The sequence below is a fragment of the Malania oleifera genome, chromosome 12 (assembly GCF_029873635.1).
Source record: "Malania oleifera isolate guangnan ecotype guangnan chromosome 12, ASM2987363v1, whole genome shotgun sequence".
In the NCBI taxonomy this organism is placed as follows: Eukaryota; Viridiplantae; Streptophyta; class Magnoliopsida; order Santalales; family Ximeniaceae; genus Malania; species Malania oleifera.
Window position 1 is genome coordinate 78,761,722 of NC_080428.1, and position 72,089 is coordinate 78,833,810.

At 37.3% G+C, this 72,089-nt stretch overlaps 3 protein-coding genes across 3 annotated transcripts; 1 reads left to right on the forward strand and 2 right to left on the reverse strand.

Moving 5' to 3' along the window:
- Positions 1-1,890: 1,890 nt before the first annotated feature.
- On the forward strand, positions 1,891-18,110 carry LOC131144023 (protein DETOXIFICATION 29). The gene is given in 10 exon segments (XM_058092366.1): positions 1,891-1,982; positions 12,267-12,514; positions 12,517-12,602; positions 12,700-12,746; positions 12,748-12,955; positions 16,232-16,514; positions 16,671-16,789; positions 17,364-17,389; positions 17,391-17,445; positions 17,631-18,110. Coding segments are annotated over 10 exon segments (1,239 nt in total). The 3' UTR covers positions 17,706-18,110.
- An 8,831-nt stretch (positions 18,111-26,941) lies between these two features.
- Positions 26,942-27,789, reverse strand: LOC131144534 (large ribosomal subunit protein uL15x). The gene has a single exon (XM_058093230.1). The coding sequence runs from the start codon at positions 27,576-27,578 to the stop codon at positions 27,138-27,140; it is 441 nt and encodes a 146-aa protein (XP_057949213.1). The 5' UTR covers positions 27,579-27,789; the 3' UTR covers positions 26,942-27,137.
- A 1,494-nt stretch (positions 27,790-29,283) lies between these two features.
- LOC131144535 (uncharacterized) lies at positions 29,284-55,504 on the reverse strand. The gene is made up of 4 exons (XM_058093231.1): positions 54,851-55,504; positions 32,415-32,567; positions 32,112-32,317; positions 29,284-29,650 (listed from the first exon to the last, which is right to left on the reverse strand). The coding sequence occupies exons 1-4, from the start codon at positions 55,352-55,354 to the stop codon at positions 29,443-29,445; spliced, it is 1,071 nt and encodes a 356-aa protein (XP_057949214.1). The 5' UTR covers positions 55,355-55,504; the 3' UTR covers positions 29,284-29,442.
- Positions 55,505-72,089: the final 16,585 nt, after the last annotated feature.

Consider the following 72,089-nt stretch of genomic DNA (forward strand, 5'->3'; position numbering starts at 1 on the left):
GGGGTCGGACCCTCATCCATTGTACTATATCTTTCGATGTTTTATCGGATACAGGGACAAGTCAGATTATATTTTCACCCTTGGGTCCCATTTCAGGGTTCAGGGCGTGACATCATAACTCCCTTCAATGGCGCTATCTTCAAAAACACATGGTCCCCAACTTAAAATTCCAATTTTTGGTGGCAAGTATCGGCGTAGCTCTTCTGCCGACTCTGAGCTACACAAATTCTTTACTATTGCATATTAACCAAATAAGTGTGGCATGAGATGTTAAATGAAAATATATTGAACCTAAGAAATATGATTATGAGATATGGGAACTGGAGTTCCAAATTGTTATCAGGAAATGTAGAAAATAGATGTCAGTTAAATACCGAGAGATGTATGTACCAAGGTTAAACCAAGAGTTGTGTGTGTTGGTTCATACCAATGAATGAATGAATGAAATGTGAAAAATACCGGAGCTACTTAAATACTTTATGAATGAAAATAGGTTACTGTGCTTTCGATATAAATTGTGTATATGATATATGAACCGCTTGAGAAAGCTTGTTACCAAGAGAGCACGGTACTGTTGCTAGCATGAGAGATACAGTGCAACCACACGTTATTCTTGAGTGTGGGTATCTAAATAGTAGACTTGGTATGAAGAGCCACTGGTTGATTACGAACTAGGGTGGCGTAGGCCAAGACGTACTGGAGAAAGTAGCGTGACTAGTCTGGTGACCCCGAGACTAGATCATAGCATTATAATCGCACAACTCGTGCCATGGGGGAAGTAAATGGTGTTGATAAGATGTTTTAAAGCTGAGATGAGTTCATTATGCATATACATAATTTAAAAATAAAATGGGCAAAGTTATAGCATCAAGTACCGAGCAAAGGGATTGTACAATGTATGGGCCTGTATCTTACCCTAACATCAAGGACTTTCACTTGTAATAAGCCAAACTATCTATTGCAGGAATTATATATATCTTCTATATTACAGGTTTGTGAATGATTTAAATGTGTAACTAGTTTCTACTAGAATAAACTCATGTAGTCACACACTGATGTAATATAATTTACCTTACTGAGAAGTGTCTCACTCCAATATACAAATCTTATTTCAGATCCTATAGGAAACCAGTCCTAGACTTCTAGAGGGACTCTGGAGCGTAGTGTTTTTGTTAGTTTATGTAAGTTCTTGTATATGTATTGGGCTTTTTTCAGGTTGTCTTTTTGGGGATTGTAATAACAGGTTATGTATTTAGTTATGTATGGACGTATGTGAGAAAACAGTTAGAAACTCTAGTAAGTTTTATCAGATGATATATGTTTATGTTTTTCCACTGTGTATAACTATGAAGACCAGTATGAAACACCTAATTTCCCTTATTTGGGCGAGTCGTATATGTATGGTATCAGAGATATGTATGTTATGTATGTATAGTAGCACTTTGGGCTCACCTCGAGGGTCAGGGTGTTACAGTTGGTATTAGAGCATTTACCAGCCGAAAGTGTGATGAAGTTCACATTGCCTGGTTATGGAAATGTTCAGAGCTTAGGTTTCTATGTTCTATAGACTACGTTGGATAACTTTACTAGAGTATAAGATGGGGATAGTACTTTCGAGTTTTGCTTCATAGAACTGGAGACAAAAGTTCTATTGATGGACTTCTGTGTTTTTCTGGATCAGTCGACAAGTTCAGAAAATCATGGGAATCCATTGACCATTTTGTTTCCAAGTGGAGGGGCGGAACTTGAGCTAGAATGAGAGTAACAAGTTAGCAAAGTATGTCGTTATTAGGAATGTTAATTTATTGAAATAAGTCTTATAGTATTGTAGCTGTAGCAGATATGTAGGGTACAAAGATTCTAAACAACTTTCTCAATTGTCTCTTCAGGATGGAGTCCAGGGATAATACTGCTAACATCGAGGGCAGTAGCAGTGAAGGGGCTGGTCATAAGGTTGGTAGTGACTCCATAGTACTGTTACGGTACTTCACCCAACAGCTTATGGCTGAAGTTGTGTGAACTTCTAGGGGGCAGGATCGTCCCACAGCTGAGATAGGATGTTCTATTGACTAGTTCACCCGACTGAAGCCTTCTACCTTCGTAAGGAGTGCAGACCTGATCCGAGCAAAGAATTGGATTCGTGTGGTCAAGAAGATCTTGGTTGTTCTACGTTGTAGGGAGCAGGAGAAACCAAGAGGTGGTATATGCGACGTTTAAATTTACTGGAGAAACCAAGAGGTGGTGGAAGTCGGTAAAGATGCTGGAGAAGCATCGACCGGTGCCTTCAGAGAGGTGTTCTTTGAGCAGTACTTTCTAGCCACTTTCAGGAGTGCAAAAATGGAGGAGTTTATGATCCTAACTCAGGGCCGGCTATCAATTCAACAATACGCTGCCCAATTCATGGAGTTATCGCGCTTTGCTCCGTTTATGGTACCGAATGAGGCGAGGAAAGCTTAGAAGTTTGAGAGGGGTCTAAGTAATGAGATCCAGAAGCAGACAGCAATATTGCAGAGTCAGGACTTTTCTACTCTAGTGGATAAAGCCGCTTTGACATAAGAGAGCTTGCAAGATGTGTAACAACCCGAAATTTTTGCACAAGGTTCATCGACGCATACAGGGGATTCATCGACGAGGGCATAAAGGACTTCGTCAACGAACCCACATCTCGTCGACGAGAAATTACCAAGAGAGGTTTTGGGGCAGCATGAATTTCGTTGACGAGGGAGTAAGGTTCGTCAACGAAATTACTGTAGGATTCGTCAACGAGATGACGTGTCTCATTGACGAAGGCCGTAGTAAAAATAGTGTTTAACTCAAATTTTGATGAAAAACCAGTGCAAGAAACCCTCCCCTTTCTCTCTCTACGTCCCTCTCTCCTTCTCTCTTCGTTTCCAGGCCTGTTTCTCACCTGATCAAAGATCTGAGGCTACCACGATGCTCCTGGCGAAGTTTTTTGCAGGTCTGCTGGAGCTGATCGTTGGAAAAGTTGGGTTGGTTTTCGTCCCAATCTCAAGGTAAGGCATTTTATTCAGTATTTTCCTTTCCCTCAATTATGAATAATGTTGTAGATAAGAAAATACTGAAATTTCCTTTCCCTCCATTAAAATACTGTTTTAATAATGTTAACAGAGATTTCACAGACACATATTTATACCCGTTTATTATACAGTTTATACAGAATATGAGTTTAAATGCTTGTGCGGCCTGAGTAGATTTTCATGTGATGAAAAATTTATACAGTTTTTATAATATATCATACTATACTGAATACACAGATAAGACAGTATATACAGTTTATATAGTTTTTCCCAGTATATGGAGTTATACAGAATATACAAACATAGATATATATTAACAGAGATTATACAGAGAAATATACATGTATATACAGCTTTTATATGAATAGTTCCATGAAACGGATATATATATATATATATATATATATATATATATACATTTACATGTATACAGTTTTACTCAGATCAATATATATATTACAGCTTTATATAGAACAGTATATACAGAGTTATAGCATGCCATGTTTCCTATTACCATAACATACAGAGTATACAGACAGATATATAGAGGTAGCATCAAGATGCTACAGATACAGTATACAGAGATTACAGTATTCATAGTACAGAAATTTCATAGTACAGAAAGATAGCGTTATGATAATTTTGGAAACATGATGAAAACAGTAAAAGAGTATATATATATAGTATCAGATTCCTATGGAAAGATTACATACAAATACAGTACAGATATAGATTACAGAGCACAGTACCGTTGCTATATACAGATAGAGTGCAACCACATATCTCAAATAGTGTGTGGGTACCGTCAGCCGTGCTCGGCGAGGTTGCAGCTCCCCAGTTCACTGGGTGGAGGGGGCCGGTTTGACGAGGTAGTAGCGAGTCTCGAGCCTAGGAGTGGATGCAGTTTGGCCGAGCTGAGGTAGTGTAGATTATATTGACTTATCTAGAGGGCCAACCAGATGAAGTCCCACCTACGGGCCGCACAACCCTGTCATAAGGGGTTAAATCATGATGTACAGAGTCCCAGGGATAAAGCACAGTTGTGTATATGTATATAATTTTACAGTATATGATGAGTATAGTATGATATTATCAATATGAAAAGTAAAAAATACAGATGATATAGTCATATTTTAAATTGTGAAAATAAAGATATACTTTACAGATTATTTATTGCATTACAGTTCAGTTGCTATTTAAAAAGTGTTCTTAACTTAGTTTCCACACACTAGTAATAGCATATTTCCACTTACTGAGCGTCGACTCACCCCATTACTTTAACATTTTTTAGGTGAGCTAGTTAGGTGAGTAGATCAGGCTCGCGGATAGAGAGTATTTTGATTACCCTGGTTATAGGGTGAGTTTTTGACAAAGTTGTGTATATTTTTGAGTAGATGATGCTGGAGGGGTATTTTTGTATGGCTATGGTCTATATATACTGGATTCTGGTATTGTATAGTATATAAGTGAATGGTTCTATAATTTGTGTTTCCGCTGCTTAGGTATGGATATAGATACACAGATATATATATAGAAAGAAAAAATGGTAAGAATTTTGAGGATGTTACAGGACGATACCGAGGTTTAGATCTCGAAGAAGAGGCCAACACCTCCCAGTTCTTATTCAGGTGTGAGGCAGGTCACTTAGAAGAAATATAATGGTGGCAAAAGCTAGCAGCGAGAGACTGGCGGTGGTACATCTCAAGGTACCACATCTTCCTTAGCTTGTCCTACTTATGTCATGCCCCGAACCCGGAAATGAGCCACAGGGTGTGATTTAGTAACCTAGCATGTCCCTATATCATACAACCTTCCATGATACTTCACAATATAAGGGTCCGACCCCGTAGGGACCCCATAGGGTTCACATATACCCTATTCAAAATCATATACACAATATACGTAGTGGAATAATTCAACTTAATACATTCATAACACAATACCAGAGTCTATACAAAATCAAGATCTAGTTCCATAATACAACACATACCCCCGGGCGCCTACATAACCCAAAATGACAACCCAGCCAAAGATCTGTACTTACAAAAGTACTTAGACAATGCTAACCAACAACCACGCTCCTGAAACGCTAGGATGCTAGTGTCGGCTACTCGATGGACTTGAAAAACATTTGTATGATAAGGGTGAGACACCTTTTAGTAAGGGAGAATCAGGTTATATCAATGTGTGGCACATGAGTGTTGTTTCAACAGTAAAACATAAACATTTCACAATTCCAGTATTTTCACAAGACAGTTCTAGTGTGTCTCACAAAACACCTCGGTTTAGTGTCGTCACACTTTTTGGCCTAAGTCGGCCACACGAAACAGTACCTCCAGTAACTTAGCATAGCATAAGCCCCACAGCACTTAACTAGTGCAAATATGGCAAAACTCACACCCTTTGGCGACCAATCGGAATCATAGGTGGTATTTCACACCCTAGGCCTCAAGCCGAATATCTGAGCCTACGGTAGTTAACCAACTCAGCCGCCTACAATATTATTCTAGCACGCCTCATATCTCAGCCTTCGGTAGTCAACCGGCACGCTTCAATTGTCCTCGATTTCGGTATTATTCCGACTCAGCATTTTCACAAAACCTAAAACAATTTGAAACTCCTATTCCTATGTCCCATTTCAACAATTCACAACCTACGGTTGTTAATCGGCACACTTTTCCACAAAACACATAATTCAATATATCAGCTCATTCCACACTTATTTGGGTAAACAAATAATCTCATATCAAATACTTCAAAAATACAGTTTAACATAATCAAAGGTACAGACATCTCTATATTACAAATTAATCATATATAAAATTTTCCAACAGAAACGGAGATGATACTTGAAGCCCCCAATTTTCCCAAAAATCGAAAACATGAAAATCTCATAATTTTTCCTAATAGATTTTCCCAAATAAGTAACCAAAACATCCGTAGAATCGTAAATCATAATTTTACCTATTCAAATTTCACAAATAACTTATATAAACAGAAACCCCTTACCTTATCCCGAAAATCGAACACGAACTTAATCAGTCTAAAACAACAACATGGGATCCCCAAAACCTAAAAACTGAAGAACAATATTTCAATATAATCTCAACTACTATAGATCTACCGAACCGAAAATGAATTCAAACCCTTACCTCGATTTTGAAACAAAACCTAAAAATCCTCAAAACAAATATTTGATCCGCTATAAATGTAGAGATTCTCCCCCTGATGCACGTAGTAACATTGGATCATTGATTTGGGTAACAGACAACCCAAAACCTTAGAGAGAGAGAGAGAGAGAGAGAGAGAGAGAGAGAGAGTGAGTGAGTGGTTCGAGTTCTAGAGAGAAAAAGAGAGAGGATTTTTTATTTCTTAGCAACTAAGCAAGTGAATAGGATATTTATAAACCTTTGACCCGGACAGACTCGTCGACAAAGTGGAGTGCTCTTCGATGAGCAAAAGAAGGGCGTTCATCAACGATGGCGTGGCCTCGTTGATGAGTCTGAGATTTCATAATTCCCAAAATCTCTCGATATTCACTCGTCGACTAACCTCTGAATTTCATTGCTGAGCTGTAGAAGGGATTTCGTCGATGAGAGAAGGAGCCTCGTCGATGAGCCTTGCTATTTTTACCTTTTAAATTTCTTCCTCTTTTCTCATTTATTTAATCCGAAGTTCTCGAGTCAGGTTCTTACAACCTCCCTTCCTTAAAAAAATTCCATCCTCGAAATTTGCAACCTAGCACTCGTTAACTTACCAGTATACCTACACGCATACCCAATTCTATGAAAAGTCGGCGGCCACCCACATAGCGGCCCTGTCCCAAATATATTTCATACCCTCACTTATGGCGGAGGACTATCGTGGTTACATACACAATGTCTCGGGAGCTCACTATAGCACAAAACTCTCCCAAAGACTAACCACACATCACTCTAAATAACAAATACATCACATTCTTACCCAAACCATTCCTGTAAATATCACTCCTTAGAATAGTTCTGGATATTTTCAACGTATTTTCATCTCTAATTCCCAAGAAGTTTCCTCAACCGCATGATTCAGCCACAACACTTTCACTAACGGTATCTCCTTGGTATGCAGTTTCTGAACTTTCTAGTCTAGAATTTGAACTGGCACCTCCTTAAACGCCAAAGCATCCCCAATCTCCAAAGATTCGTAACTAATAGCATGTGATAGATTCGACATGTACCTCCTCAACATAGATACGTGGAACACATCGTGGATCCTAAAAAGCGCTGGGGGGGAGGTAGTGCAATTCTGTAGGCTACCGAGCCCACTCGCTCAAGTACCTCGAGCTTAGCTTGTCCTTTTTCCCGAATCTCATCACTCCCTTCATCAGAGTGATCCTCAAGAATATCTTACCCCCCCACCTCGAATTCTAACTCTCGACGGCGAACATCCGCGTAACTCTTTTATCGGCTCTACGCTGATTTAATTCTATCCCTGATCAATCTAACCTTCTAAGAAGCCTATTGTATGAGCTCGGGACACAATATCTACCGTTCACCGTCCTCATCCCAATACAAAGGAGACCGACACCTCCGACCATACAATGCCTCGAACGGTGCCATCCCGATACTAGCTTGGAAGCTATTGTTATAGGCGAATTCCACCAAAGATAGAAACTGAATCCAACTACTAACGAAGTCCAACACACAAGCCCGTAACATATCCTCCAAGATCTGAATCGTCCTCTCTAACTGTCCATCAGTCTGGGGGCGGAACGTTGTACTGAAAGTAAGTTTTGTCCCTAGTGCTTCTTGTAAGCTCTTCCAGAATCAATAAGTGAATCTTGGATCTTGATCTGAAACAATGGACACTGGTACCCCGTGCATTCTAACTATCTCCTGCATGTATAAGTCTGCTAGCCTACTCAAGGAGTAGCGAACCTTCACCAGTAAAAAGTGAGTAGATGTATTCAACCTGTGCACGATCACCCATATTGCATTCTGCCCCTGAACTGCTGGTGGCAGCCTAGTGACAAAGTCCATGAAAATATGCTCCCATTTCCACTCTAGGATACTCAATGGGTACAAAGGCCCTGCCAGCCTCTGATGCTCAGCCTTTGTCTGCTGACACGTCATACATTGTTCCACAAATCGAGCAATCTCCCTTTTCATGCCACTCCACCAGAAAGATTCATGCAAATCTCGATACATCTTCATGCTACCCGAATGTACCGTATACAAAGAATGATGCGCCTTCCTCCAGAATCGTCCTCCTTATCCCCTTGTTGTTTGGAACACACAATCTGGTTCCAAACCTCAATACACCTCCCTTAGATATGTTAAAATCTGCAGCTAGTCCCTATTGCACCTTCTCTACAACCACGAGTAACTCTTCATCATTAGCTTGTGGTGGCCTTAATTTCTCAACTAATATTGACTGGATCACCAAGCTAGGAATGAAAGTCTGATGATTTCCATCCATCGATTCCACGCCAAGCCCCTCCAGATCTCGTCTAATATGATGCTGACCTACCACTATAGATACTGATGCGTGCTCTGACACGTGCTCTGACTTCCGACTCAACGCATCAGCTACCACATTAGCTTTCCCCGGATGATAGTTAATGGTGCAATCGTAGTCCTTGATCAGTTCCATCCACCTCCTCATGTTCAACTTCTTTTGCGTGAAAAAGTATTTGAGGCTCTTATGGTCCGTGAAGATCTCACACTATTTGCCATACAAGTAGTGTCTCCAGATCTTCAGCGTATATACTACTGCTGCCAACTCCAAATCATGCGTGGGGTAATTCTTCTCGTACTCCTTGAGTTGCTGAGAAGGATAAGCAATTATTTTCCCCTGTTACATCAGCACATATCCTAAACCCTTCAAAGATGCGTCATTGTAAATCACAAAACCACCATCCCCAGATGGGATGGTTAAAATCGGAGCAATGACCAGTCGATGTTTCAACTCCTGGAAACTATGTTCGCACTCATCGATCCAATAAAATTTCACATTCTTCCTCGTTAACCATGTCAAAGGGCTAGATAATCTAAAGAATCCCTCCACGAACCGTCGGTAGTACCTAACCAGTTTTAGGAAACTTCGAACTTCCTGCACACTCTTCGGTTTCACCCAGTCAACCACTGCTTCAATCTTACTTGGATCAACTAAGATACCACCTCCCAACACGATATATAGCCTAGGAATGCAACCGGGTTCAACCAGAATTCACATTTCTTCATCTTAGCATACAACTTCCTTTACCGCAGTATCTGAAAACGTTTAGCGTTTGTTCCTTGCAATATGTGGGATGTTTGATCGTGACACTCCTCCTCACATATGATGAGTGAACCTATCCTTTTTGAGTTTTTTTGAGAGTATACCAATTAGGTCGAGTCAAAACGATCATTCTGTAGGTGTCCACTGGTATCATGGGTGTAACGAGTCATACACATTACATATACCTCGAGACTTCGCATGTTTATACTCGAATTTATATGATTACATTAACTCTGAATTGTACTTCTAGTTAACTTCATGTGATTATATTGTTCCTAATTGCCATATAATGATGAAACTTGCATGAGTGACATGTTTCAGAGTTGTGTGCATTGAATATAAACGAGCTGGTGTGAAATTTGGTTATACTCCGATATATGAAACGATATGGTTGTGTCGCATGCGCATTCAATTCATGTTTTCTGGAGTTAGTATTTGTGGATACCGCCTTGAAATTCATTCACATTATTTACTAGAGACTAGAAAAACATTAATTGGGGGGTGTGATTAGGTGCTTTAATTCATGCATTGAGGCTTATATTTTTAATTAAATACCTAATTACTCTCAATATTTTAGCACGGTGTCCTATTTATAATATTTGGGTTTTATTGAGTAATTTATGATTTTTTTGTATTTTTTTATCGCAGACATTATCGAGAGCTAAAACCAGCACTGTTTTGTAATTCGCGCATAATTTTTCTTCTAAGTTTCAATCAAGACGAAATATGAGAAGATTATCTACAACTTTTATGTTTTAAGTTTCAAGAGATACGGGCTCTAGATGGTCAAAACTAGCCTCGTTCGCTGGGAAACAGAATAAAGAAGAAAAGGAGAAGCATATAAAGATCAGTATGAAACAACCCGATTTCCCTTATTTGGGTGGGTCGTATTGTGTCAAAGATATGTATGTTATTATGTATAGTAGGATTTCGGGGCCCACCTATAGGGTCGGGGCATTATAAAAACTCTCCGCCTAAGGGCTTATTGAGTAAGATAAGTGTCTTAATAAATACAGTTGTAGCTATACTCGAGTTAATCAGGTAGGTTTACAAATGATATCAGAGTAGAGGGGAGTTACATGTATGGGCGTGTAATGTCCCCTATCCTTGGAAACTTTTGCTGATAAATATGGGTTACATGTTGAATGAGGTGAAAAATGAAATTAAAACTTTTAATCTTGTGTTTTATATCTATCTGATTATAGTTTTACTGGGTATATTTTCTCAGCTGTATAATCACTGAAATGAATATGTCTATGATGATATAATGAAACTCCTACTACCACATACTTCAATAATTTATTCCGTCTTACTAGCATGTTTCTTCACCCAAATATCTAATATTTTAGGGAACGCGGGACAGGCCAGGAATAAGACTCCGAGATAGTGGGGAGCCAGTACCCTGCTTAACAAGGGAGTTTTTGAGTTAGGGATTTTCCCCTAAGATTTTGATGATTTTTGGGAACGTGTTGATACTATTGTGTATGGATGTTTATGTACTCTGGTATTTGTATTCTAAATGGTTTATATAGTTACTCCCGCTGTTAGGATTGGTTTTTATGAACTGTTTACCCGTATCCCCTTCGAGCGGATTATGTTTAAATGTATCAGAGCTTTTGACGTACCCGATGTTTAGTATTATTTGGTTATTATTTATTAGAAAACTGGTAGAACATGGGGGTGTCCTAGCTTCCATCAGTATTCACTTTAACAAAGTCTTCCTTTAAGCAAACTTACTAACTGGTAAAGAGTGTTAGTCCTTCCTCAATCCCTCCTTTCTATGATCTGAAATCTCTTACCAATCTTTATGAAGTTGAGAAATATTCCGAAATGTTGACTGGAAGTAAATGAATCCCTTCATATTAATTTGAAGCCATGAATTTTGGACTTTGGATTTGAATTTGAGTAGATTTGAACTGAAAGGCGGGAGGGCAAGAAAGCACGACTTTTTATCCCTTTTCATATTACATTTTATCGAATCGAAAAATTTTTTCTAAACATAGGTCAACGTATTCGTATTATATGAAATTTACTAGAACTAATCACAACCTCCTCATTGCAAGAAGCTTATTGCCTGATTGTCTCTACAACTTACTCCGTAGTATTTAGCTTTACAATCTTGAATCATATGCTAGTAATGTTTTCCCCATCAAACCACAACAGGCCACGCTCCAAATCGATGGCATAAGATAGGCAGCCTAGTCTCGTCCAATATGGAGTCTTTTTCTAAGCACTAACTAGATAAAGAATCTTAATTTATGGGGAGTTTTGAGTTCCAAATTAGGTTCAGAGACCTTGAATATGCATATTAACTTTTTGCAAATAAAATCATAACATCTTAAGTAGAACACACCTTGGCAAGAGATCGTAACCTCATTTCCATTAACGAGACATAATTGTCATTACTAAATGATAGAATGTTTCAAAACATAAATCCAAAAATATTCCCACTTAAATTTTATTTTTCAAAATACGTAAATGATCCCCACCCCAATTAATTTATAGTTGAAATGTATTATTTTAAGCTTAAAGAAATTTATAAAAGAAACCTCTGTTTTAGGTTATTTTCATATATTTGAAAAAATTTTAAGAAGACAGGTGAACGTATATATAGAGGGTAGATTCTTTCTAGAACTCCTGCACCCTAATACTTCAGTCGCAAATATTGGAAGTCGAGGTTTGTTGATTTTCCTTTTCCATCTACATTTCGTCAACATTTCTTCACGTACGTGGCACGCAAGCTGTTGCTTCTCCTGCGAGGAGCTTTCTCTTCCACGCTTCCCGACAACATCCCACTCATTTCACACTCCCCTCATCACACCTCTCTACTTATATAAGAACCATCTTCCCCTGAAACCAATGCACCACTCCCCTCTACTCTCTCTTTCTTCCTCTCTCTCTCTCAGACAAAATACAGAAAAGAGGGAGAGAGATCGAGAGCATCACCGCAGGAATTAGATCATGGCACAACAGTCTGCTACAAAGGCCGCCGCTTCTGTCCACCAGGTTTGACGACGAAGACCTAATCCAAACACTGGCACAACCCCGCGCCGTTTCGAATGCTTCTTTCGGTCCCTTCAGTCGGACGCCGACCGATATCCTCCCCACAACTGAGTCAGAGATTTTCTTCAGAGAGTTCTGGTGGGTCCCAGAAGCTGTGGTACCTGGCCGCCCCGCCATATTCACCTCCCTCTGCCAGTACTCCCTCGCCGCCATCACCCAGTTTTCGCCGGCATGTCGTCACGCTATACCCTCGCCGCCGTCTCCATCGAGGAATTCCGTCATTGCCGATTCTCCATTCTGGCTCATGTACCTAGCACTGATTATGGGTTCTGCTACTTCGATATTATAAATTAATAAATTATTTTGTTGTGAAATATGTGCGTGTGGGTGTGTTTTGGTGCAGCTAGGGATGGGAAGCGCGCTGGAGACGCTGTCGGGCAGGCGTACGGGCGGGGCGGTTGGACATTGCTGGAATTTACATTCAGAGGTCGTGGGTGATCCTCAACACCACCTCCGTCTTCCTCTGCTTCATCTCATATTCGCGGCTGCGCTGTTTGAAGGCCATCGGGCAGACTGCCGCCATCTCCAGCCCGGGGACGTTCGCGGTGTGGATGATCCGCAGCTGTTCGCGTTCCGCCGTGAATTTCCCCCATCGCCAAGTTCTTGCGGCGCAGAGCCAATCATTGCGATGGCGGTGATCTCGCGGTGCGCTCGGCTCCCCCACCGTGTTCAGCTGGCCTCCTCTGCTGAAGCGAGGGTGGGACTGGTGGGGCGCTGGACATAGTGTCTGGACCGTCCTGGTGGTTCATAGTACTGGTTCATCTCGGTTTTGTGTGTACTCTTCAGCGGCACCTGCGCCGGGCTGGGCCGGCTTTCTCCGTGAAAGCGTTTCAAAACCTCTTGGGTTTTCGTCAGGCTGTCGCTCGCTACGCCGTCATGCTCTGGTCCGGTGAAATTAAATCACTCCTCTTGACTAAAATTTGTTTTTAATTATCCACCATAAAAATAACCATTATATTCATTGAGAAGTTGTCATCGTTTTTTCACTCGAGTAATGATTTCTTTTAATAATAGTTTAATAATTATCCATCATAAAAAATTATATTATTATTATATTATTATTATTACTTGAATTACAAAGCTTAAGCAATTCACCTCCTCCCTATTTTATCGTTAAAAGATTTAAACAATTCAATTTCCGCATGATTATATTTTTCAAAATTATGTGTATATTTCGAAGATTTCTATTAATCTTCCTTGTTGGCTTTTATGTTTTTTAGAAAATAAATATATGTCAAACTGAATTAATTAAAATGCAAGCCTGCATAGATCTTCAATCTTGTGTTTTAATATCCGTATAAAAACGAGAATATTAGAATAGTTCCAATCAAAACACGACGGTCTGGGTTCATTTCATATGAGATCTGTTGAATGCAAAGGGTTAATATAAATTAATTTGAAAATGTACAGAAGGTCAGTCCAAAATGCAAACCACTTAGGTGTAACCCGAACATAGTTGTTTTGTTTTAAGTGATCATAAAAATAATGAATACTAATAATCATTACCTGCTGGCGCCTGGAGTGGTATTTTAGGTCATTAATTTCTTTCGCTGGTATCTAATAATGCTGAAGTTTCAGGATGCCCTTTCCCATTTGGTTGTGCCTCCTCCTTTTCTTCTATTTTTTCTTTCTTTTTCTCTTTAATTTTTATTTTTTTTCCCATTGAAAATTCTCAATTGTCTTCTTGGGGCGTGCGGTTTTTTATATATTTTTTCATTTTATTAACGTCCTGTTTGAAATTTTAAGAATAACTTTTGCCAAGAAATATTTATATATATATAGTATAATTTATTTGTTCATGTTTAATAATAAATATACATGTTTCAAAGAGTAACAAAAATATAATGTTAATATCGGGCATTTATTTTTTTTTTTAAATTTTTTTTTAATATTTGTATTTGGTATAAAGAGGAAACCATAATAAAAAAATTATTTTTTTTTCTTTTTTGTCTAATCATGTTTATACAAACGGATCCTAAAAGTCCATGTTGTTGGAGACAATACTTTTTTTTTTTTTTTTTTTTTTTTACTTGCATGTATTTTATACCGTTTTACGTCTATCTCGTATTTAGTCAAAACTTAAATCGATGCGACACAGCCACCAACTCTTTTAAATATTAAATAACCTGGCATAGGACAACACGATAAATAAAAATATTAGATATCAAAACGTTTTAATAGAGAGCCCAATTAATTTTTTTTTAGGCGAAAAAACACAAACCTTTAAAAAAAGGTGAGCCTTGGGCAAATTTTGGAGAGCACTTTGATTGTGGAATGATGAGTCACATGCGCGACGACGGAGCATGTTTTTTTTTGGTTGATAAGATATATATTTTCAAGTGTGGTGTGCGTCTTTTTTTTTCTTAGCCTTAACCAGGTAGTTTTAGGCACGTATTAAATAAGGTAAGAATATGCGCCCCCACTTAATTACTGTTTCTCCCAAATATCAATTGTAACAGAAAAATGCATGCACTGTCCGTATATTGTTTTTTAATATTAGACATTGACGAATTGATATCGACATTAATTAATATAGGAACTCATTTTTAATAAGTGCAGAATTAAGAAACACCCACAGATATATAAGAGAAATGTCTCCTGTATAATTTTTTCTTTTTATCAAAGTAAGAGTGACAAGTATCTTTGGACTATTCAAACAAAATTAATCACTTGCATCATCACATACCTCCCGCAACGTGATATTTTATTATTATTGAATTCTTAATCTTATTTAAGAAATTTTTTATGTTTAATATTCTCATTCTCATCAATCTATCATTTGTTGGGTCTTATCTCTATTCTTATTTTCCAAATTTGTTTTTTCTCTTGAATAATTTGTTTGGTAACTTTTGGGTTTACATAATTACATGTGGAATCTCAATAGTTACAGATGTTTCTGCTTCAATGTTGTGCCACCGTATCCGTATTACACCACCCACTGTCTTTCTGATCCATTTGCCTATCTCTTTCTCGTCTTTATTCTCCTGGTTGTTTCCATTTTAACAACATAAAAATCTTGTTTTAGAACTCAAACAATTTTTTTAAAAAGTGAAAAACAATATAAAGGAATTATTATTTTTATCTTTAATTATCAAAAAAATTCAACTTTATAAACAAAACTTTGCTTCAACCAGTGGCTAATATTTAATTTTTATAATTTTTTAATTATATATAAACAATTTTTACTTTTAATATAATTTGATAAAAACAAGATATAAAAAAATTGAATTCCTTTCCTATAATTTTCGTTTTTTGTTATTTTTTCACTAAACCAATCCTATAATTATACAAACCAGCTAGTCTAAGCTAGGCTAGCTAGTTGGTGCCTTCCCCACATTAAAAGGGCCAAAATGCTACACGTTCCACAATTGGGACCATATTCGACCACGTGATTTCATTCATTGTCATCGCCATATCATCTGCCGTGTTCAAATTCTACTCTGAAAATAAGCAAGGCTAATGCACACGTACACATATTACAGGGTCTGACCAACCATTCTACTACACATCATATATGTATGTATAGAGCGAGTGGTTGGTAGATATATATATATATATATATATATATATATATATATATATATATATAATAGTAATTAATTGGTTGAGAAGACAGTTGAATCAGTCGTGAATATTAATTAATGATCTCGTGTGCGAACAAATTAATGGTGACATGTATGTATGCATGCAGCATGAACATAGTGGGGTGGGCAGTGATGTTAGCTCTCTGGGGGGGTAGGAAAATAAGATTTGGGGGGGGGTAAAATTGGGGGGAAAAAGATTCAATGTCACCATCATTTTTTTATTTACCATAAATTATTAAAACGTACCAATTCATGATCATATGAATTATACATTTAGTTACTTAAAAAAAGTATATTTTGTGTGTGTGTGAATATATTAATTGGGATATATGCAGCGTGAGGGTGTCGAACGAGCTGGGAGCAGCTCACCCGAGGACAGCGAAATTCTCAGTGGTGGTGGTGGTGATCAATTCGTTCACCATCGGAGTGCTGCTGTCGCTGGTGCTCATCATCGCCCGCAAGGAATACCCTTCCTTGTTTTCCGACAACTCAGACGTGAAGGAGCTTGTTTCTGAGCTCACTCCGCTCCTTGCCGCCTGCATTATCATTAACAACGTCCAACCTGTTCTCTCTGGTATGCACATATTCACACTTTCCATCTCATCATTTCACTAATTAACACAAATGATGATCAGTACTTTTCTCTAGCTCCATCACTCTCAGCAGTTTATTTACAGATAAAAGAGTTCGCGTGTAATATAGTGTTTTTTGGGTTATGGTGGGTGTGCAGGGGTGGCAATTGGAGCAGGATGGCAAGCATTTGTCGCGTACGTCAACATTGGATGCTACTACGTATTTGGGATTCCTCTGGGTCTTATACTTGGCTTCAAGCTCAACTTGGGTGTCAAGGTACGTGTGTCTGCCCATAAAACTCTCTCTCTCTCTCATATCACAATGTATGGGTCTATGACTGAATTACAAGACCTCTAGCTGAGGGTGGTGTCGTCAGATATATAGAAGACACAATTAGCACGATCCCCAGTCATGATATTGTCCATCTACTTTAGGATGAGGAGGTGGCTAGTTAGTGTAGAACCTTCTTTCTACTTACACGGGGACACGTACAAACTGCATGCATGCATGTGAGACCATCTCCTATTTAATTTTTGTTTAAGCTTTCCAAAACAGCTTAAACATGCTGCAGCTTCGCTGTAAAGTGTGTTAGACGGTACATTAAACAGCTTAAACATGCTGCAGCTTAGCTGTAAAGTGTGTTGACGGTATGTTTTCACGTTTTGAGTAAGAAAACATGCGATCCCAAACATGTTTAGGGTAAATCAAAATAAGAGGCAATATTAAAATGCATGCTCGACTGCTTTACAAGGATGAATTTAAAGGAATTTCAAATTTATGAATTGAATTATTTTTTCTAAAATACAAATTACTTAACTCTTTAATGTGTTAATTGTTATAATATTTTCAGGGAATATGATGAATGCTGTCGGGCACGTCTGCAAACCTGTGTGCTCTTTGGGATGGTTTATAAGACCAACTGGAACAAAGAGGTAAGAACATCGCCCACCCGGAAAATAATGAGGGACGTGTTAGGCCCGCGTGTAACAGGTGTGGCAGACACATGGCCTCATGTCTAAATCAATGCTCAACACTGTTCTCTACTTTCTTTCTTTGGTTTGATTCCATACACAATGAACAAGAGATTTTTAACACAACGTGGGGTGTGGGTGTGCAGGCTTCCATAGCTGGAGACAGAATTAAAAAGTGGGGGGGTGGCACAGAAGCTGAAGAGAACAACGTTGAAAAATGAACATGCACCCACGAGACCTAGCAAGGACAAATTTTGGCAGAATTCAACATCACAAAAGCTGGCTAAGAGCAGGGATCAATGTACCAGGAAGTAAAGGACAAGTTCACTTCTATTTTGGGAGTCAAAGCGTGTCTAGACACAGAATCATTTTCCGTTTTAATTATTCCAAGGGCCAGAGTGAATGAATTCGAATGAATTCTCTACTCTGATTTCCAACAAAAGACCAACCCCAAGAAAGCAAGCTCATCTAAAAAATTGGAGTAGATGTAACCTCACCCAACCCCATCGCATTTCTTGAGAAGAAACATATTTTCTTTGCTGCCAATAAGGGGTTCCTCTGAGCCCCAGAATGGGAATTTTCACTGTTATCGTAAAGCATAGATAATTTGTAGTACCAAAACAAAACTTGTCCTAAAGCTAACATCAACGCACAATTTTCAAAAATACTATATGCAAACCCAACCCAACACAATGATTTGCACAACACAAATGTCTAAGCTTCCATTGTTGGTATCATCTACATTACGGGCTTCAGAATCAATAATGCAAGGGGCAAGAACACCATGCATGTTAATGCATATCAATTAGAAGGGGCGCCAACTAACAGGGACATGAACCAGCACAATTAGACGAGTACAAACCCCAATCCCATCCAAGAAACTAGAATGAAATGAAATAAAACAAACACAGCCACCTCCATTACCACAATATGTCAAAATGGCCATGGACAATCATGGAAACAGAACTCAGCTGTGTAACCGTGGGATGCCAGAATATGAGTTTGGGTTGCAAATACAAGCACAAGGAGACAAGTGCACAGCCTTGAGATCAATTTCCCAAAGACTCCTAACTTTCAGATATTCATTCACTTCTAGGATCACATCCTAGCTTTGCCTTCCAATCACCGCCGTGAAATCATTTTTTGGATAGTAAAAAAAATATATTAAGAAAGAAGGATGTACAAAGAGGATGAGAAATCCTTGAAGAACACAAAAGAAACAGGATAAGCTAATACAAGAAGAGAACCCAGACTAGGTTAAAAGAGCCAATCAATTGCAGTATTCATCTGCAAAAGTCGTAACACCAAAACAACCTGTGGTGAACACCCAAAAAGACGTTAAAAATACAATCTGGTCCCAAATCAAATCCACAGAAGACCGCCGATAACCCAACCAAATAGCCCAAATAACAGCGAAAAATTGAACATCGCTAAAAGGTCCTAACATTTTTACGCCTTCCAAAATCTCCAAAATTCAACCAACAAGAATCCTCCAAAGAATAAGGGCACACTCAACACTATCAACAAGCCAAAAAAGCTTGTTCCAAAGACATCAAGCCACAAGGCAGTGCAAGAATAAATAAGCATGATCCCCATTACTGGTGTAACAGAAGACACATACATCTGGGGAGAAAACCTTATAAGGTCTTCAAGCCTGCAGCAAATCATTGGTGTTAACCTTAGAAAGAATAGTGATCCACACAAAAGCCTTGACCTTCGAAGGAACTTTACTTCTCCACGATTTATTGGCAAGAGGAAAAGAATGATGAGAACTATTCAAGTGAGCAGAGAATGATTTAGAAGAGAATGCCATAATTATACAAACACCAAACCCTAGCATCCCATGATAAAAATAACGAAAAGAATCCAAAAAGAGCCCCAAGAGAGAAAGTTCCTCAAACCCTATCAATAAGGAAAAAACTTAGCGTCACAGGCCCATGTCATCACAGGAACACATGGCAGCAGCAAAGGGAGAGACAGACCAGGGCCCACCTGTGGCAGCCATTCTCTTGCTGCCACGCAGCCCATGATGGTCACAGACCCGTGCAGAATAACACTGCTCTATCATTTTTAGACAAAACCGAAAATCCCAAGTAACTTCGGCGCCATACAAAACAATACAAGTGCATCAAAGCACAACGAAAAAAGAAAAGTGGAAAGAAAAGCATCACACAAGCAAACGTCCCCAATCCAAATATCCTTCACAAACTGAACCCAACACCCATCCCCAACATTATGTTTGATGCAAGAAAAAATAAGTTACCTACGATATGAATTTCCAAGAGCTTACATGCAAAACTCTAGCTATAATAATGGCATCCCACACATTCTCCTGCATACCAGATTTAATTCTAATAACCCTATGCCAAAAAGGATTAGTTTCCAAAGGTCCCACACTATTCTCTTGCATACTAAATTGACTTTTAATAGCCCTATGGAAAAGCTCTGCTTTTAGACACCAAACAGCACCCACCAAGCTACGTTTTTCAGACCGCAAATTGCTCAAACCCAAGCTTCCCTCCTACCTAGGCACAACCCACTAACTCCCAACTCACAAGGTGTTCCCTCTTCTTACCCATCCCAGACCAAAGAAAATCCTGCATAATCCTCTCAAGTTTATGAGCCATCACCACCTTGAGTCTTAAGAGACAAAAATTTCACCAAAAATTTATACACGCTGCTAAGCAGGTTGACGGGTCTAAAGTCTAATGATGCGTCTTCTTGATAAGCTGAAGTTTTGCAGGACTCAACTAGATTGGCTATGATAATTATGCTATCCCATTTTCAGTCCATCTACTAGGGCAAGATAAGTACATAAGTGAAATTTTCTACTTCTTTTTCCCTTTTTGGTTTTTATGCCTTCGTCTATCTTAGCCTGAGGTGGAGACCACCCAACTGTAGCGCCTATCTATGGGCTCTAATGAGCACACGCTAACATGTCCTATACTGTGGTCACCAAATATCGGCTAACAGTGGTTCACCCAAGCCTGGCAACTATTAGCCCATGAAACAAAAGCATCAAACACCACTTGCCCCTCCCAAACACAATGAATGTGGAGTTTTATCAAAACATACCCTACTTATAGAATTGACAGTGACCATACTAATCATTTCAAATTATTTCCCAACTCCATTTGGTAGAATTCATAAGCATTCTATTTGGACCAGTTGCCTTGCCCCATTGGCATGTACTAAGAGCCCCCACCAACTCTTCCTCCATGAAGGAGCATTCGAGCTTTTCTCTCTATTTTCCTCTCAAATTGAGCAAAACTCAACTCTGTAAAGTCAAGGTCCCCAGCTTGATTAGTCAGCAATAAAAATAAACCATCCCCCTTCTGCAATATTATCCTCTGAGAAATCAATACTACTATAGTGGCTTGCTCTTTTAAGCAAATTGGTTGTCCTGTGAGCAAATGCAGTGTTATTGTTGCCTTCAACAATAGGCCCAGACTTGCGTCTAAAGGAAATCTCTTCCTTTAGCAATATAGCCTTCCAACTTCCTTTGAACCTTCCATGCAGTCTTTGTCTTCCCTCCTCTTCTTTGATGTCCAGCATCTTAATTTCACCTAAAAGTTCGAATCCACCCTCCCAAAGACCTCCTGTTTCCATTTCTACAAATAATCCTTCAACATTTTGAATAACATGGATAAAAGCATGGACTACCCTCCACCTTATAACATACTACTAGCTTCTAGCCTATTCCAAATAAATGCCCTATTTTGCCCTCATATTCTCAGATCTGAAGAGGCTGACCTTTTGCCATGCCACAACAGTTAAGAAACAAGCATGGTTTGAAATTGGTGTCAGGAGGCAGATTTACAACCAAAAGATAAATAAATAACAATATAATTTGATTATAAAAATAATATAATGCTGATCCCATACATAAATGCTATACAGATGTTGATTAAAGTCACCTAGCTGCTAATTAAAACTAAAAAAAAATCACTAACAACCATCTAAACAAAATTTGTACTACTTTTCTTTTTTTTCTAATATATTCTAAAAAGTTGTTGTCATATTATTATAATTATTATTATCTGTTACTGTTAAGGCTTGATATATTTTGTTGGCCTAGAGCCATTGTTGCCAAGAGGTCCTAAGTTCTAGTCTTGTTGCCTGCATTTAATATAAATTTATAATTGAAAAAGAAAAAAACAAAAAACAAAATTATTGTGCTCAATATGGATGTTTTTCATAGTTTATTTATCTCTCCAAATGCTGTCAGGCTGCACATGCAGGGGACTGTTAAGGATTGACATACATTGTTGGCCCACAGTCTAATAGCTTAAGCTTTTAGGTAAAGTGATAATCTAATAGTTAATTATTGTTCATATGTGCGCATGATGTTAGTGTGTGTATTTTTGGTTATTTACATACATTATTCAACTCATTAATAAACAGAAAGCTTCAATTAGCATGGTGGTAAGGTAGTAATATGTATGCAAGGAGGTCATGGATTCAAGCCCTTGTGCTCACACCTCCCACATCAATTTTTGTTTTTATGCAATGAGGTTCATGACAGTCTTCTGGTTCTAGGGTGTTGACTGAACTGGCCTGCTTGACTGATTCAGTTGAACCACGTCAAACAGGCTAGTCTGGGTTTCTAAACCATGCTCCCAATGACTGGAGACTGAGAATCTATCAGTCCTGGAGAAGACCACCACCACCTCATTATTTGTCCAAGTACAACCTCCCCCACGCCCAACCCAAAAATAAAACTGTGGAGGAACCATCAGCCTAATTTCTTCAATGAAACTGTTGAAATCCCTCATTGCTCTACTAATTATGTTCCTACCACTCCCTTCAAAATTGAATCTAACTATATCAACCATAACCAACACCCGCCCACACTCTAGCCCCAGACCAAGGAAACCACCAGCCAGTTACGAGCCCAGCTAGTTCCTCCCACAATCTCCACCTAATACCATCTTTTGTAAGGCCATAAACACTAGAGAAAACCCATTTGATTTTACAATCCTAAAAACTCCAGTAGGCAAGATATTGAATGTTCCCTCAGTTTCACATCAAGTTTGCTGATTTCCCTTACATTCCGCATAACCAAGATAACAGATGCACATCCACAAGTTGGGAAGACAACCTAACCCACCCTTGCTCCCCACCTAAATTGATTTAATGAGTTGTGTAAAGATCTACCCTATTTTAGTTTCCTAATGACATACAAATTACTTCCATATCTGGAGACAAAATTTAATTATTACCTTCCTCTTATTAGGGTTATGTAAAACCCTAACAATCATGTATTAAATTGCATTTTCAGTTAGTGTAACATAATGGTAAGAGGTGTAACAGGAAGCAGGAGTAGTGGATGTTACATAACAAAAAAACGGGTGCAATGGCCATGATTTTTTTTCCAAGCATGCACAACCTTGTGCATATTAGTGTATTTGCATGTTTTAAGTTTTTAACCCTTCTCAGAAAGAGTTTTAGTGTATTTGGATCCTTTAGTCAGCTACGTTGTTTGGTAAGGACAAGAAATTTAAATTTGTTTTAAACCACCACTTACAAAAAAATTACACGTGTGTATTTATACTTCTCATGCATAATACATTCTTATGTGTAATAAATTAATTAATAAAACAAAATAAGTAACACAATTCATTAATCTATTAAGCACATAAGGCACATGACTAATACAAATACACAATAACTAGAAAAGAAAAGAAGGTTCAAGTTGAAAAATATAGAACATAAATATCATATTGCTAATAGTATCAAAATAAATATTTTCCTAACAAGTTAGCATTTTCCGAATTGTTAATTAATACATCTCTTGTGAGTATTTAAAAAAATAGTAAACTTTGTATCATTATCATCCTCATTATAATCTTTTCCCCCTTACGCCACATATTGAGAATGATATATGAAGACGGAGGCGGGGAGGGAACAAAAGTGAGAAGAAAAAGTAAAACATAAAATCATTTTTTTTTTTTGGCACAACAGTCCTATAGCAGTTACGTAACGGCCATAGCAGCATTTATGTAACAATCGCAATCCGTACCAGCCGATACGACCGTGATTTTTCTTCCCACCGATTTCGTAGTATGTAATGGTATCAAGAACCCAAAAAACCATTACATAATGGCATGGTCACGGCCATTATTTAAAACCATGCTAACAATCCATGAGATGATTTGGACTCCATGAGCTTTTCACTAATATGCTTACTCTACGTCTACCGCTATTTGTTCACCATTTTAGCCACTTCCCCCCTCGTAGTTCACCAATCAAGCCAGTTTCCCCCTCTTTTTGCACCTAGTGCTTCTGCTCTTCCACCCCCCTCCCCCCAAAACACTGCTCTCTTTCTTGATCTTTCCTTAATTAGCCTCCTTTCTGTGGCCTAACATGGATACACACAGCGATTCCCTAAACCTTTTAAGTCTTTTTTGCATCCATCTTAATGCCTCCAAATTCCAAGGCTGACTTGCTCGACCTTCACGGCCTTTGAACTCATCTTCACTTGGATTCACCATAATTAGCAACAACCAGAGCAGTGGATCACTTGTACTATTGATCGCTTCAACCAATGCTCAATCTTTTTCCCCAAACACCGGGCTTCGGCTGCAAAGCGAATCATGTAGCCCATCTCCTCCTTGACCCAATGAGGCCTAGACCTTACTCCACTACTAAGTTTGTAACTTCCCAACAGTGTTACACTGCTATCTATAAGGTGAATCTTCACCCAATCTTTACAGCACTAATTCCAATGAGTTTTGTTCTCCTTCCCAGAAAATTGATGGTTTTCTACACTTGGGAACTCATTCCTGACTCATTCCCCTTCACCACCCACGAGGGTCGCCTTCTTCTAAGATGCAGTTCCCTTGTACAAGCTCTAACTTCTTAATTGAAGAGGTTGGGCTTTATTTTATTTTCCATCTTTCGTAGACCTACTAAACTACTACTAGATTGTTATTTTCCATGTGTTCATGTCCAGCACGAAGAAGTGATTACTTGTTGGAAACTTTGGGCCCAATATATCCCGTTTAGAGTATTATGATGTCTTGATTCCCTTACACAGTTCATGCCCAAATCCACTTAATTTGAAACTCAAATCAAGACACTTGATTTAGAGTATTCCAAAGCCTTTAATCACCCTTCGGGTTTAAGCTCGAGCCCACCACATTTGAAATTCAATCAACATGCCTTCATTTTTCATATCTCCACTTGTCACTATTCCCTATTCAGCTCATGTGCACATAAAAATCGCACTCCTTCCTCTACAACTCTATCCAATGTCTTAAAGCTAGTAATTTCAACCCCCCCCCCCCTCCCCCGGGGAGATTTTTACAACTTATGACCCTTCTTCGACTCTCTCCAACTGGCAAGATCCTCCTACTTACTACAACAAGAATCCTTGCCCATTTGAAATAAACAAAGTTCTTGGTTGCATCATCCATCTTTAGGAAACACCCCACATAAATCTTTATCTCTAATAGACCTAAAAACTTCTATATCTGAGAGATGCACCTGGACACCTGCTACCCTAACCAAAAAGGAACCTACTTGTCCATTGACTCCATTCTCCTCATAGCGCCCCAAAATTTGGTACCACGTATCTAGCATGAGCACCACTTGCCCCCTTTTTCAATTCCCATTCTCAAGAACTGCCTCAGTGGCTTCCTTCAATAGCATCTTAAAGACGTAAAGTCCATAAGAGATATCCGCCACTGAAACCCTCCTTGCAACCCCACAAACCTTATTCACCCTTTTCATCAGTAAACTCTCTTTCCCTCCAACAAATCTACCAAGGCAAAACCCAAAGAATCCTAGATGCATGTAGAGCTGCCCCTTCTTCACACCCTTGATTTGTCAATGGGACCTCTTTGAAGGACCACTGTCAAACTCTATAGGCTTTCCCTCATCAAAAAAATTCTTTAAGAAATCCATTGGAATCTTCATTGTTTGTAGAAGCTTAACAAGGTAGACCTACACTCGTATCTTCCGTTTCGAGCTTTCCCCAACCCTAAAAAATCATTAGTCTTTGTTGTTCTCTTCAAGTTTTCAAATCTTTCTCACCCGATCATTATAAAAGCTTAGCTCTTTCCCCAAATTTCCTCTCCTTGTTGCTGCTCATGCATTCACAGATCCACACAAGAAAATTTTGATCAGCCAAGATCTTGTGAAGATTACCCCAACCCCTTCTAGCTAGTTAGAATTCTCTTCTCTTGATTCCATCGACATTGATAAGATTAAAGAGTCCTTCTCCTAATCTAGTAGACAACTTTGCTTCCAGCCCTAATTCCTCCATCAAGAACACTAATCACAATAATCTGAGCCAGCTACAAAAGTTAAATTCCGAAAATATATTCCCAAAGCAATTCAATTTAAGTGCCCAAAGAGACGTATGAAATATTTCTCTGTGCAATTCATTCAAAAATATATTTCAACAACAGATTTATTTTCTATTTAATTTAACCTAGATATATTATTGAAGGTTATGACCATTTAAATACAGGGATACTCTGAATTTCTGTCTATGAAATTGATTTTGTTTGGATATTTGGAAAAAGTAAGAGGAAATTTTTAGACTTATATTGTAGGATTGATCTTCATGAAAATAAGATTATTTTGAATTTGGTCAGATTTGGTTTCAGCCATACTGTATGTTCCTCTCAATAATGAACATATTAACCAGAAAATACGCATATAAATTTTAGATCCTTTCTTAGGTTTACACATGCCTATGCTTCTTTTAATATACTTCCACCAAAACCTCTCATGGACCCAGATGGAAATAAATAGTGAAGTGGAATTCCTACAGCACACACATTATTAAAGCTAAAACTGAAAAAATAAATAATCAAATTGATGGGACACAAGTTGGAACATCTTCCAATATGCAAAGACCAATTAGGGTTTTCAGGACCAAATTAGCACACCAAGCAAATCACATTACCAATATAAAATTCGGAAGACACTTCTCAAGCAAAGATGAGAAGAAACAGTATGAGTCCATCTAAGCAGAATGCAGCAGCTCCTTAGAAAACTAGTACTTTTAAAGCTACAAAATGCCAAGGGTGTTTAAATACAAGCAAAGAACTGATAACGTTCTCTTGCATCATCAACAACGTGCACTTCTTTGGTTGACAAGCTTCAAATACAAAATTTTAATTCTGATATTTTTATATTTCTTAAATGAATCGAAACCCTTCCCTTGTTCATAATAAAATTCCAATATCACTAACTTATTCCCGCAACAAGTTCAGCACCTGTAGTCTTATAAATCCCATAGAACCACTTAAATCCAAATACAAACCAGAAAACGTATAAATAAAAAAAAGGCCTAATTAATCATATAAATTCAAAAAGAAAAACGCAAACTAAGCATCAGACACCCCGTTTCAGCGAAGAGTTAACACATTCAACATCAAAGTCCATCATCCATAGTCTTATCAATCCCATATAACCACTTTAATCAAAAAAAGGAACCACAAAATTAACACAGAATAAAGCTCAATTTAACATGGCAGTTCAAAATGAGAGGCACAAACTAAGTCGCAGTTACAACTAGATATTACCAAAAAATTGTCAACAAACTCAAAAACCTCCAAATCTAAATACACCCAAAAAAAATAGTACTAAATTTAATACCCTAATTACCAAAACTTATGAACCATAAACTACAATTTCACCTAAGCAGTGAGAACGACTGCACCACCAGCTTCCTTAATCTTCTTCTCCGCTGTCTTCGAGACGAGCTTGGCCTTAACGACAATAGGCTGAGAAGATGGCAACACTCCCTTACCCAAAACTTTGAAGTACCCGAACTGGCTCACGTCAAGCAGAGGAACATTCTCGGGGGTTGCCTTGTCCTTGACATGCTGAGGCACCAGAGACCAGAGCTTGTCGATGTTGACGATAGGGCAGTAGAACTTGTTCCGAAGCTTGTGGAAGTAGCGCATGCCCACCTTGCCGAAGTAACCGGGATGATACTTGTCGAATAGGATACGGTGGTGGTGCATGCCTCCGGCGTTTCCCCGCCCGCCTGGGTGCTTCCGGTGCTTCCCGATGCGGCCGTGGCCAGCGCTCACGTGGCCTCTCTTCTTCCTGTTCTTCTTGAAACGGGTCGTCATGTCGATCCCTGTGTGTGTGTCTGATCTGATTTCGGGGCTTGAAATGAGAAGCGAAAACGCGCACTAAGGGCTTTTGGGATTTGTCGGGGCGGAGCGGGCCCTGCGGGGAGACAGTTTTGCCCATCGCGTGCTTTTTTTTTTTTTTTTTTTCCAGGCTGAGCTTGTCCATCACGTGCTGTAAATTTGCTAGTCATCGCTACTATGCCCAGGGGAGCTCGTTTGGCGCTGGCCACTGTTTAAAACACCTCGAGAGTTGTTCGAAAAAAAATAATTAATGTTAAATATTCCATAAAAAAATTGTGTGCTGTTTTAAAATATTTGAAAGGGCCAAAATGAAATTTTCTAAGAAATATAGTGAATGTGCTGACAATTTTATAATATTTTTTAAAAAATTAAAACAGATATAATTTGTTAAAAAAAGAAACATTTAGTTGAAAAAATGCTTTAAATTTTGTAAATTTGAAAATTTTCTCAACAAATTTAAAAATAAATTTTGAAGAGCAGAAAAAATTATTATCAAATAATTATTCCAATCTTTGTTTTAAAAAGAAAAAATTGATCCAAAAATACGTTCAACTTCAATCTTACTCTTAGGATTTTAATTTATTTTTTTTGTATTCAGTCATTCCAGCAAGAGAAAGCAGCTGTGTAGTGTTTGGGAGCATAAATATAAAATTTTGAATTTACATTAGTGCAAATTTAAGAGAAACTTGATGTAATCTTTTTAAAATTTTTTATTTAAATTCACACTATTTCAATCTAAAATAATAGCTCCCAAATACATAGTCAATCACTTAAACTCTATCTCCTCATACTCTCTCATGCACTAAGTTGCTGCTCTTAATTGTTCATATCCTCATTTTCTTTTCACTAGAATGAGGCTAATAGTAGTTAGGTTAAACTAACGCACTATTGATGAAATTGTTAAAAGCTAACGGTACAATAATAGATACTTGGGAGTAAAAGATAAAAAAATAAACAAGCAAGATAAACTAAATCAAATCAAGTAGTTTGTTTTGATTATTTTACTCATTTGAAAAAGTTCTAATTCTTAAAAATAAAGAATTGCACAATTCAATTTGGTTTTTTATTTATCAATAAAGGAAACAACCAAAGCTAAACTACAGTATCAAACAAAATCACTGAACCGCCTTTTTATTAATTTTTTATTTTTTTTTCTTTTGTTATGTTACTCTTTTTTTTAAAACTTGTGTTTAAAAAAGTATTGAATTTAGATAAAATATAATATAAATTGTAAATAAAATCTATCCAACCAAATCTAAATTAAGATTCAAAATTTATGTTCCCAAATTCGACATAAAATCATTTTCATGTTTTTGAATGATTAATATACCCTTTATAAGCAGGATAACTATTATAATCAATCAAATCCAACAGTCTAGTTCAATCCCATAAACTATAGTCCTGAAACAAACACACCCTCAAGGCCTCAACCATCTTTTGGCACACACTATATGTAAGTTCTATTTCTCTATTCAGCTTTGCCGAGGGAAAATATAAGGACCGCTCAAAAACATGAATGCCTAAATCAGAATGAAGTTCAGCAATCTGGCCTGGCAAGGGCCTCAAATGACAACAAACATGAACAATGTCAGATCCCGAATGCTCTAGCCGGAAGCCTGAAGAGGTAGCACTTCATCTTTCTACCACTTATAAGGGATTCGTATATAGAAAGGAAGAAGAATTTTAGCTATAAAAAAAAAAAAGAGCATACTTTTTTACTTCGAATACAGTGGCATTTACAATGACAATGAAATGATATCAACAGAAACAATATACTGGCAGCTTAATTTCTGAATAAGCACAGATTACAATCTGATCACACAAATTTGGGTCTGTATTTTCATCTTTGAAGAAACAGGGCGGCTCCAACCAGGCCGAACCACAGCGTAACGGCTACCCAGAAGACTTGGTTCTTCTCCAACCCAATAGGGGGTCGCCACACAAGAAAGTCCCCCAAAAAGTCCTTTGATGATGGAAGCTGATTCGTTGTTGACCCGCTTAATCTTTTATCCCTGTCCTTGTATTTGTCACTCCATGTCACAGCATAACTGGCACAGCAGCACAAACATACAGCATTCAAAACTAATGTTTTAGGAAACATGGCAATTCACGATTAATATTGTGCAATCAGCATTATCAACGCATTATGAACAGATAATATAATGCAATGTTTCTTTAAATTTGCAAAACAGAAGCATATGTACTGAATCTACATCAAGTTTAACCAGTAAAAATCCAAGGGACCATGCAGATTTTGAGGATGGTTTTTCTTCCGAATAGTTTATGTAAGAGCCAAAAAATAATAATAAAAATAAAATTAAAAAATGCAGCACCTTCACAGTATAACTGTTCTAGTAGCAATCAAAATTCTTCAGCACTGTCAGTTAAAATAGGAATGCATTTGCTTTTCATGTTTGTCTGACTCTACAGATCCAAATAGACTCTGAGAGGCCATATAGCCTCTTACTAATGCCAGGAATGCACATGAAAAACAGCGCTTAGAGTAGCAGCATATATAAAGTAACACGCGCCAAGCAATAACTCATCTCCTTGGCCCCCACAGGGGAGGCTAGGGTTTGGCTCCCCTTAGCGAATGTTTTTGTGTGCATGTCTGTGCGTTGTATTATGGTTGTCTGCACATTAAAGATCCAAAGTTATTCAGTATGTAGGGTGCACTATGCCTTGCAACCAAAAACATGTACCAAAGAGGGTAATATGGCCAGCAAATGAATGGTAATGGAGCATAATACAGACAATGGTAAACCAATGCCCAATATGACTTGAAAAGAGGAAAAAATGGCATGCACAAGTCAGTGCTACCAGTTCAATTAGCTTACTGACAGAGAATAACACAACCAGAAGTACTTGCACCCCCACACCAAAGGGCATAGTGAAGCACCTCAGATTGAAGAGCTTTGGTATAGGCGGTTAGGCACCTTACGCAGCTGAATAAATTAGGAAAGCGTGATATGCAGTTGAACACCAGAACAATACTAGTGTGTGCTGGAAATGAATACAGAGAGCTGCAAAGACATGCAAAAATGGGAAGGTCAATATGCAAGATAAGGTTTAAGGGTTCTTGCAACACGAAACATTCTCTATAATAGTAGGGGAGTACGGGATTCATGGAACTCAAAAGAAGAAATGGTCCACTAAGGATTGTTATCACCAAGGATGTCATAAATCTCCTGAGCAATGAAAAAAGTATCTGCATGAAAAGGGAATGAAGAAAAGAAATAAAACTTCTATATACTCCATCAACTAAAAGCCAAATAGAAAGTTCGAATACTCATTGGCCTTTCTTCAGAATTCAAATTCAAATTTTAGAAATAAATTAAAGGCCCGTTTGGTCATGGAAAAACAGTTTTCCTTTTCTATTTTTAGCTTTCCAATGAATTATAAACATGCCAGCTTATTTTTTAGTTTTCCAAGATTTGCGTTCAAAAAGTAGAAAATAAAGGGTTTATTTAGTCATAGAAAATAATTTTCACTTTTTATTTCTAGATTTTCAAATAATTGCAAAAATCAAAATTCGTTTTCCAATTTTCCAAAAATTATATAGGATATCAAAGATCTAAAAAATAATAAAAAGATGTTTTCCAACTTCTTGTAAAAATTTAGAACAAGGTGGCATTTTCGTAATTATTTGAAAAATTAGGAATGGAAAATAAAACTATTTTCCACAGGTGAATATTGCTGCCAAAAAATTTTATTATTTTACATTTTTTTTATCAAATGTTGCAAAGTTGAAAAATAAGCTTGATTCATTCAAATTCTTTAGAAAAATAAAACAAGGAGAAGGAAAACTGTCTTCCATAACTAAAATGGCCCGAACTTCTGTCAAGAACATGGATTTCAGGCTTTAGATTTGGATTTATGTGGATTTGGAAAAAACTAATGTAATTTTTGCAATGCATTTAGTCAAAACTCACACAAATCCAAACCCAAAGTCTGAATTCCAGGCCTTAAACACACGTTAAGGGTAAAAACATATTCATTTTCCATTTCCAGTTTTGCAAAGAATTACAAAAATGCCACCTTAAGGAAAACTGGGAAACTCTGCCAACTTGGTGGTAGTTTTTGTAGTTCTTTGAAAAACTAAAAATAGTAGATGTAGAGTTTTGATATTTCCAAGTTATGATGTATGACTTAAGGAATGCACTGTCCATGAATAGCCACAGACGGTAATAGCAAGGTTCCAAGCATAGATGAAAACCCATATGCTTTTAAAATAATTCATATCTGATTGTGTGTGGAATGTATATATATATATATATATATATATGTATGTATGTATGTATGTATGTATATATTTAACCTGTCCCCTCCACCCATCCCTAATATATGCACACACAACCCATTTCTTGCACAAAGAGAAATAGTTCTATTTTTTGCAGATGTTATGAAGTATTCCACTTTAGAAAATATGCAAGATGTTGAAATAATTAGCTAAAAGCAGCAATTAGCTACATATTGAATGATAAGAGGTACAAATATAGCTATATTTACCTGTCATAGCTAGATCCTATCAATGGTATTGTTACCATCTCCTCCTGGGATATCTTGATCTTAGGCGCTTGCAAAATGTAGCGAAGTTCAGCAGCTTGACGTCTAATGCTGACACTAGGATGCTGCTTCTCCAACTGCTGGTAGAGAGCTATGCAATCTGCATGGCGATTATTAGCCTCATAAGCCATAGCAAGCCATATTTGTATCTGAAACCAGAATCAGAACTTGCTCATTAGTCTGTGACCAAACATCTGCCCCAAACACAGCAAAATACCTGAAAGATTCTTTCGGCATTAAACCAACCTCCCCACCAAATAATGTTGGCCTTGGAATGATTGTGAGGGCACCTTCTAGGAACTCAGTGGCCCGCTTGTACATGCCCTTTCCATAATACTTCTGACCCAACTCAAACATCAACTGAGCCGCTGCTCTCCGCTCTGCCTGCTCCTTAGCAACCTGGTATCTCATGCCAAAACAGAAAATGTTCTCTTTTTACTACTAGCATTTGTCAAAACATCAACACCAAATCAAACTAGTAATGAACCCAATTCAGCAGCTAAACATGCCGCTTCAAGCAATCTCAATGTCTATATGAGGTTCCTGCTGGCTACTGTTCTAAGGTTGGATTGTAATTATATAAGTGAGAGTACTTGTGTAGTTTTAAGCAAGGTCTTAAATTTCGATTTCGACTAAAATTTCAAAGCTCCAAAAGTACGGAAATTTCGACGGAAATTTCGATTTTGATTTCGATTTTAAAAAATAATGGAAATCAATAGTAAAGCATGGAATTCTTTATGAAACTTTAGAAATGATAAACAAACATAATAATGAGTTTCAGGACAAATATATTACAAGTTAAACACATCTATGTTGTGTATGAAGTGGAAAAGTTGTAATATAGTGTATGTATCAAACATATTTGTAAGAGAATGTACAATAAACATATTCAGCTAATACAAATGAAATTCATAAATCATTTAAATATTATTTACTATACAAATAATGATAATTTAGACATAAATGGTTAAATAAAATGCTGCAGTAAGTTTTTTTTTTTCATATAATTTCAAAAGCATTTGTAACAATATTTTTTTTCGATAAAAATAAATAAAATAAATTTCGAGAGAAATTTCACTTCACTCCTAAATCTCTTATTTGAATTCTATTAATTGTATAGTTAAAATTTCAACAAGTTTAGCTGAAATTTTGAGATTTTGATTAATTTCAGGATGATTCGTTGAGATTTTGATGGAAATTATGCAAGACGGAAATCGACTGCCATTTCGATTTCAAGGGTGCCGGAAACTGAAAATTCCGACAATTTCATGGAAATTTAAGACCATGGTTTTAAGTAGGGCCTTTGTCCCACACAGAAACTTTTGAAATTTTTAGAAGGCTTTCTAAGTCAATACACCACTACAATGGAATTTGGAGGTGTGAAGCCCAAATAATTTTACACGCGCACGCACACATATATAAAATGATCTGGCACTAACATGTGTATAAATAACAAGACTGTTAGCACATATCTGGTAAAGATTAACAGTCTGTTCAGTCATGCTAATTTTGAAACGTGTGATTAATAACTCTTCCAAATAGGGGATCACAAAATAAATATTTAGAACAATTAATTCATTTTCACCTTTGTGTCTCTCCAAGTCATTTAGGCTTTTTCTAGAGAAGTTCTTATGCAAATTTCTGGATGGTTTTGTTGTGTTTTAGAGATGATTTGCAATAAATTCAACAAACTCATTCAAGTGTTTTTTCTCTCTCTTTTGAGAGGGGGTGGGTGGCGTGTAGGGAGCCAAAGAATTTTTTATGTATGCACTCCTGATGTCATACTGCCTCGACAAAATTAAAATGATATTCTGCAATGGAGTCAAATTTATTGCTTCCAATGTCTTGAACCAGACCATTGTCAAATCAGACGGATTTTAATTACACGAATTTACATCATTGGGATAACAAAATGATGTTTTTACTCACTGTGTTGAAGATACCCTACATTCTTGATTCCAATTTAACAAAGGCCAAATGACATTGATCAAACTAAAGCAGAACACAAGATGCATGAAGAAGATAAATTGCGAAACACTATCTAGACCTGTTTACTCCAATCAAGTAAAATTTGAAATGCTGTAGAATTCAAATAAAATACAGAAAATAAAGGTGCAGGCACTTTTTTAAACGTAAAATAATTTAAATTTGCCAGGGTTGTAGGTCAATTGCACAAGTTTCCAATTGTAGTGTCAAAACTTAAAGATTTTAAAGGTAATGTTCATGAAATACTGCATGTGGGAGCTATTATTGAAGAACTTCCACCTAAGTGGAATGGTTACAGTACATTATATTGAATAATAACGGTCAAAAAATAAAATGGAAATAAAAAGAAATTTCCTTTATCCAGAAGTCCAACAGTAATGGCAATATGAAAGCAGGCAGAACCAGCTACAGCTCAATCATTGTTATAAGAAGGGACATCTCAAATAATAATGGATATACTGGAGAAGATAGAAGAAAGAGATCACCCACAAAGCAAATATGGCTTGGAATAATTTCTGGTCGACAAATTGTGGTGATTTTGCATAAGACCACACTGAATAATGTTTCTCATCAATGATATGGTTCTGCTACAGTTCATGGCTGCAGCAACAAATCTCAGTTGAAGAATATCAATAGGCTGCATAAGGACTGGAAGTACTAATGGGAAATCATAACTCAACAAAAGTTTTAGAAGAGAAGGTGTTGGACTTTAGTTTACTCATCAGAAAAAAAAAAAAAAAAAATGATCTTATTAATCTTCTTCGTGTTCCAAAAATTAGGAAAAACTTTGTACTACAAATTTATTTTTTGAGAAGGGATAAATGCTATAATAAAGTTTGACTAGTTGATCTTGTCTAGGAATGGTGTTTGTTTGAAAGGGATATTCTTGTGATGGGATGTTTAAGCATACTTGTATTGAAAGCGACTCGGAATTGGTGGTGAGATGGATCGCATTTGGAATTTGCTCTTCCTGGTACTTATGGGACTTTTGGGAATTGTTAGAGGATGAGCTATAAGGCCTTCAGTTCTCTATAAAGTATCAATTTGGAGAAGGTAATCAGGGAGCGGATTACTTGGCTCATCAAGGCAAGGGAGGCAACACGAGGAGATATTTTGTAGGTGATGTGCGGCCGAGTAAAATGAAAGGTCTAATTCATATGAATAAGATGAGTATTCCAAGCCTTCGTTTTTAAATGACATCATTTGGTTCTCCTATGTTTTCCTCAAGTTTTTGTTTTGCAGGTAATTGACATCAGTTTGCAGGTATTTTGCTTTTGTTTGTGTTGGTTTTGTCTTGATTCATATGGTCTTGTTTAATTTGTTTTAGTTGGATATTGGTACGGGTTTTGTTAGGCTTGTATTGGTTTTGTTGCCTGAGATGGTTTTGCTAGTTATTTTTTGTACATTCCTAGGGGCATGTTTGTAACCACCGTTTTCCTTTGTCATAAGTGAGGTCTATCAATAAATTTGGGATTTTCATAATTAAAAAATAAATAAATAAAAAATAAAAAAACAGGAGACAAGATGAGAAACACAGAAACAGAGGCAAAACATAACAAAGATGAGAAGGAAGAAGAAGAGAAACAGAAACCTGCTGGATTGCGAGAGACAGAGACAGGGAACTGCAGCAATCAGATTTCAAAATGGGAAGTGTACAATAACTTACATGTCCAGAACTTATAACCACCACTACTAACACAAATTTACAAAATAACCCCAACTAAACAAGGAATTGCAAAATAACACTAAAGTACTTATAAGCCTAAATTAACTAAACTTCTAATATAACAAAGCTTTCCCAAACTAAAATATAAAAGAATAGATACAATATAAACATTGAAAGTTCTCTAGTGATTGTTTTCCATCAAACTCCCCTTGTTAGAGAAAAACTCAAACTCAAGTTCTGAAATGGAGAAGTAGCCTTAACTCCATTAGTGGGAACAAATCATACATGTGGGCAAATCAAGAGGAGACACGATTTGCATCGCATCATTCATCACCATTGGAGAATATCTAGAAGATCTTCCAGCTGCAAGTAGCATAGAAGGCTGAAATCAATTTAATATCCAAATCTATTGGCAGCTCAAGCAAATAAGTGTTAAAATATCAATCCTGAATATCTTTGTAAATAAAATACAAATTAGGAAAGTGGTAATTATGGGGGATTTGATATTATTCAATAGGAAATTGTTTCCTTGTATAGAATAGGTAATCGTATTATATATTGAATTGTACAGAAGAACAATAGAATGAAGAAAAATATTTTTCAATCATTTCTTCTTTCATGGTATCAGAGCTCGGGTTTCTTAAACCCAGCTAAACGATGGCTAACAGCAAAGGCTCTACCTCCTCTGCAAACATCACCAGTGACTCAGAGGTTACGTCCGGTGGGGGTATGAATGGACTGGATAACACAGTCTTTCCCCTCTCATTGGAAAAACTAAACGGAAAAAATTTTCGTGACTGGGCTCAGTCCATGAAACTAGGGATTGAGGGAAAAGGAAAGCTTGGATATCTTACCGATGAGCAAAGGAAGCCAGACCCTTCCGACACTGTAGCCCTGCAAAGATGGAGGTCCGAAAACTCCATGGTCACGGCCTGGCTCGTCAACTCGATGCAACCATCAATCGGAAAAATTTACTTGTTCTTGCCGACGGCGTAGGAAGTCTGGGAAGCCGTGCGTGAGACGTACTCTGATGTCGAAAGCTACTCACAAATCTTCGACATCAAGACCCGATTGTGGCAGATGAGGCAAGGCGAGAGAGGCGTTACCGAGTATTTCATGGAGATGAGTCATCTCTGGCAGGAGCTGGATCTGAGCATCGATGAGAAGTGAAAGTGCTCCGGCGACAGAACTCGATACTGAAGGAGGCTCGAAAACGAGAGGGTCTTCGAGTTTCTTGCCGGCCTGAATCGAGAGCTCGATGACGTGAGAGGACGGATCCTTGGCCGGCGACCTCTCCCTTCAACCCGAGAAGTCTTCACAGAGGTCAGGAGGGAAGAGAACAGGAGGCGGGTGATGCTGCGGCCTCAAAAAGGATCCGCTAAGCTGGACCTGGCTGTACCTGTATCCGCCCAAAAATTAGATGAGCTACACGCTGGGCCAGATGCCTCAGCTCTTATATTAAAAGGCCCAAGGGGACCTAGTCAACGACCGCAAAGAGGAAAAATATGGTGCGACCATTGCCGAAAAACAGGCCATTCAAAAAATACCTGCTGGGAGATTCATGGAAAACCAGCAGATTGGAAACCGAGACAATACCAAAAAAATCGTGGGTACCAGGCCAGCACTAACGGATCAACTGAAAGATCACAAGGAGAGAACAACAATACCCCGTCCAGCAGTGCATTCAATCCTGAACAATTGGATCAGTTATATAAGATGATTTCATCGATGCAAACATCGAGTCAATCTTCCTCTAGTTCCTTGGCTCACCGAGGTAATCATCTGTCAGCTTTAAAAACCACATCTTATTCCAAATGTCCTTGGATAATTGATTCGGTTGCATCCGATCATATGACTGGGTCTTATCAATATTTTTCATCCTACTCACCATATGTCGAGAATTTGAGGGTAAAAATTGCAGATGGTTCTCTCTCACCAGTTGCTGGAAAAGGAAGTATTCGTATATCTGATTCCTTAACTTTACAATCGGTCTTACATGTCCCCAAGTTATCGTGCAATCTATTGTCTATCAATCAGTTAACAAAAGATTCAAATTGTTCCGCTAAGTTTGTTTCCTCTCATTGAATTTTTCAAGACCTATCATCGGGAAAGACGATTGACACTGCTAAAGCGTATGAGGGACTCTACTAATTTGAGGAGGCAAGTTTCAGTGAACTATGTAATACTGCAATTTGTGATTCTGCATCTACTTCTAGAAATAGTGAACTTTTGTTATGGCATTCACGGATGGGTCATCCCAATTTCCACTATTTAAAACGTTTGTTTCCTTCTCTTTGTTCAAATAAAATGGCTTCTGAGTTTCAATGTGAAGTATGTGAGCTTGCTAAACATCGTTGTACTTCTTTTCCATCATCCATATACAAACCATCTCGCCTATTTGCTATGTTTCACAGTGATGTATGGGATCCCTCACGTTCCCTAAATCGCACCAATACAAAATGGTTTGTGACCTTTATCGATGACCATACTCGTTTTTGTTGGGTCTACTTACTGAAAGACAAAACTGAAGTCCGCTCCATTTTCATCAATTTTCATACCATGATTCATACACAGTTCCAGACTCATATTCAGATCCTACGTACTGATAATGGTACGGAATATTTTAATACCATCCTGTGAACTTATCTTCAAGATAATGGGATTGTTCATCAAAGTTCTTGTGTGGATACCCCTAAACAAAATGGGGTTCCTCAACGAATAAATAGACATATACTTGAAGTAGCCCGGGCATTAATGTTCACTACCCAGATGAAACATTATTTTTGGGGCGATGTCATCTTAACAGCCACACATCTCATTAATCGAATGTCAAGTCGAACACTCTCATTTGTCACCCCTCTTCAGAAATTTCAGGAACACTTTCCTACCTCTCGACTTCCTTCCAATCTCCCACTGAAAATTTTTGGTTGTACTACCTTTGTTCATGTCCATGCACACCATCGCAATAAATTGGATCCTCGTGCCATTAAATGTGTCTTCCTTGGTTATTCACCTACACAAAAAGGCTACAAATGTTATGATCCGGTCTCAAAACGACTGTTCGTTACTTTTGATGTCACTTTCTTTGAAACCACTCCTTACTTCCCAAAGCCCTCTCTTCGGGGGGAGAAATGGAGTGAAGATCGGTTCTTTCATCCTTTTACTACTGAATCTGCGGTTACTCCAGTTACTCCATTCCCTGACCCATCTATTGAGTCTTCCATTAAGTCCTCCATTACATTACTTCCCAACTTGCCAAACACAACTGAACACTTATCCTCAGGGGGAGATGCAAGAGAGCAAAACAACGCAGATATATTGGTTTACTCAAGAAAGCCGAAAACAAAGGAGAGGGAGAATCTCATACCTGAGGCACCAAGAGCGTTGGAACCGGTGATGGCTCCAAATAATCATGAGCCCTCGCCTTATCCTGACCTAGTAATTGAGTCTTCCTCTGATAATTCTGCACTTGATAATATCAATTTACCTATTGCAATCAGAAAACAAACCAGGTCATGTACTCAATACCCTTGGTCGAAATACATGTCTTATAAAAGCTTGTCTACAGGATATCGTGTGTTTGTCTCTAATCTTGACAAGATGCAAATACCAAAACACATTCAAGAAGCTCTAGAAATACCAGAATGGAGAGAGGCAATCATGGAAGAAATGCGAGCCCTAGAAAAAAATGGAACTTGGCAGTTGACAGATTTACCGAAAGGGAAGAAGCTAGTGGGATGTAAATGGGTCTTCACAGTGAAATGTAAATCTGATGGAACAGTTGAAAGATATAAAGTCAGACTTGTTGCAAAAGGCTTTACACAAACCTACGGCATTGACTATACTGAGACATTCGCACCAGTGGCAAACTTAAATACAGTTCGGGTTCTCTTGTCCCTGGCAGCCAATTTAGATTGGCCTCTACAACAACTTGATATTAAAAATGCTTTCTTAAATGGAGAATTGGAACAGGAAGTTTACATGACTACACCACCAGGATTCAGTAGAACAGGTGAAGAAAACAGAGTGTGTAAATTAAAGAAATCGTTATATGGCCTCAAACAATCTCCTAGAGCATGGTTCGACAGATTCGCAAAGGTACTAAAGAATCAAGGGTATCGACAAGGGCAATCAAACCATACACTATTCCTCCAACAGTCTGAAGGAGGTAATAGAACAATCCTACTAGTGTATGTCGATGATATAATTCTTACTGGTGATGATACTATAGAAATGGAGAAATTGAAGAAGGTTCTGGCTACTAAATTTGAAGTTAAAGACTTGGGACAGATGCGGTATTTTTTGGGCATGGAAGTGGCAAGAATAAAAAAGGGAATTAGTGTTTCTCAGCGAAAGTATGTTACCGACCTCCTAGTTGAAACTGGCATGCTAGGGTGCAAACCTAGCGAAACCCTGATAGAAACAGTAAAGAGGGTTGAAGATTGTGGAAAACCAGTAGAAAAGGAGAGGTATCAGAGATTGGTTGGCAAGTTGATCTACCTATCACATACTAGACCAAACATTGCATTTGCAGTCAGTGTAGTAAGTCAACATATGCGTTCACCAAAGGAAGTTCACTTAGATGCTGTATACAAGATCCTTAGATATCTCAAGGGATCCCCGGGAAGAGGACTCTTCTTTAAGAAATGTAAAAGCAAGGAAGTAGAGATCTTTACAGATGCAGATTAGGCAGGATCAGTGGAAGATAGAAGGTACACCACAAGATATTGTACATTCGTCTGGGGAAATCTCATAACTTGGAGAAGCAAAAAACAGAATGTGGTGGCTCGTAGTAGTGCTGAAGCTGAATTCAGGGCAGTCACTCAAGGGATTTGTGAAGGATTGTGGTTACGAAAACTATTGGAGGAATTACAGGTACCAGTGAACCTCCCTATCAAACTCTACAGTGACAATAAGGCAGCTATTAGCATCTCTCTTAATCCGGTCCAACATGACAGGACTAAACATGTGGAGGTAGACAAGCACTTCATCAAAGAAAAAATTGAAGAAGGAATTATAGGCATGACCTATGTGCCAACCAAGGAACAAACTGCAGATATCCTCACTAAAGGGTTGGGACGACAGAGCTTTGATGATCTTATTAGCAAGTTGGAGATGATTAATATTTATGATCCAACTTGAGGGGGAGTGTTAAAATATCAATCCTAAATATCTTTGTAAATAAAATACAAATTAGGAAAGTGGGTAATTATAGGGGATTTGATATTATTCAATAGGAAATTGTTTTCTTGTTTAGAATAGGTAATCGTATTATATATTGGATTGTACAGAAGAACAATAGAATGAAGAAAAATATTTTTCAATAGTTTCTTCTTTCAATAAGCATTCGGCCTATATTTCAAGATTATGGACAATGTTTCACTAGATTTGGTTAAGGAAAATATAGAGGGAAAAAGATGAAAGGGATGGAGGCACAAGTTTATTGGATTGACGAGGAATAATCTCAACAATATTTTCAACAATAGATTCCATAACTAAAGAACTTTCAACAAACTCTACAGCAACCAATTGCCCCTCATTCTTTGGGTCAGGTGATGACAAGTCAAGGTCCATCTCTTGCCTAGAGGCTCCAACAGTGTTTAGGGTCACTAAAGACAAGTCTATCACCTCATTTTGTGAAGATTCATGACTCATGTCCTTAGAAGAACCATAAAAATGAGCACTAGTAATATGCAAATCATTTACGTAGTCATGATACTCAATTACACAACAATTTGCATAGGCACTTCTAATATTTGATTGCTTATCCTCAACAATTTGAGTTCTCTCTTACACATCTTGGTGGGATCTGGGAATACCTCATGACCATGTAGAAATTGATCTAGACTGATGTAATTCTTTAAAATAGTGGTGTTATGCTGGTAGCTGGAGGAATCTCTTAGTTTCCAAATCCATATTGTAAGAATCAGATAGAGTAATGGGATGTTTTCGAACATTTACATTCCTCTTGATTTAATCCCTTAACCCTTTCATGAACAAAATTACCATTGTAGGCTCCTTACTAAGAGCACATCTATAAAAGAAGTCCCCAAATTTAAGGTAATAATTGGTGACAATAGAAGAAAGTTGTCTAAGACTACACAATTGGTCAAGTGATTGTTGAGAGTTGCCAACTAGGTAGGAACCACATATACAAATCTAACTCATTTCTCTTTTTCTCCCAACAAAGAGTAAATATACAAAGAGTATATATTGAGCGATTCAAATTCAGACAGGTACCAAATAGATGAGCAACAGAAGATGGATTCTTCAAACCAATATCAAAATCTCACAAAGGACAACCAATTAGTCGTAGTAAATCTTAAAACACAGCAGATGGGCCTCAATCTGAAGGCTGGCAAGCCATCAAAACTCTGAAATTTTTGTGTTGGCAGTCCAATATCTGAAGCTAACTTCCCAATTTCTCAAGTTTCCACAAAATAAAGCTTACAAAATGCAGCCAATGAAGTCTGAATCCAGTGTTGGTACTGAAATTATCCTCCAAACATGTATCACAGGATAACACTTGAATTTCTCCTAAATTCTCCCTCAAATCTCAAGGGTTTTTTTTTTTTTTTTTTTTGGCCGTTGGAAGCAGGAAGACACTCTTGAAGTTCTCCCACTCGCACGCCACCAGCGCACGGGATGCATGCGCCAGCAACAAGGGTCCTCCGGCGAAGGCGTTCTGGCTAGTGGCAGATCAAGAGGTGGGTTTCTAGAGAGCATGGCAGTATATCAAGGAAACTGCAGGATGTGTGAGAATTTGAAGCAGGGTTCGCTGGAAAAGTTTCAGCCGACGGATGGGGGATCTCCAGTGGTCAGACGGTGATGAAACTTCAGATAAGAATGTTTCGAGGCAGTCTGTCTTCAATGGTGTGTTGTGTTGCAAGATGATTGCTGGAACTTGGTTTTCGAACCAGTGGCACGAGTGTAATTTTATGGAAAAGTTGCAGGCTGATGAAGTGAAGGGGAGCTTAGGCGCAACGGTAAGGTTGTCGCCATGTGATCCAGGTCACGGGTTTGAGGCGTGAAAACAGTCTCTTGCAAAAATGCAAGGTAAGTCTGTGTACTATAAACCCATTGTGGTCCGCCCCTTCTCCAAACCCCGCACACGCGGGAGCTTTGTGCACCGGGCTGCCCTTTTTTTTGGCAGGCTGATAAACAGTGCTTCAGTTCCTGCAATTTCTGAACTTTCAATGATTGCATGGTCATTGGGTTTTCTTTTATGCCAATTTGATGGAGGATGAGAAATGGAACTCATTAACTATGAATTGAAAGAATTGAGGGAGAGAACTAGAAGAAGAAGAAGAAGAAGAAAGGAGCAACAGGACAGACGAAGAGAAAGGAAGGAACAGAGGCAGAACAGATGACAGAGGAAGAAGAAGAAGAAGAAGAACAATAACCTGTAGGGGAGAGAGAGGGAAACTGCGGCAATCTGATTTCAAAATGATAACTGTACAATTGCCCACTACTACTAACACATATTTACAAAATAGTCCCAACTAAATGTGCAATTAAAAATAAACCAAAAGTACTGAAAATACATAAAAAAAGGGGGCAGCCCGGTGCACAAAGCTCCTGCGTATGTGGGGTCCAGGGAACGGGTGGACCACAATGGATCTATAGTACGCAGCCTTACCTTGCATTTTTGCAAGAGGCTGTTTCCACGCCTCGAACCCATGACCTCTAGGTCACACGGCGACAACCTTACCGTTGCGCCTAAGCTCCCCTTCAAAAGTACTTAAAATACACAAATAAACCTAAATAACTAAACTTCTAAAATAACAAGAGTTTTCCCAAACTAAAGTATAAAAACCTAGACACAATATAAACATCTAAAGTTCTCCATTGCTGGCTCACCATCACAGTGCTTGAGTGATACAAGAAACCATAATCCTTTGGCAGCATCATAGACTTGAATTGAGAGTTGGCATCAATAAACAAATAGGGAATGACAAACTCAACAATGGGAATTTCTGAAATACTTTTGAATTCAAACACACTCATTGCCTTGCTTGTATTGTCTTCAAGTAACTTTGACATGATCAACAATCTTAGATTTTTTGTCCTCGTTGGTTAGTAGAGGAGCCTCAAAATGATTTTCTTCCCATTATAGTGGAAGCATATGTCTTCTCATATCCTTTAGTCACACCCAAATCATCCAACCAAGGAGAATCGAGGAGTGCATGACCAATATTCATGGGTATATATCACACCAAACATTAGCAAAATATTCACCCATTTGGATAGGAACCGAACATTTTTCACAAATGTGTAGTCTTATCAATCCAAGATATGTCAAAAGGCTTTGCATGGGGTTCTGGATGAAGTTGCATACAAATGACTCCATTTCTAGAAATCAAATTCATAGAACATCTTCCATCAAAAATGAATTTGCAGACTTTTCCCCTAAACTTAAGAAAGGTGTGCAGTGGCTTAATATTATGCTCAAAGAATGACAAATGTTATTCATTTTTCCAGTAAGCTATCGCCACATTCCTGGATTTATTTATATATACCACAACTATACATCACCAAAAGCCCTCAACACACTAGCCCACAATTCTCAGCCTAATCATGTAGAACCATAAATTTGACTCTTAATTTTCAAGAACTATCTTCAATTCACCTTTGATCTTGAGTGTCGAGCTGAAATGAAACAAATTCACTTTGAAAATTCACAATGCAGCAAATAAACCAGATTTTTTATGCTGACAGAGATAATTTCTCACTTTTCATGTCAAACTATCACATTTGTTTGCAAAGTATCAAATCTGCACACAAAATATCACGTTGCAGATCAAATGTCACAAAAGAAACCCAAAATATTGTGGCTGGAGCAATTTCTCGCAAATCTAGTACCAGGAAAAGACTCTGGTAGATTCCCACTAGCAAGTCACTGACACGCGAAGTGTGAGCCAGAGACCTTTGGCGATGAAACTCTGGTTGCTGGTATATCAGAGGCTGGTGAGCCTAGTGGTGGTGGCGAAGTGCAAAAATAACTCCAGCAATGCTAAATTTTGAAGGGGTTGGCAACTCGGTTGTCAATCAGATACAGTGCCATAATTGTTGGGAAAAATATTATATATGAACTAACTCCCACAAATAAATCAACTGTGTAATGCAAATAATAAATAAAAATGAGACACAAAATTTAACGTGGTTCCCTCAAATGGACAATCTAATCAGACCACTCAAGTTTCACCCCTTTCCTAGTCAATCTAATCAACGAACTGACAATTTAGAAAAACCATCAACAAACCTGCGGTAGTATCCAGCCAATCCCAGGAAACTTCTGATTTCCTGCACATTCTTCAGTTGTACCCAATCTACTACCATCTCAATCTTGCTCTGGTCTACTGAAATACCACCCCTGGATATTACATGTCCAAGGAAGGTAACCTGCTCTGGCCAGAACTCACACTTCTTGAATTTCGCAAACAATTTCCTTTCCCTCGGTACCTGAAGTACAATTCTCAAATGTTCCTCGTGCTCCTATGGGCTCTTTGAATACACCAGTATATCATCAATGAATACCATCACAAACTGGTCCAGATACTGGGAAAAGACCCTGTTCATCGAATCCATAAACACTGCAGGAGCATTTGTCAGTCCAAACGGCATAACCCAGAATTCGTAGTGGTCATACCGAGTTCTGAATGTCATCTTTGAAACATCCTCTGCTCTGACCTTTACCTGATTATACCTAGACCGTAGATCTATCTTTGAAAAAATGTGTCCCCTGTAATTGATCAAATAAATCATCGATGCGAGGAAGCGGGTACCTATTCTTGATAGTCACTTTGTTGATTTCTCGGTAGTCAATGCACATTCTCATCGACCCATTTTATTTTTCACAAATAATACCGACTCTCCCTAGGGCGACACACTAGGTCAAATAAATCCATTGTCTAACAGTTCCTACAACTAGTCTTTCAATTCTTTCAACTCTACCGGTGCCATTTTGTACAGCGCTTTCAAAATCGGTGCTGTCCCCAGTACTAAATCAATAGAAAACTCTACCTCACGATCAAGAGGTAGTTCCGACATATTCTCGGGAAAAACATCAGGAAAATCCCTCACTACTGGGATATCCTCTATCCTAAATTCTCCTTCTGATACCACCTTTACATAAGCTAAAAATCCCGGCAACCCTCTAATAACAACCGCCTCGCCTGAATGGTGGATAACAACTGTGGTGGGGTGCCCACACAAGACCCCACAAACCTATACTCCTGTCCCCTTGAAAGTCTTAACACTACCTCCCTCTGATGACAATCTATACTTGGATGATAAGCAATTAGTCAATCCATACCCAGTATCACCCCAAACCCATGCATATCCAAGACCATCAGATCAGCTAATAAAAATCTCCCCTGAATGCATACTGGACGTTTTTGAGTACCTTACCACATATCCCCACAGCCCCTGTTGGCGTAGCCACTGACAAACTAACACCCAACTGCTATTTTTCTAACCCATAAAATTTAACAAACTCCCGGATGATAAAAGAATGAGTCGCCTCTGAATCAAATAAAGCAGTAGCTGTAAATGACAGAATTGAAATTGTACCTGTCATAACATCTCCTATTGCCTCTGCATCCCCCGGTGTCCGCGCGTAGACTCGTATTGGGGCAATATTCCTCTGCTGTCTACCTCGGGGTGCCTGATGACCTCCTCAGTATGGTCTATAAGTAAGCATAACAACTAGCGGTGTTCTGCAGTCCCTCGCCATATGCCCCGACTGACAGCACTGATAACATACAATCTCCCAGATCCGGCACACTCCTGAGTGTCTCTTGTAGCATATGGGGCGAGAAGGGGGCATCTGCCTGCCCTGCACTGCCCAATCTCCTCCCTATCTCCGTCCACCTCTGCTATTCTGCCTCCTCCAAGGCCCTCGGCTAGACCCTGCCTGAACATCCGGAGGTGCGGGCCCCTTTCCTTGGCTCTGTGTTCCGATGCCTCTCTGAAGGTCATTCTCAATCACGACAGCTCTATCTACTATCTCTGCAAATGTCTGAACCCGAAAACCTATAACCTGCTCAAACAAACTCTGTCTCAGACCCTCCTCAAACTTCCTTGTCTTCCTCTCCTCATTCGGTACCAAGTACGGAGCAAACCAAGACAGCTCAACGAATCTAACCGCATGCTGTTGTACTGTTATCGGTCCCTGCATTAGATGCAGAAACTCCGCTGCCTTCGCACTCCTGACTGTAGCGGGAAAGTACCTCTCGAAAAAAATTTCCCAGAAGCTGCTCCACGTCACCGCTACAAGATCCGGTCTCTACTCCAACAATCTCGCTGCTCTCCATCAACGTTTCGCCTCCTCGATCAGCTTAAATGTCGCAAATAAAACTTTATACTCATCTGTACATGGAAGAACTACCATCATATCCTCTATGTCTTGGACTCAGTTCTTAGCCACAAGTAGTCAGCTCCCCTAGAGAATGATGGGGGTCTCATACGCGTGAACTACTTAATCGTGCAGCTCCGCTCCCCTGAATCTCTAGCCATCTCTGTCATCACCTACTGGGTGACGCTACGTAGTACAACATCAGGGTCTCCTCCACCCATACTGGAAGGTCCTACATCACCCCCTCCATCCTATGCACTACTACTCCCTAGATCCATCATGCAAAGGGTATAAAACCGTTTTAGAACTCTATTATCATAACTCACTAACACACCAAGCATACTAAAACTCACAAAATATTCGGCTATAAACATTTCTCTTAACACTCTTAATCTCCATTTAAGATTCAATCCCACCACTCAGAAACACGATCCGGCGATAGTATCTATGGTTTTCCAGAAGTCGTCACCCCAGGAAAAACACAAAAGTAACCACGAAACTCCTACTTTCAGGTCGCAAGACAGAACCCTAAATTCTAATATCATCCTCTAACAACAACTGATTCATATCTCGTCAATATTCATTCCTATATTCTGATATTGTAATACGTTGTTTACTAAAGTCTGCAGAGCCTAGCAACCTAGGCTCTGATACCAAACTGTAACGCCTCGATTTTTCATACCATTTTTTTTCCATATAAATAACACATATCGACCACGTCAACCTCTAATACCGCAATACATAACCCGACCCAAAAGTGGGTACCGAGTATACAATCATACTCATATACACAACCCTAACAGCGGAAGTCATTTCATATATATATATATATACATACCACGGCGAATACACATACTAGAGTACCAACCATCCATAAATACAAGTCTACCACAAAACCTCTAGGGGAATCAAATCTCCCTAGCTCAAAATACTCACCCTGTCTACCCAGGGTATCTGCTCCCCTCTATCTCGAAGCTCTATCACCAGGCCAACCTTGGTTTCCTAAAATATTTAAATGATTGGGTGAGACACATCTCAGTAAGACAGAATAAATTATCTACAGTGTATGGCAGTCAATTCATTATATCATAACATATATTTATTTCAGTAATAATATCTTCTGAGAAAATATACCATTTTTACAATCATAATCATATAGATATACAACACAAGCTTTCATAAGCTTTTACTTTCATTTTCAAAACCATTTCCTCAATCATAATCATATAGACATACAACACAAGCTTTCATAAGTTTTTACTTTCATTTCCAAAACCATACACACGCAACCCATAATTACCAGTAAAGTTCCCGAGAATAGGGAAGCTTACCCACCTATACAAGTAACTTCCCTCTGCCCTGATATTGTTTGCATCCTAACCCAATTAACTCGGGTTCAGCTACAACCAATACTTATCAAATCACTCACCTTACTCAGTAAGCCCTCAAGCGGAATGTTTTACTTCGCTTTAATTATTTATATAATTAACTCATATTATTTCATTTCTCAGTTTCTTTCTCATTTCCATTTTCATGTCATTTCCCTTTTCATTTCATATCCATTATCATTTCTTTTTCATTTCCATTTCCATATCTAGCTCATGAGTGTCCCCAGTTACCGTTACATCCATGTCTGTACTCATGGCTGCCCTGAGGATATCTCTCCATGTGCTTCCCCCTATGAATAGGGCTGTGTGGCCCGAAGGCTGGACCTAGCCGCGGTTGGCCGACCCGGTTAGGTCAAATATCATATCATATATCCCATATCTGTAGTATGACTGGCCGGCTTATAGCCCTAATCCGGGCTCAGGGGACACAACAACTCTACTATACAGCTCAGTCTACTGTCACGCCACACGCTCCACTAGTCTGTGTGGTTGCACTGTCTCCACTAGCAACGGTGCCGTGCTCAATATCACTTCCCATCATTAGGGTTTCCATATCCATCCATTAGGGTTTCATTACCACATATCCGCAATCATTATGCGGTATTGGCATTTCATCAATCACATTTTTGTATTCATATCTCACAATTCAATATTCATATTGCAGAATTAGCGTTGCAATATTCATATTTCTCATTTCCATATTTCAATATTTGTATTGTAGTATTCACATTACAATACTCACATTCTCATATTCTCAATTTCATATTCTCATATTAGTAGTCACATATCATTATTCTCATTGCAGTATTATCATTGCAATGTTCAAATTTTCATTATTCACAACTCATATCATTTCAATGGTATTTCATCAATTCAATACTCATTTCATCTCATAAATACATATACATGTCTCAATTCACGTAATTCACATTTCTTAATAAAACACATTTCCATATTTCACATTCATCATTTCTCAGAAGATATATTTTCAGTACATTTCACTTTCATCATTTTTCATAATCTCATATTTCTCAAGGTAAATCATTTAACCCAGTTTTAAACACTTCTCAATATAAATCATATGCCACACAAATTTCATTTGATAATTATATCATAATAAATTCCAGGTAAAATATCATAATACCATTTTCACATAATAACTCAATCAGTACTTCTCAAATTGACTGTAATAATTTATTCTCCTTACCTGGCTTACTGAGATTTCGCTAAAACATCCAAGTTCTATGCCCCTCGGCATTCGCAGCCCAAAAACCTGAAATTCATATTTTCCCCAAATTATTCAACTCAACTCCCAAAATAATTTCCCTTTAACGCTTCCTAGGTTTCGTATACTCCAAAGTAACTTAAAAACCCTAAAATACACCACTTACCCTGATTTTGGGAAGGTGTCCTGGAACCCCAAACTGAAAATCTGCTCCGCGTAGGTTGCAGAGAATCTTCCCAGGAACCCCGTGGTGGTTCCTGATCGTCAATTGGGGCTTTAACGAAGCCGGGATCGAAGGATGAATGGAAGGGGTTCGTGGGTTTGCATGAGTGAGAGAGAGAGAGAGAGAGAGAGAGAGAGAGAGAGGATTCGTGTTTTGTTTAACAAAACACTCGCGGGATCCTTTCTTATAACGTCCTCTGTAGAGAAAACCGTCGCCAGTTTTTTGTTCCCTTCAAAAAACCGTCGCCGGTTCCCCCCCTCTTTTCAATCAAAAACCTTTTTTTTCTCAATTTTTTTTATTATTTTATTTTCTCGGGTCTCTATATCACCGGTTCCAACTCTCTTGGTGCCTCAAGTATGAGATTCTCCCTGTTCTTTATGTTTGCCTTTCTTGAGTAAACAAATATTTCAGTGTTGTTTTATTTTTCTGCATCTCCCCCTGAGTTTAAGTGGTCTTTTGTACATGACAAGTCAGGAAATGATGCAATGGTAGACTCAGTGTATGGCACAGATTCATCAACAGAGAAATCAAAGAACCGATCTTCACTCCATTTCTCCCCCTGAAGAGAGGGCATTGGAAAGTAACGAGTGGTTTCAAAGAACGCGACATCAAGGCTAACAAACAATTTTTTTGTGACAAGATCATAACATTTGTAGCCTTTCTGAGTATGAGAGTAACCAATAAAAACGCACTTAATGGCACGAGGTTCTAATTTATCCCGATTGTGAGCATGAACATGAACGAATGTAGTACATCCAAAGATTTTCAGAGAGAGATTGGAGTGGAGCCGAGAGTTGGGAAAACATTCCTAGAGTTTATGGAGAGAAGTAGCAAAAGAAAGAACTCGACAAGGCATTCGATTAATGAGATGTGTAGCTGTTAAAATGGCATCACCCCAAAAATATTTTTTCATAACATTAATGCCCGAGCTACTTCAAGAATATGCCTATTTTTACGTTCAACAATCCCATTTTGTTGAGAGGTATCCACACAGGAACTTTGATGAACAATTCCATTTTTTTTAAGATAATGTTCCAAGATATCATTGAAATATTTCGTACCATTATCAGTACGTAAAATTTGAATGTGAGTTTGGAATTGTATTTGAATCATGGAGTGGAAACTGGCAAAAATAGAACGGACTTCGGTTTTATCTTTCAACAAGTAAACCCAACAAATACAAGCATGATCGTCAATAAAAGTAGCAAACCATCTCATGTGAGTGTGATTAAGAAAGCGTGAGGGGCCCCATAAATCACTATGAATCATAGTAAAAGGTCTAAATAATTTGTATGTGGATTTTGGAAAGGAATTACGTTGGTGTTTTGCAAGTTCACAAATCTCACACTGAAATTCAGAAAATGTTTTATTTGAAAAAATGGGAGGAAATAAATGTTTTAGATATTGAAAATTTGGATGACCCATCCTAGAATGCCATAAAAAAATTTCACTATCACTAGAAGTAGATGCAAAATCATAAATAGTCATTTTACATTGTTCACTCACATTTGCATTCTCAAAGTAGTAGAGTCCCTCACATTCCTTAGCACTGCCAATCGTCTTCCCCGATGATAGGTCCTAAAAAACATAATGAAAGGGAAGAAATTTAACAGAACAATTGGAATTCTTAATCAACTGGCTAATGGATAGTAAGCTACAGGATAAATTAGGAACATGAAAAACAGACTCTAGTGTGATGGAGTCAGAGAGTTGGATATTCCCTTTGCCTGTGACAGACGAGAGGGATCCATCTGCAATTTTAACTTTCAAATTTCCGGCACAGGGGGAATATGATGAGAAAAGATGATAGACATCAGTCATGTGGTCAAAAGCACCAGAATCAATAATACAATGAGTTTTGGATTTAGAGATTATATTCAGGGCTTGTAAAAAATTACCTCTTTGGGCTAAAGAACCTGAAGAAATATTTGTGGAAGACAAAGCTCTGTAATAATTTAACGAGGTCTAGTCCGCCAACCAAGATAGACCCTGCCTCAACATTTTTTTATTAATCCCAATCTTTCTGTCAGCAATCGTCTGGCATGTAAGATCTAGCAAGCTTTTAATGTTCAAATAGTTCGCAGCCAGAATGAGATCGAAGAGAGTCGTCTAGTCAACCTTGACGAAATCGGTGTCCCAAGACTCGAGCTCGTCGTTGGCGTTTCGATCGTCAGTTTTCGGAGTTTCAATGTGTTTCTTGCAATATTCGATTACCTTGGCCAAGATCTTGTTGGTGACAGTGGACAGGGGAATACCGTTGTCGGCACCATGGTTTTAATAAAGGCCGCGACCGTTACGTAACGCCATTACGTAAAGGTTTTTTGGGTTACCGATACCGTTACACACTGCGAAATCGGTGGGAAGAAAAATCACGGCCGTAGCAGCCGTTACGGACCACGACCGTTACGTAACCACTACAGGACTGTTACACCAAAAAAATATTTTATTTTGTACTTTTTCTTCTCACTTTTTCTCTCTCTTTCATATGTCATTATCAATATACCAAGTGGCAAGAGGTGGAAAAGATTATAATGAGGATGACAATGATACAAAATTTACTTTTTCTTTAAATACTCACAATGGATGCATTAATTAACAATTTCAAAATACTAACTTGTTAAGAAATTTTTTTTTTTTTTAATAATATTAGTAATGTGATATTTCTGTTCTTTATTTTTCAACTTCAACCTTCTTTCTTTTCTAGCTATTTTATATTTATATTATTCGTATGTCTTATGTGCCTAATAGATTAATGGAGTGTATAATGTATTTTATTCTATTAATTCATTTAGCACACATAAGAATTTATCACAGATAAGAACAATGAGAAGTATAAATACGCGCACACACGTAATTTTCTATCAATGATGGTTTAAAACAAATGTAAACTTGTTGCCCTTACCAAATAACTTAGTTACTCGAACTAAAGGGTCCAAAATACACTAAAACCCTTCCTAAGAATGGCCAAAAGCTTAAAACATGCAAGTACGCTAATATGCACAAGGTTGTGCGTGCTTAAAAAAAATTCACAGCCGTTACACCCGCTTCCCGTTATGTAACATCCGCTACTCCTGCTTCCCGTTACACCTGTTACCGTTACGTTACGCTACCCGCTACTGCGATTTAAAACCATGGTCGGCACAGTCGTCCTCAAGCATGTGTTTGATCGTCTGAGACTCAAGAGCCACAATCTCATCGATCTCAAAGATCTCACTGTCGAAGCTCCTCAGCGTGATCTTCCTTGCCGACATAGTCGATTCCGCCTATAAAACTGGAAATGAAACGCTGAAGCCGTATGATTCAGTGGATGGGGGGACGTCATTGTGTTGGTGGTTGACGGCGACTTCGTAACCCGAGTAGCCATCTTCTTCGAACGGACGATTCGGTTCCGTCATGTCTCCGTCGTTACTGTATGCATCGAACGAAGACATCTCTACTTCTCTCTCTCTCTCATAATGGGAAGAGCCCACCGAACTTCTTGGGCTTGCACCGCCAGAGATCGGCAACGAGGAGGGTCCAGTCGTAGCAGACCAAGACGTCCTTGATCTCCTTCTTGGACTGCTCGTTGACGTGCTTCTAGTAGAAGGTGACGAAGGCCTCGGTGATGCTCTAGTGGAGGCACTGCTCAAGGCAAAGATGGCCAGAAGCAGTGACGACGCTGGTGACGAAGAGGAATCCATGGAGTTCTCGAACCTTATGGAACTCTGTTGAAGGACTTCGTGAGATTCAGAGGTCATCGAACCTCTACTTTGGCTGGCGATTTCCGCCATTGATAGCTAGGTTTAATCTCCTAGCTCTAATACCATGAAAACAGAATGAAATTTCTGTATTTCTTGAATAATTTTGTACAAGCCAATACAAACTACTTATAATACAATCTCTACTCTAAATATGGAAACAATCTCCTAAAAGAATTTCACTCAATAATATACAATAAATACCCCCTAAATCTCTCCAATATACACGGGATTTCTACAACATGGCACATGGTACTGGGACATTGGCACATGCATGTGCATCTACGATCCTACAATCTAAAATTTAATTTTCATAATCTTTTGAATAGGTGCAGTAAAATTCAAATAGTTTAACTGTTAGCACATAATAAAATAACTCTCAGTCCCTGATCCATAATAATTCTTTTAAATCTATGAATAAGATATCCTAAAGACAGATTTGGCACAACTAATTTGTTTCCCTCTATCATATACATGATCTCTAGATAAGTCTTTAAAAGAAATATACAAATTTTTGGACATTGTACACTGAAGGTGATTTTCCATAAGCTCTAGCACGAACTCATTCAAGGAAGTACAAATATCTCATTAAAGATAGTGATTTAATCATGTCTGAAAGCCATAATTTTTTCTTGAATTTGTACCCTACCTGACAGCTGCAACACTTTAAACTTACCCACGCCCATAGTTGCTGAGGAAATAAAACTCTGGATCTTGAGTTATACATTGGATGTGTAATGTGTATAGAAAATGATGAACTTAGCTGAAGTTGGTCAAGTAATCGTGTGAAACACAGATAAGTGGTCGTTTTAGCTTTCCCCATTTCAAGAAAAGGGAACTGGGAAATTGGGAATTTTACTATCTTTTCTTTCTAGAACGTTTTCTCAACAGCCAAATGGAGGACTATTTTTAAAAACAAAGCCCTGTTCTGTCCCGTTTCACTGGAAAAAAAAACACAAGAGAAACAAATCCAACAGAGGAGAAAGTAACAGCGCTCCAATTCAAACACAAATACGTACCACGGAAGTTCACAATGCAATCAAGCGTAAGAAAAAACAGAAAAAAAAATAAATAAAACAAAACAAAAAGAAAACACCATACCTTTTCAAGCTCCTTCTTCACTCTCATCCTCTTCTCTTCCTCTGTCTCTTCTCTGCCCTCGCCTTCGCCACTCTCCCCCATTCGACTCTGCAACTCCTCAGCTTTTTTCTCCAACTCCCTCCTATCCTCAATCTCCGTCACTCTCTTCAACATCTCCTTCTTCCAATCAAACTCCTCTTCCTCGTCCCCGTTCACATCGCCGTTGCCCTCGTCGTCACTGGAACCAGCATCGAAATCGACGGCTTTCGCCTTCGAATTCGCCTTTCCTCGAGCGACGAAGACTCTCTGGTTGCGAGATTCCCCGTCAAATTCGAAGCTCGTGGCGCCGACAGAAGCGCAGGCTGTGGCGGCGGTGGCGATGTAGTGAGGGTGAGGCGGCTGCTCTCTCTTGGCCAAGTTCAGAAGGACGTCAACGGCCGCCGAGCGAGTCTTGCGTTCCGGTGATATGGTCCGGAGAGACGCTACGTCAATCAACAATGCTAAATTCCCCATTACAGCGGCCATTTCGCCGGAGGCGCAGAGAGAGAGAGAGAAAGGTGGAAGGGGATGATAAAGTTATGGCGGGGAGTCGCGGGAGATATTTTGGTAATTGGCCGTGCAAAGACGAAAAGCCCAATGACTTTGCTTGCTATGACCAAGAGAGAGAGAGAGAGAGAGAGAGAGAGACTGTGATTAAGGAGGGTAATATCGTCTGAATAAATAACAACGCGGCGCTGGGTGCACGTCATCCCCGTGGCCGGATGTAGCAGTAAACGGCGAGTCGTCTTACGGAAACGGAAGCTAGATGACGTCAAACACGGCACGTAAGATCCTCTCCAAACGACGTCGTTTTCAAATCTGATAGCTTGTTATTTTTCAAAACAGCGCCCACCTGAATGCTGGATCAGTCAAATATATCTCTGAACCAATCCAGCTTAGTATGTCGGATTTTTTTCCCATTTTAGTATTATTTTATAATAAAATATTATATAATATTTTATTTAAAAAAAAATTTTACATTTTGATACTTATGTAATCTCGCTACTTAGTCCAACGAGATTTAAACAAACAAGATTTCTCGCAGTGACGCGTGGCAAGCTAGGAAGCAAATCTTGCTAGACCAAGCAGCGAGATTTGCTTCAAAAACGAACTGTGAGTTGACGCATGGCAAATTTCGCTGAACAGCCTAGCGAGATTTGCTTCAGTCTTTCAAATGTCATTTCTCCTTCAATTTTCTTCACGAACAGAGAACAAAGAGAGCAAAGAGACCAGAGAGGAGGAGACTATTGCAAAGCTGAGGGTAGAGACTGGATGATTGACAGGTGACTGTTGCTCGCTGAACGTTGCTCGTGAACGTTGAGGAGAATGATTTAAAAGGGGGAGATGGGGTAACTTCATTTTGAAACCCTAAGCTCATTTATTTTTGAATTCAAATTTATATTTTTGATTGAAGAATTTATTAGTTTGATTAATAAAATCGTTAGTGTAGCTCATAAATTATTACCTAACACCTTCAATTTGCTAATTGAAGGCATCATTTAGAAACACCCAAATTTGAGGTTAGGGTTTTTTTGTTAGTATTTTACTTCCTTTCATTTGTTATATGTGTCACGTGTAATTTAATTAACAAGTATGTTGTACCTAGTGTTTTAAATTTGGTATTAGAAAAAAATGAATTATTGATTAGATTTTAACGACCTACTATTTATTTTCCAATTCTATTTTTTTTATATATACTATGAAATTTATAATGCTCTGATACCTATTAGATTAAATCAAATCATCAACCTAAGTAGCGAGAAGCGGAATTCATATAAACACAATCAAAAAAATATATAATACCAGAGTGCTAAAATGTTCAAAAAATATATATATACGACTGTTTCCAAAAATACCCTCAACTAAGTAACATTTTTAAAATACTCACTCTACTGACAGACTTGAACTGTAACCTCTTCTATCTGCGAGCTTGATCTGCTCACCTAACTGGATCACTTGAAAAATATTAATGTAATGGGATGAGACAACGCTTAGTATGACAAAATATGTTATTGCTAGTGTGTGGCAAATGAGTTACAATACTATGAAAATCGGTTTCTATATAATTATGTATAACTAAATCTGTAAATATAGTACAAGTAATATAAACTACCACCTTTTACCGTGTTGCTTAACATATATATGTTTTAAGTTTCTATACATAATACTTTTAATATATATATATACATCTATTCTAAGTTTCTGTGAAACTGTACATACATAATAATAATTGAAAACTTCCTTGGATGGATAATTGTATGTCATGATTTAACCCCTCATGACAGGGTTGTGCGGCTCGTAGGCGGTATCTATCCTAGCTGACCAACCAAGGTAAACCACTATACTTCATCAGTCTGATCAGTCCTCCTCAATCCATATTTGATGGGGAGTTTGTCAACTCGTGGACATGCGATCGACCTACCTACCACGTATTATCTGAATAGGTGGTTGCACTTTATACTGTATGTAGCAACGGTGTCATGCTCTGTAAACTGTATATGTAATGATCCATCAGGGTCTGATAGTATATAATACATCTCTATATACAACTATATATTTTTACCATGATTCTTTAATAACTGTACTAACCATGATGCTGTAGTAAATTGTATCTATATCAATTGTGTTCCCGAGATTAACGGTAAATTTGTATGCCATGGTACTGTAAAACTGTATAATCATGGTATTTTGAAAATGCTGTAAAACATATTCACTGTTTGTATATTCTATATAACATAACTGTAGTGACCCGAAGAATAATAGCATTTTAATAATAAGAGGGAGAGAAAATAGATATAGAAACAAAATGAGGTTGTAGATTTCGTCGACGAACGCTCCGCGTTCATCGATGACATTGCATTTTGGAGATAATATTAAATAATCATAAATTCAGGAAATTGCCTATCTTCGTCGACGAACACAGGGTCTCGTCGACGAAGGTCTTCAAAATTTTGTCGACGAACACAGGGATTCGTCGACGAGAAAATACCGAGAGATGGTTCGGGCTGCTCTGAATTTCATCGACGAACACAGGGTCTCGTCAACGAATTTTGTGAAGGGCTCGTCGACGAGGTGACGTGTCTTGTCGACGAACCTAGCCCTATAAATAGTGGAAATCCGGGATATTTCTCATTTCTCTCGCCGCTCTCTCTCTCCTACGACTCCCTTCTCTCTTCGTTTCCGGCCCCACCGGTCGCTGGATCGACGATCCGAGGCTAACACGACGCTCCTGACGGAGTTCTCTGCGAATTTGCTGAAGCGGATCGTCGGGAAAACAAAGTTGGATTTCATCCAAAATTCAGGGTAAGGCCTTTTAGCTAGTTTTTGGCTTTCTAGCAATTATAGGAAATGATATAGACGGAAAAATACTATTATTATGTTCTAGCATATGTTGGTTTTAGGGTGTTTTGTATGAGGTCCTGCGGGTGTTAGGCTTGTATTCCCTAGGAGCTTTTCAAAGTCAAGGTAAGGGAAATATGTTATGCTAAGAAGTTTCTAAATATTATACAGTGTATTTATTTACGAAAATTATGTATTTAAGTAATGTGTGGCTTGTGATTATGAATATAGTACAGAGATATGTTTTACGATATTTTAGTATTCTAGTTTTACGATACTTCAGTACCATGATTATATGAACATCAGTATTATGATTACGCAGTTACAATATTATGATTGTGCAATTACAGTATTATGTTTATACAGTTCTCAGATTTACAGTACAGTTTATGCAGCATCATGGTTATTTCAGTGTTTCAGAATCATGATAAATTAGATAGATAGATATATATATTGTAAAAACCCCAAAAACATAAATATAAAAAAATTAGTGGATTGATTTCCAAAAAAATAAATAAAAATAAAAATAAAAAAATAAAAAATAAATAATAATTAATTAATCGGATTTAAAAGAAAAAGAAAAAAAATTAATTAAAATTTATTTTTATTTTTATTAATAAAATATATTATTATTATATTAATAAAATATATTATTATTATTATTATCCTTCCTGAAGCTAGAAGCTTCAGGAATGCATTTGGTTGGCAGCGCCCCCCCCCTTTCTTCCTATCTTCTTCTTCTTCTTTCTTTATTTTATTTTCTTTTCTTTTCATTTAACTTGCAGCTCTGCAAGTTTTCTATCTCTCATCACGTTCTCTCTCCCTCTCTCTTTTATTTCGTGACGGATTTTCGCCCGATCGAAAATCCGAAAACACCACTGGACTCCATTCGCCGCTGCCGTCATTTCTACCGGAGCGGATCAGTGGTATGAGCGGCGTAAGCGTATTCCCTAGGGTAAGCCATTTTTTCCTTTTTCTTTAATTTCTTGCAAAATATAAGCCCAATTGACGAACGGACACCACCACGAAAATCTAGGGATAATTCTCTACAAGTCCAGTGGGACGGAATTCTCGTGGGGGTGTCAGGTCAAAACTCCAAATTTGGGGTGTGGCGATTATTAAGGAGCTTATTTTTAATTAATTAGCATTAATTTAGAAATACTAAAATATTAAGCATCTAGGACTGAAGTAGGATTTTTGAAATTTAAGGCTCAGGTGAGTGCCACGGGTGTAATTTTGGGACCCGTAGGCAAAATTTGGAAAATTAAGTATGGATATTAAATAATAGTTTAAATATTAATTTGAGCTATATGGAGCCTAAGAAAGGCTAGATGAGTATTATTTTAGAGAAATAGATTAATTAGTTTGGGGAAAATGTAAATTGCAGGAATTAGATTTCGGGCGCCAAGGGCGTGAAATTTTGCGTCCTAAGGAATTTCTCAATAGTCAGGTAAGGGAATAAATTAAAGCAGTAATTTTTCATACAAATTATTATTGATTATTTCTAAATCTATTTTTAGAAAAGCATATGTTATATTGTGTATTACGAATAAAATGTACGATTGGGAAAATACTGCTATGATGATTAAAATGTATATGTATGTATGAGATGTAAGGAATTCACGATTTTAGAATATGAAGTATGACTTTTAACAGCATATGTGTAGCATGAATATTATTTTATGTGAAATGTATTATGATGTGAAAGATTTTACGAACCAAGCATGATTTCAGGTTTTATGAAAATATGAGTTATGTTATGATGGTTTTGACAATTATGTAATAAATGATGTATTTTCAGTATATATATACCTGAAACAATTTTGGCGAGGCCATATATTTATGTTATCGGCACGAGACTGTATCTATGTTTTTGGAGTGAGGCCATATATTTATGTTATCGGCATGAGGCCGTATTTATATTATTGGCGCGAGGCCATATTTACTATGATTTTGGCGCGAGGCCATATGTATGATTTCGGCGCGAGGCCGTATCTATGTTTTTGGCACGAGGCCGTAATGATGTTACGTGTGATCATGTATTATATGTTTTCACAACCAGGATGTTCGTTTAGTTCAGACCAGGAGCTGGGTACCATAGCTATGGGTTCATTTTGGCACGAGGCCTTATTAGTGCTACCATCCCACGAGGGGATGGGAGATGGATAGTCGATGTGGCTTTCAGTAGAGTGTGGATGTCCACCTGGCAGTTCGGACCAGGGTGTGGCGGGCTCATCGTACTTACAGACATATTTGATTCGGCAGTGGTCGGCCAGCCATTGTCGGGTCCCGCCTTCGGGCTGCACAACCCGTCATGGGGGGTAATACATGACACCAGCTAGCTAGTCATCCAGGGTTTGTTTTCAGTACAACAGTTATAACAGATGATTTTATGTATGTTATGATTTATTAACAGATGTGAAAATATATGTTTACTCAGTACGATATGATGATGTTTATAGAATTATGAAATGTATTGTATACGAATAAATGCATTAAATATTCATGTTGCCACACAGCTGTATTTAGTTTATTTTCCCTTACTGAGAAGTGTCTCACCCCCGAACATTAACTGATTTTCAGGAAATCCAGTGAGACCGGCGGGCTAGAGCCGCCATTGAGTGATTGGAGCTTCCCTACTAGAAGGGTAAGCATTGAACTAGGATCGGGAGTTTTTGTTTTTAATCCTAGTGTTATTTTGACTTTTGGAGGTTGTATATAATAACAGTATTTTGATGTTATAGAAAGCTCTGATATTATGTTTTATGATTGGATGTTTGAGATTTTATGTTTACTGCTGCTAGGTTTTCCGCTGTGTTTGACAGGTGTCCCCGTTACCCACGGGTTCAGGTTAACCATTTTATTTATTATGTGATATTTAATGTTAAGAAATTGAGGGACGTTACATATATATAAATATATTATATGATATCAGACCCTGTTGGACTTGCAGCTACAGAGCACGGTACCGTTGCCACAGATACTATTTTACTTATTTAGTGCAACCACCTATTCACATAATACGTGGTAAGGTCGACCACCTAGGCCCTTGAAGAGGTTAGGCTCCCCATCTAGATATGGATTGAGGTGGGCAGGTCGCCTGACGAAGTTCAGTGATTTATTTCTAGTTGGCTAGTCAAGGTAAATCTAGCCTACGGGCCGCACAACCTTGTCATGAGGGGCATGTCATGACACAGATAGCCACAGGGAACAGTTTCAGTTACTATTACATACGTACGAATTTATAGTAACAGGGATCCTACTTATATACATTAGAAGTATTCTGAATTATAACCATAATATTGATGTGTTAAGTAAAAGGGAAAAGGGGTGGTGTATTTTATTATTGGTACTGTACTTTGTATTAAGTTATTTGTGTTTATATGAAAACAGATTTCATGATATATATATATATATATATATATATATAGTAGCTCATTTACCACACACTAGTAATAGCATATTTCTCCTTACTGAGCGTTGGCTCATCCCAGTGTTGATATATTTTTCAGGCGATCTAGGTAGGCGAACAGACCAGGCTCGTAAATAGAAGGACTTTAGTTGTGCCCTAACAGAGAGTGAGTATCATTTTTAGGAGCATTTTTGTATTACCCTGGCTAGATGAGGGTATTTTGGGAAATCAGTGATATATGTATATTTTGGGAAATATGTAGTACTCTGGTATTGTGTGGTATTGGTTTTGTATTGTATATAATGGTTATGTTTGTATGATTTCCGCTTCTTGCTGCTTAGGTTTATGAATGGGTTTTTCCTCATTATGGTATCAGAGCATGTATAATATGGAAAAAAAAAATTCAGTTAATTAAGCAAGTCATTACAATAACTTTGAAAAATACTGTAAAACATGTTTCTGGACTATATTTATATTCTCAAGCCACACATTAATTTGAAGCATATTAAGCATACTTGATAAATTGTATAAATTTCAACTGTAAATAATAATCTAGTAAAAACGTATAATTTATACTGAAAAGATATTAGAATTGCCTAGTATAGCTTCCCTTACCTGATTCCTGCTAAAAATCCCCTACTATGACGGGTCCTACACCCGCAGGGTTTCCACTCAACACCCTGAAAACCATATATCTCATAACAAAATATTACTATTTTTACATCTACAACATTTCCTACAACAGTTGGAAAGTCAAACTTTGCTTAAAAGACCTTACCCTGAATTTGAGATGAAATCCAACTCCGTCTCATCGACGATCCGCTTTGGCAAACTTGAAGATAACTTCCCCAGGAGCATCGTGGTGGCCTCAGATCGTCGATCCTGTGACTAACGGGGTCGAAATCGAAGAGAGAAGGGATAGAAACACTATTTATACACTAACCTTCGTCGACGAGCCACGTCATCTCGTTGACGAGGTCATGAAGAAGGTTTGTCGACGAACAGTCGGTTGCTTCATTCTGTTACTGTTTCCATTTTTCTCCCTCTTTATTATTTAAATACCATTATTCTTTAGGTCGTTACATAAAGCATATCTACCTTTATTTGCAACTTGCACATTTATATTTTTATTTCATTTATTATTAATCTCATGTTGTAAATTTTGAATAGTGGGTTGATTATATTGGACATAACTTCTTTTTCTTTATACATATCTATTATCTCTCTAATATTGTAACTTCTTTTACATATTTTGGTTTTTCTTCTTGTATTAACTGTTCTTTTAATTTTGTTAAATATTTACTTTTGACTTTTGGATCATCAACATGTTCTAATATATCTAGCATTATTTTACTTTCATTTGAAATAACATTTAAAGATTTTGAACATTTATTGCAAAAACAGAATCCTACTTCTTCGGTGCAAGATTCACTATTTTCGTCCAAAGAATCTGATGAATAATATGACGAGCTCTCTTGAAGTTCATTTATTATTCCTTCTAATCCCGAAATTTCTGAAGATATTTCTTCTTCAGAGTCACTACTGTTGATTAAAGAGATCATTTATCTTTTGAGCTTATTACTACAATCTAATTCTTTGATTTATTGTTTTATTTTACACTATTTACTATAATGTCCTTTTTTTTTTCCACACTTGAGCAAGTTACTTCACTTTTGTTTCTATGCTTTTTCTTATTTCTTGATGTTTTATATTTCACTTTTTATTTTTAGAATAATTTTTAACATAATTCTTATAATATTTTGTTGACTTTTTGAGTATGATCCCTATTTGGATGCTGATAAAGCACCAGTTTCTTATGTATGTTTTTAAGTGTTTGAACAGGTAATAATTCATGACACACATAAGGGACAGGAAGTGGATGCCAAGCCAGGACTTAAAGCGCATAAAATTTGGCGTGTTCCATGAAATCTTCAGAGCAAAAGAATAAGACATATTTGATTTGTATTTGTAATGCATTTAAGTTTTATTATTTTGGTATGTAATAATGCATGCATCTGCATGATATGTCTAAATGCTCAAATTAACCATAGACAAACCTTAGGACACCTAGAGTTTAACCAAAAACCCTGTTTATAAAAACTATAAATCAAACAAAGGTTTTGGAACAGCATTAGGTGACTTAATTTCAAAGTCCGGTTGACCGAATCCTTGGCACTATAAATGTCTCGGTCGATCGAACAGATCAGAAGTCAACATGTTGACTTCGTTCGGTCGACCGTTTAGTTTTGAACACTCCTCCCTCGGTTGATCGAACTAGCACGTGTCTGGCCCCCAACTACTTGGTAAACCAAACTTATAGTTTATTTTGGCCACGGTCGATCGAACCATATAAGCGGTCAACCGAACCTACGAAGGATTCAAAATTGTCCTAAGATGATCGACCAAATCCGTAATTCAAAATTGACATGGTTGACCAAACCTATTAATATGGTTGACCGAACCTTGAATATGGTCGACCGAACCTCTTGGGTTGAAAATTTTTATAGGGCTAAGACGTCATTAACTTTTAATTAAACTTTTTCAAAATATCAAACGTGTCCCCAACAGTCATAATTTTCGAAAAATCTATAAATACCCCCTCATAACTCCAAATTAGCAATTTTGATTAACTCAAAATTCTCTCTAAGTCCTTTGTTAATCAAAGTTTATTCAAACTATTTTTATTGCAAAAATTTGTTATTTGGGGCAAATATTTTCATACTCTCCAAACTCTCTCTGATTTTTTCGTTGAAAACATTTTTTTTAAGAGAGTATTTTTATTGGACACTTATATTTAAAGTGTGTTTATTGCAAAAACGTTTTGAATATAAATCTTATCTTCTCCAAAAAATATTATTACAAGTCTTCATTGAAGAAAATATTTGTTTTACATTTGATCTTTGAAGCTTTTATTGCATGTTTCATATAACATCAAAGATCTTATATATTAGTTTTTGTAAAAAAATTTTTAGAGCAAATCCTAGGTTCTTCGATGTATTTAAAAAATATACTTAGGATAATATTTTATTAGGGTTCAAATCTTTGAAACATTTTATCATATATATATTTCTTCAAAGATTAAAATATTTATTTTGAAAAACACTAATTCTCTACTGAGCATAAATCATATCATAAGAGAGTACATATATTTGAGCTTAAACGTGTACATAATTGTTTGTATTTTCAGAAGCACTATTATGTACAAAAATGATTTTTATTGTATCGGTTGGGTTCAACACGAAATTGAACTAAGGAATCTCAGTCCTGTAAGTGAATTGGGGAATTTCAGCCCTGTAAGTGAGACAAGTTGGGTTCAACCTTGTAATTGAGTTGAGATTTACCTCACCCCATAAGGAGAGGTTGTAACGGCTTCTATTCTGCCCGTTTAAATGAGCAGGTTTAGTGGAATCCTTGGGAAGTATGCCTAAGGCGCAGACGTAGGATGGTTTGACCGAACCTCGATAACAAATATCATGTGTCACTCTCTCTTTATCTCATTTAATTTATGCCCTTTAAATTTATCTTGTATATGCTTGTTCATTTTGTTGGGCTTTTGTGGAGCCTAGTTATGTTTTGATTTGGATGACGACCCGACTTCTATTTAATTAGAGATTTCTATCCTAAGGCTTAGTCCATGGAGCGAAGGCTTGGGCTGTGGGCAACGCCCCCGGGGAAAATTTTTTGGAGCCCATTCGGAACGGAACCCTAGGCGCAACATATAAAAGGGTGCTTTCGGGTGATTAGGGTGTGGGTGGTTGTATCCGCAAGAGAGAACGAGAGCGAGAGAATTGTATCGTCACACTCTCTTTGATTTCTTCCTGATAATATTGAAATCCCTGCAACTCCGTGGACGTAGGCAAAATTGCCGAACCACGTAAATATTGTCTTGTGCGTGTGATTGAATTTTTCTTTGGCGTTATTCTTTCTCTATTTGTTTCTCACAGGTTTCGGAATTTGATCGTATATTCCTAACACATTTATGACTATAATTATTTGTATGCACACTTTTATTTAAATGAGATATGCTACACGTGCATATTCATACTTATAGTTTATAATCATTTTTCATACACGTTATTATATTTAATATGATATGATATGTGGTGAATCGGCATAAATATTTAATTTAGTCCAAATATTTTTTAAACCTAATTCACTCCCCTTCTTGGGATCACACTAATTCCAACATATCTTTTTGTAGATTTTTGCTTATGATACCTTCTATTTTTTTCTTGAAGGTGCTTGAATTTTCTCATAACCATATTGAGTACAAAAATCACCTAATTTACTTTTATTTTTCTTAAACTCGCTTTTCATTTGAGATTGAATTTTGAATTCATTGCATAATTTTAATCATTCATGATTAATTACATTTATAATCTGACCATATATAATGTTTGTATAATCTGTTCGTAATGTATCTTTAATTCTGTCTCGAACTCTTTGAGCAAATAATTTTGGTAAACCTCCAATAAATTTTTCTTTCCAAAAACCACTTCTACCATCAAATCTCCGAAGGACTGTTGCAAGAAATACATCTTTGTACCATGTAAAATCTGATAATTTTAGACAAGTCAAATTTACTAATATTACACTAATTTTCTCTAAAGCATTATTTGGTTCTCTAACAAAAGCTCAAAGTATTGCCCAACTAAGAGAAGAAACTGCATCACTCTCTTGAGTTTCACGACCATCTTTGTATACTCTTTTAACAGTAGAAAAAATTTCATCTTTCTCAAATTGAGTGAGATAATTATCCCACCAAGCCTTAAGGGTTTCATTGAATCCTTGAGTAAGAATATGAACAATCATGCCTTCTGGGTTATTCTTTAACTTGTAGGCAGTGACTGCCATTGCCATTTGTTAGAGTAATGTAACAATTTGATATTCCGTAAAACCGTCTAGGTTCCACTCATATAGAGTCGTACCATCAAAGGTTCTACTTGACTTTAAAGGTTCTTCTTCAAATAATAAAGATGGAGGACTTGGTCTATTGTAATAAGTTTGTTTGCTTTTGTTTTTCCAATAATTTCTTAGCTTATTAACTTCTAGATCACTGTCATTTTGATTTTTAAAATTCTTTTCAAGATGGTAAATAGCTTCTTCATTTGTTAAAGTATTAACATTTTTTTCCTTTATCTTGATAATCCTTTTCAAGTATTTCTAAAATCTTTTCCATATCCTTTTCATTTTTGGATTCCAAATTAAATTTGAAATTTTTTTTTAACTGTAAAAGGTTTGTATATGGGTTTTTGAGTTTTAACCTTACTTGATTCTCCTTTTTCAAAAATACTATCTATCTTAATGTCTAATTTTTTTTCTAAAAGATTTTCAATTATGGTTGACTGGTTTGCCACTGTATGAAGTATTTTATTTGTATATTATGCATTATAACCTATTAACTAGTAATAAAATATAATTTAATTATGGAATGATAAAAAAATCATCTATAAATTTAAATTAATTGTTGAATTTTTTTAGTTTGATCCTTGTTTTGATGCTGACAAAGCACAAGTATCTCATGTGTGCATTTAATGTTTTTGAACAGCTTCATGATTCAGCATACACATGAGGTAAAAGACATGGAAGCCTGGAGGAATATAAGGATTGTATTTTTCGGCTTATGCCATGAAGATTGAAGAGCAAAAGACGAAGACATTCATTTTAATTTGTATATGCATTTAATTTTTATATCTTGATTTGTAATAATGCATGCATTTGCATGATATATCTTGTATGCTCAGATAGGTCTTAGATTGACCATAGGGAACCAAATGACCATAGGTCACCCTTCGGTTGACCGACACTGAATTTTTAAGGTTATTTCTCAAAGACCTTAGACTAACCTTAGGACCTTTAATATTACATAAAAATGTCCCCATAGTCTTGAAAATAAACATCATATAATTAGGGACAATTTAATAAAGGGAAAAAGACTGAAATGCCAAAGGATGGCATGTTCGATTGACCGAACTCAATTACACTAAGATCTTTGGTCGATCGAACCCCCATCGGGTCAACAAGTTGACCGCTCGGTCGACCGACTAGAAACATATAGGCAAGCCCTAGTCGATCGAACCTCCCTTGTTAACCTCTTGGTCCACTGACCAAAAATATATAGGCAACGCCTTAGTCGATCGAACCCCCACGTGAGAAATGTCAACCGCCCGGTTGACTAAACTTTGTAGTTCAAATTGACCCAGTCGACTAAATCGCGTGGATTTGGAAAATTGCCCTTGAATCCTGCAAGTCCGATCGACCATCCTTCTAGTTCAAATTTCTCCCGATCGACCGAACACAGCCACTTAGTCAATCGAACCTTAAGTTTGGTCGACTGGTGCTTTCGGGGTGGCGAGAATTACCAAGGTTAAAACACGGTTAAAATTTATTAACCTTAGTTAAACTTTTTTAAAAATGACTAATATGCCCTAACGATCAGATTTTCTAAAAAATCTATAAATACCCCTCTATAACTCATGTGATGACCTAAAAATATATATACGATTAAAGCACAATAATAATAAAATAATAAAAATGGTCATTAAGTTAATATCAATACAAAAGTGTTTTTCTGTAGGATCCTTGATTTCATGTTTGATGCATAAGAAAGGCCTTGTATTAGCGAGTGCTCAGAGACCATTGCGGTTCAGTCACTCCCTGGAGGTCGGTCTGGTCAAAATGGAATTTCATAGGATAAACAGGATAAATATTGTTTGTACATGTAAATAAGTACATATACATAAAATAGTGTTTTGACAGATATAATTTGTAGAAATACATAATAAGATAATAATAATAATATAGGTATCATATGTGGGGCCCACATGAGTTCCGAAGTCGTGTGGGATTCACATTAGTCCCGGAGTTATGTAGGGCTCATAAAATCATATAATGATTATTGGAGTTACGTAGGATCCATTTGGGTCTCGAAGTTGTGTGGGACCCACAAGATAATGTGGGGCCCACATGAGTTTTCAAAATTCAAATTTAGTTCTTATTCAAAAATAAAATATAAAATAAATAAATACTAAAAATAGTTTAAAAGTAATAACAATGATAATAATAATGATAAAGAAAAATAATAAAATAATAAATTAACTAATTGATTAATTAATTAAGTAAGTAATTAATTAAAAATTTATTTAATGGGAATGGTGGCAAACACTCTCACATGACCTCCATCCCCATCCCCATCCCATACTCAACTCATACCTTACCCATCCCTTACCCATTCTTTAATTTTAAAAAATTATAATTTCACTAATCTCCATACACTTTTATAAATTCTATTTCTTCTCCAAAATTTTCCTATAAATAGGAAGCTTTCAACCTTCATTTTTCATAACAATTTTTTCAAGGAAGATAATGAATAGTAAGTGAAAGAATTTGTGGTAGAGAGAGAATTTTTGAGTAAGTTTTCACTCACCCACTCTTTTTGATCTTATTTCTTAGAGATAGATATTGTGTTCGTAGCACAAGATAAAAAAAGAAAGTAAATAAATTTGATTATGTTGAGATTTTTATTTAAAATTTATACCCAAGTTTATTTGTAAGTAAATTTGATTATGTTAGTTTTTTTTTATTTAAAATTCATACCCGAGTTTATTTTGTAAGTAAATTTCAATTTTATTAGTTAGTTCCATAAAATTTCCATAAGTTTATTTTTACGTATATTTAATTATACCAGTTTCATATTTAATATACTTGCATTTATTTTTTGGTTAAGGAATGTTCTAATCCCCTTGAGTAAATTTTCAGCATTTCTTTCTATTCAAAAAGAAATTATATATATTTTTAACACAAAAATTATGTGGCATGAGTTTATTTCTACGTTGCATTTTTTTCATGAAAAATGAGTAAAGATGAGATTTTCACGATATTATTTTAAATCGCATAAATTATAATAAGATGATTTTAAAACCCTTTATGACAACGAAAGTTCAAAGTTACAAATGTTCAGTACCGCAACTTAAAGTTTAAACGGATCAGAGTGCACCTACACTGTTTACAGAGTGGTTATTTATGTTAGTGGATTTCTCCTGAGTATACACCTAGTTCCGGACTAGGACTTAATAAGGAAAATCTCACTTAATGTTTACGTACGTTGATTTAGTTTGGTCGGCCAGCCAATTAAGTCTAGTTTTCGAACAGCACAATCCAGTCATGGGGGTAAACATGACTTACGGCAAATAGGCCTAAGGGTGATTTTTACAATATATGTTTATACATTTTTAATTACGTGTACAAAGTTATTAATGAGTTGAAGGAAAAATATAAGTTTATATGAAAATGGTCATTATTATGCTTAAATGACGATCTAAAAAAAACGTATAAGGAAAAGTATATGTATGTTTATCATTAAATATTTTTACAATTTTAACGTTAAATGTTTAATTTAATAGTTATAGTACATGATTATAAAATTTTACTATTGTAATTAATGACTTAAGTTTTATGCATAAATTTTTAAATTTATATTTATTATAGAAGCAGTTTTGAAATTATAGTATTAAATATTGTTTTACGAAATTTTTAAAAAGTTCATTTTAGCCACACACTAATAATAATCTTATTTACTTATTGAACGTCATTTCACTCATATCATATTTTTATTTCAATTAACTCTGAACGGCATGTCAAAAATCAGGCTTAGTAAGCATGCGAGTGGGGATAGAAAAATAAAGATGAATTAAAAATATTAGTATGATGGCAGATATTTATGCTTGTGTAATTTTTCTTCTTATGAAATAAATGATTGTAATATGGATAATTAGCGACTTGGTTTAATCATAATTGAGTTCATTAACCTAACCAGCAAGAAGCGTAAATCATAATAAACATATCCATACAATATAATACCAGAGTTATATACATATAACTGTTTTCCCAAAATATAAATACATCTCTTCCCAAAAAATACCCTCAACTAGCTAGGGTTAATACAAAAATTCAACTTTGTACTCACTTTGCTGACAGGGCACTACAAACGCCCCTTTACTTGCGAGCCTGGTCTGCTCACCTACCTGGATCACCTGAAAAATGTTTCAACACTAGGAGGAGCTAACGCTCAACAAGAGAAAATATGCTATTACTAGTGTGTGGCAAATGAGCTACTATATATCATGAAATCTGTTTCATATAAACATGAATAACTGAATACCAAAGTACAGTACAAGTAATAAAGCACACCACCCTTTTTTCCTATTACTTAATATATCAGTATTATGGTTATAATTCAAAATACTTCTAGTGTATATAGTAGGATCCCTGTTTCTATAAATCAATACATAAATAATAGTAACTGAAACTGTTCCCTGTGGCTATCTGTGTCATGACATGCCCCTCATAACGAGGTTGTGCGGCCCGTAGGCGGGATTTACCCTGGCTGGCCAACCAGGAATAAATCACTGAACTCCGTCAGTCAACCTACCCTCATCAACCCATATCTTGATGGAGAGCCTAACCTCTTCTAGGGCCTAGGTGGTCGACCGTACCACGTATATCTGAATAGGTGGTTGCACTCGTAAAGTAACATAGTATCTATAGCAACGGTACTGTGCTCTGTAGCTGCAAGTCCAACAAGGTCTGATATCGTATAATATATTTCTATATACATGTCTATCTGATTTACCATGATTCTGAAGTACTGAAATAACCATGATACTATGTATCGTACGGAAATCTAAATAATCATAACATGGAACTGCATATTTGTAATATTGGAATTCGTGTTATCATGGCACTGAAATATCGAAAAATCATGGTATTGGAATTCGTATAATCATGGTACTGAAATGTGTATAATCATAATACTGAAATTCGTGAAATCATGAAACTAAATTCATAAACATATCCCCGTACCATATGCATAATCATAAGCCACACCATACTAAAATACATAATTTTCGTAAATAAATAAACTACATAATATTCAGAACTTTCTTAGCATAGCATATTTCCTTTACCTTATCTCTGGAAAGCCCCTACTGTACTCTAGCCTGATACTCGTAGGGCCTCCTACAAAACACCTTGAAACCCATATTTGCCAGAACTAAACATCAATATTTTTCTACCTGTATCAATTCCTATAACTACCACAAGGTCAAAAGGAGACTAAAAGGTCTTACCCTGAATTTGGAATGATTTCCAACTCCAATTTCCCGACGATCCGCTCCGGTAGATGCATAGAGAACTCCACCAGGAGCGTCGATACGGCGACTGGTGGGGCCGAAAATGAAGAAAGAAGGGAGAGGGAGTCGTAGGAGAAAGAGAGAGTGGCGAGAGAATGACAAAAATCCCGATTTTCTCCATATTTATACTGTCGGATTCGTCAACGAGACACGTCACCTCGTCGACGAGTCCTTCACAAAATTCGTCGACGAAGCCCTATATTCGTCAACAAAATTCAGACCACCCCTAGACCCTCCCTCGGTATTTTCTCGTCGACGAGGCCCTGTGTTCGTCGACGAA

Excerpts from the sequence above, each read along its gene's own strand:
- LOC131144534 (XM_058093230.1), bottom strand. The coding sequence starts at position 27,578 with ATGACGACCCGTTTCAAGAAGAACAGGAAGAAGAGAGGCCACGTGAGC.
- LOC131144535 (XM_058093231.1), bottom strand. The coding sequence starts at position 55,354 with ATGGCCGCTGTAATGGGGAATTTAGCATTGTTGATTGACGTAGCGTCT. Across the intron at positions 32,318-32,414 it reads CAACATTATTTGGTGGGGAG|ATACAAATATGGCTTGCTAT; the intron begins GTTGGTTTAATG and ends TTCTGGTTTCAG. Across the intron at positions 29,651-32,111 it reads ATAGGATCTAGCTATGACAG|TTATGCTGTGACATGGAGTG; the intron begins GTAAATATAGCT and ends CTGCTGTGCCAG.